This window comes from Cyprinodon variegatus, unplaced genomic scaffold (assembly GCF_000732505.1).
Source record: "Cyprinodon variegatus isolate N-32 unplaced genomic scaffold, C_variegatus-1.0 Scaffold369, whole genome shotgun sequence".
Lineage (NCBI taxonomy): Eukaryota > Metazoa > Chordata > Actinopteri > Cyprinodontiformes > Cyprinodontidae > Cyprinodon > Cyprinodon variegatus.
This window is the reverse complement of record NW_015150822.1, coordinates 701,271-766,113: the sequence shown is the minus strand read 5'-3', so window position 1 is coordinate 766,113 and position 64,843 is coordinate 701,271. Positions and strand designations below refer to the sequence as shown.

The 64,843-nt window shown below is 37.9% G+C and overlaps 5 protein-coding genes across 7 annotated transcripts; 4 read left to right on the top strand and 1 right to left on the bottom strand.

The window, feature by feature from the left end:
- Window positions 1-7,979: 7,979 nt before the first annotated feature.
- On the bottom strand, window positions 7,980-15,726 carry kif1bp (KIF1 binding protein). Its single transcript, XM_015386444.1, has 13 exons — window positions 15,271-15,726; window positions 15,061-15,159; window positions 13,033-13,112; window positions 12,651-12,709; window positions 12,379-12,503; window positions 12,097-12,190; window positions 11,746-11,858; window positions 11,469-11,618; window positions 10,124-10,198; window positions 9,290-9,452; window positions 9,023-9,197; window positions 8,764-8,949; window positions 7,980-8,684 (listed from the first exon to the last, which is right to left on the bottom strand). The coding sequence occupies exons 1-13, from the start codon at window positions 15,724-15,726 to the stop codon at window positions 8,546-8,548; spliced, it is 1,914 nt and encodes a 637-aa protein (XP_015241930.1). The 3' UTR covers window positions 7,980-8,545.
- A 3,313-nt stretch (window positions 15,727-19,039) lies between these two features.
- Window positions 19,040-27,774, top strand: vps26a (VPS26 retromer complex component A). The gene is made up of 9 exons (XM_015386487.1): window positions 19,040-19,133; window positions 20,071-20,220; window positions 20,835-20,910; window positions 22,955-23,111; window positions 23,714-23,878; window positions 23,965-24,071; window positions 24,300-24,401; window positions 24,741-24,850; window positions 25,535-27,774. Exons 1-9 carry the CDS (start codon window positions 19,131-19,133, stop codon window positions 25,649-25,651), a joined length of 987 nt encoding a protein of 328 aa, XP_015241973.1. The 5' UTR covers window positions 19,040-19,130; the 3' UTR covers window positions 25,652-27,774.
- Window positions 27,775-28,681: 907 nt separating this feature from the next.
- supv3l1 (Suv3 like RNA helicase) lies at window positions 28,682-40,008 on the top strand. Its single transcript, XM_015386443.1, has 16 exons — window positions 28,682-29,107; window positions 29,244-29,321; window positions 30,813-30,920; window positions 30,992-31,106; window positions 31,343-31,511; window positions 32,669-32,780; window positions 34,874-34,951; window positions 35,048-35,139; window positions 35,217-35,397; window positions 36,016-36,109; window positions 36,350-36,469; window positions 36,552-36,651; window positions 36,740-36,820; window positions 37,858-38,034; window positions 38,574-38,722; window positions 38,821-40,008. The coding sequence occupies exons 1-16, from the start codon at window positions 28,834-28,836 to the stop codon at window positions 39,230-39,232; spliced, it is 2,340 nt and encodes a 779-aa protein (XP_015241929.1). The 5' UTR covers window positions 28,682-28,833; the 3' UTR covers window positions 39,233-40,008.
- Window positions 40,009-40,461: 453 nt separating this feature from the next.
- LOC107092140 (putative hexokinase HKDC1) lies at window positions 40,462-56,340 on the top strand. Of its 3 annotated transcripts, none has more exons than XM_015386457.1 (21): window positions 40,462-40,524; window positions 43,308-43,470; window positions 43,576-43,733; window positions 43,847-43,969; window positions 44,090-44,185; window positions 44,630-44,729; window positions 46,226-46,409; window positions 46,515-46,670; window positions 46,755-46,988; window positions 47,917-48,058; window positions 48,165-48,318; window positions 48,450-48,589; window positions 48,750-48,869; window positions 48,972-49,067; window positions 50,944-51,043; window positions 51,286-51,331; window positions 51,481-51,618; window positions 51,697-51,852; window positions 51,953-52,040; window positions 55,711-55,856; window positions 55,957-56,340. In XM_015386457.1, exons 1-21 carry the CDS (start codon window positions 40,462-40,464, stop codon window positions 56,090-56,092), a joined length of 2,739 nt encoding a protein of 912 aa, XP_015241943.1. In that variant the 3' UTR covers window positions 56,093-56,340. The 3 variants fall into 3 exon arrangements, with proteins under 3 accessions (XP_015241943.1, XP_015241942.1, XP_015241940.1); XM_015386456.1 differs by having other exon boundaries at window positions 51,286-51,335; window positions 51,485-51,618; XM_015386454.1 differs by having other exon boundaries at window positions 51,286-51,383; window positions 51,455-51,618.
- A 2,948-nt stretch (window positions 56,341-59,288) lies between these two features.
- LOC107092163 (hexokinase-2-like) lies at window positions 59,289-59,919 on the top strand. Its single transcript, XM_015386481.1, has 2 exons — window positions 59,289-59,424; window positions 59,525-59,919. Exons 1-2 carry the CDS (start codon window positions 59,327-59,329, stop codon window positions 59,658-59,660), a joined length of 234 nt encoding a protein of 77 aa, XP_015241967.1. The 5' UTR covers window positions 59,289-59,326; the 3' UTR covers window positions 59,661-59,919.
- The last annotated feature ends 4,924 nt before the right edge of the window (window positions 59,920-64,843 follow it).

Below are 64,843 nucleotides of genomic sequence, written 5' to 3'. Positions count from 1 at the left end.
GCCACTGATTTTTAAATTTTATTTCAGTATAATATGGGGAAAAAAGTCAGAATTCTGACCTTTTTCTCAGAATTCTGACTTTTTTTTCTCAGAAGTCTGACTTTAATCTCCCAATTCTGACTTGTTTCTCACAATTCTAACTTTTTTTTAAAATCAGAATTCAGGCTTTAATCTAGATTCTCACAGAATTCTGACAGCAAACAAACATGTTAGAATCAAGCCATAGCCATGTCTGTTTTAGAGACTAAACTAGCTCTCTTGTTTTAATCACCTTCTGCTTTTCCATTAATGACATAGCATCACAGGGGGCTCCTCGGGCAGTAAAAAGTTGCCTAATTCCATCATTTTCCACCAATGTGTAACTGGTCCTCTAAAACAACTCCCATATTTGTCAGTGAAGCTGAGTGCTCCCACATCTCTTCCTTCATGGTTCCCATCTCCATTACTGTAAGATCCACAATTCTGAAGTTAAAGTCAGAATTCTGAGATCAGAGTCAAAATTCATATTAAACTGAAATAATATTTAAAAATCAGTTAACTTTTTGTTTTATTCCAGTGGCCCTATTCCTCTTCCCTTTAATTGTCCTTCGGTAACAGGGTTGTAAAATCTTTTCATGTTTACCTTTTAACAGAAAGATGGAAGAAAACATTAAAACATTTTACACCCAGTGTCCGATTTGTATTATAAGCTTTAAAGAAATGCTCATTTTCATTCCTTATCAGTTCAAATAATTTCATAAAAACTGATTTCAAAATGCCAGGATAGAGAAAAATTATTTTTATTTTTAGCTTCTTGTATTTCAGAGTTTCACATCCAATAAGATCTCTAGATGATAATGTAATGTTGCTAAAAGCTTCTGATTGGTTTGTTCATAACAATGGAGCTAACTGGAGTCAGATTTTTTCCATAAGGCAACATCTTGAGCAAACCTGTTTTGCGTGAAACCATGAGCCAAGGTGAGAAAAATGAGCCAAGGTAGATAGAAAACTGAACCTTCACAAATCTATCCACTATCCAGATGTCTGAAGTTTCCACAAATGCGTAAAAATACCATTGGAATGTCCAACAGAATATCTGCTTTAGAAAACTAGTTTTTTGAAACAGGGATGAACAGATTTTGGTTTAAAGTTCATGCTCTAAAACAGCATCAAATTGAAGCTGATTAGCTTGGTAAAATAAGACTTTTAGGAGAAATAATCTTTTTTTTTTTTTTCAGTTTGCACATGCAGTAAGGGGCAAAGAGCACCCCTTAGATCTGGAGACAAACCCTTTGGTTTGATTAAGCTTATTTGAAAGTGTATAAATAAGGTTTCTCCATCATGCAGAGGCATTCTGCTGCAGGAGGGACTGGTGCACTTTACAACATGGGCTACATGGTATCATTAAAAAAGGACATCATGTTCTGGAATTCCTCTTAACACAGATAGGAAGTTGAAGCTGAAAATTGGACTTTTAATTTAAAATTAAATTAAACTGAATTTAAAAATCAACCCACAGTGCCCAACCAAATTATTAAGAGTTACCTAGTCGCCTTTACTTAGTCCCATTAAAAAATAGGGAAGAAATTACATGTATAAGCAAGGTAAACACGACTCAAGTACCTGATTGAAGGTAGCCTATAGGATAACATTTCAGCAAACAACCGTTAGAAGCTTATGGAAGAGTATGTGTTAGCTTGAAATGCAACCTCTAATTTTGATTATGTAAAGTAGTTTTATGACATTTATTCTGATCTTAAGCTAATCAAATAATCTAGTAACCCTAACCGATACAAAGCAGGAAATATTTGTTGTGACTTAATATCATCCAGTGTGAAAAGACATATTTGATATCTAAATATTTTTTACAGTAAATGCAAATATCTGTATCCTTTATTAAAAGAGGGCACATCGCGACTGATTGGCCTGTGTATGGTTTCCAGTGTGTGTGCAGAATGTAGCTTTGATGTGGCCTGCATGTTTCCCATATCTGACTCTAATGGGTCTCCACATGTGCAGCAGATGTTAGCAGAGGTCAAACTAAATCTTTCTCTGATACTTCTTTCTTTGTCCGATTGATTAATTGATTGATTGACTTTATTGATCTCACAGTGGAGAAATTGACTTCTTACATCAGCTTAAATAGCCAAAGGAGAAAAATGTGCCAAAGGAAGAAAAAGGTGCATGGGATATATACAGCATATATAGTATGACAGCTTTTTTTTTTGTGGTAATTTATTATTAAAATTGTAAACAGTAGAGTATTTATGTGACCACATATATTTTTATAATGACATTGAACAGGTAGTACACAGCTATATAGTAAGACTCATCTAACAGTCATCAAAATGTAGTGAGTTAAAAAACCTTTTGAAGCCACATTCAGATGGAATAAGTGAACAAACCACTTAAATGAGATTGAGGAACGCCTATATAACATCAGTTCCTTTTTATTTGATGATAAAAGCTGTTAGAACGATTGTTCTGCAATAAAATAAACAATTAAGCAGCAACCTTAACGCAGCAACTATCAAATAATTAATATTGTAAAAGAGGCTAATAACAGTGAAACTAATTAAATTTAACTCCTCCAGACTTTTCATGTGGCTCTTAGCTGTTCTTTTGATTCATTATCTCATGGGCCAATGAGAATCAATTTCTTGAAATATTTCTGATCCAAAAAAAATAAAATAAACACCTCACTTTGCTTTGGTGTTGCTTTTGTCCCTGCATCATGATTTTCCCCTGTAAAATTTCCTATCCTTTTTCTGTGAGATAAAGGTAGAGATAGAAAGACTGCTTTCAGCTAACACATTACTATGATGCTGAAGGAAGTGGTAACATCAGCTGCTATCATTTTCATCCAGGAAATGACACACTAGCCTGACCAGCGTAACCTCTTTGCACGAACACATAAACTGCTTAGCAGAAAGACGTAAACATACTTTAGATGGTACATTCATGAGGTACAGCTGGGATGGATCTCTTTTTTTTTCAAATTATTTAACACATTATCTAGTTAAAACTCTGATTTCATATTACTTTGTTTAATGTTATTGCTAAACAATAGTTTCTACTACTATACTTCATCTGAGTAGCAGTCAGCATCAAACACTATCTAGAAACTCAATCTTCTCACAGTGTGGTTTTCGTTCCCATCCTTACCACATTATGAACGTAGGATCAAGTCAATTGTTGGAGTAGCCAGAGTTAAAAGCACAGCAGAAAGGGCTATTTTCAATCACCCAGATGAAACAACGCTGTATTCACACATTAACATACAGTTTAACACAAACGAGAATTCTTTTTTAAGTACATTTAGCAGTGATAATTAAATTATAATGTTTTATAAGCCTTTACTCATCATTACAGAGAAAGTTTGGTTTCATTTTCTTGGCTACTGCTCCAGTTCATTTTAATTCAGCTGCTAGACAGATGGATTCAGATTTAGCTCTGGAATACTTTAGTATACGGAGGGGGGATGATTATGTGCACTCGGCTCAAGTCCTAAACCTGCAAGAAAAAGCACAGCCCTGAATCACTAAGCTCAGTTTGTGCAGTATGTCAGTTTGGTCATTTAGATGAAGAACAAAATTCAAGAAGTTTTGCCTTTATCATTTTCAATAGGCTCTATGCACAGCTCCACTACTTCCTGAATTTAATGCAGCTCCTTTGTTTCCTGTCTTTCATGATTGGATGCACTGATTAATCCAGGTGTGTATGACCTAATAACTGGCCAGACACACCTGGATTAATCAGTTCGTCCAGTAATGAAAGACAGGAAACAAAGGAGCTGCCTTAAATTCAGGAAGTAGTGGAGCTGTGCATAGAGCCCATTCTTTTTATAAAACCCACACTTGTTGAGAAAGGCGTTTTAATGCTAAATGGGCGGGAGTAAGGCTGTAAGTGTTGATATGTGGTTTTTCACTGTGAATTGTGTGGTTTAGCAATGGGTTTAACTTGCTTTGTAGTTCTCTTAAATGCATTACCTTTGAGAATATGAGATTTTAATGCAAACTGATGGAACTAACATTGGACGGGCAAAAAATAAATTGTCATGGGACGGGCAACCAAAATTGCTCCATCTGCTGTCACTGCTGCTGATGTCTTTCCCTTCTGGCTTGGTGTTGAAACCCAACTACAGGACTAGCAAGCTGTCCAGTTCCTGTTTTAGAGCAGGTCACACCTGCTGATGATGATCTGTAAAACTGCTGGATTTAATTAGCTGGCCCAGGCTGTTTCATATTATATATGCACAGAAAATATATCTATTTTAGCCATGGTCTGGGTGAATACTTGATTCTGATTTCCTGTTAAATAGACTGATTGTTCTAAATCATTGCACCAGATCCCTCTGAAATGATGACTTTGGAGCTGCAGGTTTAGTGGCCAGCACCTTTATAACAGGTTAGGAAACAGGTTAGAACCAATCAGATAAATATGGATGTGACTAGAAAATGTCTTTGAAAAAAATTTTGTTTTCCAGTTGCCAGTTAGTGAAATCTTAAAGATATGTCAGGCATAATAAAGCAATATTGCCTCACTTGCCCACTTCCCACGCTGTGATCGGTCAAGGCTGCTTTAATCCCTAGGGCAGGGTTTAACCAATTAAGAATCGGTGGGGTCCAAAAAAAGAAAATAATAAACCAGTAAAGGTCCGGAAACATTTGAAATTATAATCTGTTACTTTAAACAGAATTTAACACTGAAATAAATTGATGTGTTTATGAATCCATGTTATACATCGAATTTTTAAATAAAAAATATCTTAAAAAATAGAAAATCTTTCCATTTTAAAATCGAAATTGTTTTTTATGGGGAGAGAACAACAATCATTCAGTTTGGTATATAGACAGTTTCCTGATTCACATATTTTATAAAACATCTGAACTGAACTGGCTTTTTTTGGGGGCCTAATGAGAGAAGTGGGATTTAGGCTGACCTGCAAAGCTTTTAAAACGGGTTTAATTGGCGATCAAGTCATTCTCAAGCACATATCAAGGTGCTCATTCGTGAGCCTGGATCAATATTTATTTTTGATTATATTCACGGCGGAGAATCCTGCTTCACAGCAGCTGGTTGAGCCAAACATAGTGAAAATGTGCAGGGTCATCTTTGATCAAATCATTTCACTTTTCTTTCACCAGTTAACCGCAGTTCTTCCAGCAGTCCACACTTTCTCTGCTTTCTTTTTCTCATCGTCTTCTCCTTCTTTCCCATCGGCCGCCTTGTCAAAGGTTTGCCTGCTGTGTCTAAAAGTGGCTTGCAGCACAGACCCAGACTGACAGCAGCTCATTGGCTAATTTGTATCACATACAGCCAGATCCCAGACTATCCATAGTGCTGTACCATATTAACAGGAGAAGCGGCGCAGGTGAAATTAGACACTGTTGTCGGACAACATGCAGTAATTTATAAATGTTTTAAATCAGGTTGGGTCCGGATTAGTCCGCTGGTGGGTCTGGATCCAGACCACGGTCCTTTAGCCATCGGAAGGATTCTGGGGTTACATACCATGCAATGTTTTTCTTCCCTTGACAGTTCCTTCAGTTCCCTCTGTTCAGACTTCCATTGTCTGAGACATTCAATGAAATCCGTGGTGGACCTTGGGTGTCCTCCTGGTGGGGTGATGGGGGATAATTGTGCGTGAGGCAACTCAGCTGATACCCTTCAATGTGGAGGAGCAGTGGCTCTACTCTGATGCCCTCCCAAATGGCTGTGCTCCTTGCCCTGTCCATAAAGCAGTGCAGATGAAACTAATTTCAGCACCTAGTATGTACGGTGTAGAGCTGTTCCTGTTTTATACACCTGGATGAAAACCACACTTCTCCTGTGGTAGGCTGCATGTGTCATCCCCTGTAGCACAGCCTACAGAACCAGAGCACATTTTTCTTAAGAAGGGGGACCACCACCCCTCTGTGCGAATCCAAGGTCACTGTCAATGACCAACAATTTCTATGCCCAGCCTTCCTAGGAATTGGGGAAAAGCTCCCCTGGCCGAGGGGAATAAACACCTTGTATAAGTTCAAAATTCTGAGCCTATAGAAGCTGGAAAACATATATGAACAAATTTTTAATAATTCTTAATAACTATAGCTAAAAAAGCTATCTAAGTCTACATTTTTATGTTTATTCATTTAAAGTTTTGATAGTCTAAAAAAAATGTATAACAAAAAATCCCCACAAAATTTGTATCATAATAACTGCTGCAACGAACCTTTACTCTTGTGAGTGATTAGGTATTCCCTTTCATATGATGGTGTTCAGAAGCCTTACTTCTGACCTCTGAAACTCAAACAATCTACCGGAGTAACATCACTCCAAATTGTTAGATGCCTTCACAGTTGCTACCATAAAAAACTGACTTAACTTTAGAAATTTACCATCTGGTGTAGAAGTGGCTCAGGTTTTAAAAATGCAACCCATACACAGAGGACCAAGTCCTTCATACATCGGCCACAGGTTTGAGTACAAGCCTGTTGACCTATGCACCATGTCTCACCCCCATTCCCTGTTAGCATACCAGGGCAAAAATGTAAAAAAAAAAAAAAAATGTAAATATCGGTCTGTTCACTATACAATCACTAGCCTACTGTGGTGTAGCAGCCACATAGTGTCCACCACAACTAGCCTGCACAGAGGAAGTAGCTTAGGTTTAGCCTGAATGACCTCATAATTTGCTGGAAATTGCTCAGGATGTCAGCCCACGCATCCGACCTCTTTCGCAAGCACTCCACTTTAGCATGGAACAGAAACTCACAATTAGGTAACGGTGCCTCACATTTGATGGCGATGCACTTTAGCTGCACATTTTAGTACACAGCACACTTTGCAAAGCAGGTTCAGATTGTTTAGGTTTGAAGAAAACGAAAACAGAGGTGACATTTAACACTGCCTTTGCAGCACCTACAAGAAATGTTTACATGACAACGTGAACAAGAATTTATACCTGTATTATCTCTGTTTAAGATGAAACACATTTTTTTTTTAAATGATGGTTTTAGCCCTTCAAGGATTCTTATTCAGGTAAAAATAACCCCCAAATCTATTTGCACAGACAGTTATAAAAACTTTGTATTCAAAAAATCACTCATGCTCAACTTTAAGCATTCATTTACATCTTAAGTTATTAATTTTCATCTTAGCTATATTAATATTTTGTGTATTATTGCCATACATTTTTTATGGCAATACCAATGGTCACAAAATAAGAGAGGTTACAGAAAAATGGCAAAGGCCTTGAACATCTCTAGTGTTGTTAAGTTTAAAGAACAAAGGCTATGCTAATTCCAGTACTGAGTGGCACTTAGTCAAAATAACCTTCAGCAAAACCTGGTCACAGCAGCCACCAGGTTTTGCACACGCTGCAGGACTGTATGCCTGAACTTCTCAGCATACACCACTACTGACCACAATAGGCACAAGATGTCAGCTCTTATTGGCTCCCAACCATATAGCTAAATATAAGAGTATGTTCTGTGAAGACTAAAAACAGCAATTTTTCTGCAGATAAGTAGGCTGAGGAGACGGAATGAAGCATAAAGTTAAAATGGTGCTGAGCCATGGTGGTGGCTCAGTGATAATCTAGCGCTGCTTTGCTTCCTCCTGCACAGGAAGCCTGAAACATGTGGTGGGTAAGATGGATTTTATCCAGTCTTGGGAGGAAATGTTTGGTTGTAAGGAAAGTGGAAGTTTGGGTATAAGTGAAACTTCAAACAAGACAGTCTACAAACAATTGTTTCGAAAGACATAGGAGCAGCTGGTGTCTGGCCGTCAGTCTGTTACTTAAGAGTTTGTCATAAAACTTTTTTTTTGTAAGAAACCACGACTACTAAGCCATTTAGATTTATTTTTGTATTGCAAACAGCAGAAACTTTGTATGTTTGGCCAATACATGTTTTAATTGCAGTTGAATATTTTTTGTCATGGTTTGTAGTATTTCAGTATATGTTAGTCATTAATTTTTATTTGTTGAATTGCTGTGGAAAAGTTGAAATCAAATTTTACGTCAAAGGTAGGAAGAGCAAAATCAGACAAATAAGTCATTTCAAACTAAATGAAGAGAAAAAAACTGGAATTTTTTTGAGAAGAGGAGGCAACTAAATATGAGGTTTAGTGAGTTAATGTTCCAGTAATTACTAATGCTAGAAGGGAAAAATTTAATCTGACGAAGCAAACAGGTCATCATGAAACATCCTGTTAGGTTCAGAGGGTGGAACACAAATCCATGCTCTGGAAAATATACCAACTTTTTATTTTCCTTGCTACCTAAAATTTGTTTCACTTAACTGCAATATGCTACATATTATCTGAGCTGGAATGAGAGATGAAATTACCACTTTATTGCACAATATTCAGGGCACATTGCAGCAGTTATTGGCTGTGATGCATTCAAACGCAGCATGCTTAACACAGAGAAGTCAACAAACACTTAAGTACATTAACAAAAAACTATCAGAATTTACATTTAAGCTTCTCTGGTGCCAAAGTAACGAGATACGATGTAGTTAACATGATCAGTTTAGCAGTATATCAGCCAGTAGAGAGGGAATTTTCAACTTGGTCCTTAGTTGTTTGCTGCCATCCTTGATTTAAGGCGGTTAATTTTTAGAGGAAGAAGGCCGACCATCTCTCTGCTGAGTTCCAGCTCCGTCTCCACGGAAACCGCCGCTTCAGGGTGAGTCTCGCAATACTCCACCACATACCTGTGTGTTTGGCATCATTAAAAACTTAGAACCGACAAGGCATACCAATGACTGCATATCAACATGTCTGTGATCATACTTGTAGTTTTCTAAAGCTCTGTTGAGATTTTCCATCTGAACTGGGGGTGAGGAGCTGATCAGTTTGCTGTGAAGTCGAGCGACTCTGAATCGGGCCACCAGAGCTGGTCTGAGCACCTCCTCCTCCAGGTGCTCAGGAGGCTTTCCTTCTGGTGAGCACAGCGAATCTATGAACATCTGGAAATACCTGGAGAGGAGAGGATTTTAAATGATTCAGGAATTGTTAAAGGCACAGAGAGGCTGTCTAAATGGAGACTCACTTGGCAGAGGCAGAGCAGAGATGGTTGAATTTCTTAATGGTATGGCTATCTAGAGAATGGTTGTCTGCTTGTCTGTTGGCCAGAGTCAGCTTCAAGTCCATCATGTCATTATAAGTCTCCCCTAACTCAAACATCAGCTGCCTGCGGATCAGCAGGTAGTATCGAGAGTTCAAGTCTAGAAACAAACAGACCAGTAGAACATTGATCCGGTTACAATTTAGAAAGCAAATTCCTGCAAAGTCAGAACATTGAGTCAGAAATCGGCACCATTGCAGATTGGCTCCAACATGTCAACTCTTCGTTTGTGCATTTTGCAGCGGCGTTCCAGATCTTCCTCAAAGAAAGCCAGGGCCCGAAACAGAGAGCTGTGGTCCTGCAGAATCTCTATGTGGTCCGTCACATATCCATCCATCTGAAAGAACTCCTTAGCCTTGGAACCAAAGGTAGGATGGACACATGAAATCTGTTAGACGCACAATTTTACATGATCTAACATCAGCTTACATGCACAGCTTCAGGGAGGTAACTTTCATGAGACCAAAACGGTTTTTAAGGTTGACCAAAATGCTGAAGTGAAACTAAATGTCGCCATGACTATAATCATAAACCAAGTAGCATTTAGTGCATAACCTGGATGCATGACTGTCTGAGGAAAGAAAGAAATTATGCAACTCTGTAAGACTTTAAGATGTATTTACAAAAGTCCCTCACTGATTTCTATCTCTTCTGGCCTCTGATAATTATTCCTCAGGCCAAGCTGCACAGACTAATGATCAGCAATCATCACAGCCATATAAGATATATCATGAACTGATGTAATTGATGGAATATTATCTTTCAAATATGATACATTTAAACTCTATGTGCTAACTTTGCATCAGCTCAGTTAAAGCTGATTCCTTGGATGTCAAAACTTATAGAACACAGTGGGAACATTGAAATAATGGATAGGAACGAAAGCCAAGTGAATCCTAACACCTTTATATATATTGGTTAGATGATAAACAAAGATGTTATAAATCTATAAATCTATCTGACCCTTGATAACTAGAGCGCAGCCGATGCCAGTCTGTCCAATAAACTGCTGTTTGTGGATCATACCTGCGTTACATAGTTCTGTCCCACCAGGAACACAGCTCTGGCCTCTGCAAAGTCCAGAGGGAACAAACACATCACCTGTAAACAAAGACATGATTACATTAATTTATGTCTTAATTTTTTCCCCTAACAGAATATGTTCATGTTATCGTTGAAGAAGCCTGTAGTAATGGGCCGGTATGAAGATCTGACACCAAAAGCAAAAATATCAGTACTTCTCTGAATTATATGCAACAGTCTTTAGATCACAGTTCTCCTGCAGAAAGGTCTCGCTTGCAGAGTCTCACTCCTCTTTAGATGTGCATTCATACTCAGATGTTCAGCACCTTGTTATTAGTGGTTGCATGAACAACCGTACACAAAGTGTGTGTCTACAGCTATGGAGGGGTTCTGTACTTTTGCTTTCCAGTAGCTCCAAAACGTTCTGGCCGACAACGTGTGACCATCAAGGTCACCAAGCTGTCTGCCTCTGTAGAACCGTGGAATTTCTTTCATGTGTTCATAAAAAAAACATATACATGTTACACATTATTGTTTTTTTTAGGACATTTTAATGTCAAACATTTGCAAACTTTCACTTTCAATTAGGGGTGAATGATTTTGTCAAACATCTAAATTGCGATTAATTTCAACCGATATTGCAACTGTAAATTTATTTCAAATCTCCTTTGTACTAATCACAATGATGTAGATGTTTCACTACAAAGTTTCAGCTTTTTCATTACCTTGAAAGCTTGCTTGTCCAGAGTGCATTGTTAAAGGATTTTATTGTAACCTTAGTTTGGAAAAATGCTTATTTCTACAAGCTTGCATAGATCTGCATGCTAGCTGGAAGTTTATCTTAAATTTTTCTGGCAGCAAACCCACTTTAAACATATTACCACAACTTGAGGGGTTGCAGTAAGGGAAAAAAAAAATGTTATTAAATGTAACACTGCCAAAACTGAGCGCCTCTGCAATTTGGAATTTTTATCAATTTTGATTATCTTGCAAATGCAATTAATTCCTCAAACCTACTTCCTATCACACATTTTGAAAGATCTCTGATATCGACCTCTAAATATTTGTGCAAACTTTTAATAAAAATAGATTGTGAATTTGTCCCGTTTCATAAACTGTTTTATTATCTGTATTTTTAACTCTTTGCTAAGTCTGAATGTGATTTACCTGGGCTATAATGAGCATATATTGATTGTGAAAAGAAACGTTAACATTTAACGACTGTTGCTCTAAGAAGCTCACATCCCTAACATGAACACCCAGCTGAAAATGACCTTTGGTACACAATCTGCAGATAAGAAAAAAAAAAAAAAAAAAAAGAGATCGGAGGCATCAGATAGATACAAACCTTTTCCTCTGTGCTTGCGATGGAATCAAATGTATCCTCTGATCCAAACAACAGAGCACTCTTCCTGCCCTTTTCTTCCTCCTCCTCCTCCTGCCTTCTTGCCTGTTTCAACTCATCCTGACGATCAGTATCCAGCTCACCGATATTATCCTGATGTACAATCAAAAGACTTTCTTTTATAACTCAACGCATGTTTAAAGTTCTAAGAAGCACATAAAGAAACTTTAACTGAACCAAAAGGCAATCCTATAAGACGGTTCACATGCTTGTGCAGTACCTCCAGCAGCTTCTTGGAGTCCTGCAGGAGATTGAGGCAGTATTTAATCCAACATCTGGCGATCTCTGCTCGTTTCTGCCGAAGCTGCTCCCTGCGCTCGCTCTCTGTCTCACCTGGGACGGACAGAAAGATGTCCCAAACGCAGATGAGAGGAAGGATAAACAGGCTTACATAAGATAAACAAAAGATTTTAGTGTAAGTAAGTCTGGCTTGAGCAGTCTTCGGTTCGTTTTACACATATAATCCTCGCAATAATCAAGGAACATGTTACTACGATACAAAAACAGTTATTATGCTGCATGGTGAGGCTTTTACTGCCCATTAGTGAAGCATTTTTTAGCAGATATTTACTTTCTTGTGCAGCAGCTTCAGAGGGAACCTCTCCAGCCAAACCGGATATAACAGTAGCTGCTGCAAGGCAGTGCCTGCCTTCCATGTATCTGCCCTGAAAAACAAAAAAAGCACATATTTAACAAAAAAAAAAATATACACAAAAATCCCCTAAACAGATCAACTTTTAACATAAATCTTAATCTATTTACATGCGGATACGAGTAAAATCAACAACAAAAAAAGAAAAAAAAAACGGATTAATGCTTATTATATTTCAGATTAAAGTCATACAAGCCCCACCTTTGTAATATAATACTGAGACAGTGTGGCAGCATTCAGGGCCCACTCCATTGGACTGTACTGGTTCAACTGGAGCTGTCTCTGCAGGGTGCTGTGACAGTAGGTGGCAGCGCGCTCGTTTTCACCTGACAAGTCAAATGATTTGTCATAAATACCATTAAACAAGAAATTTAAAAAAAATCATCTTTATCTTTAAATCAACTATTTTATTTGGTTTCAGTTTTCAGTTTTTAAACCAACATATTTCAGTAGCACTGATAACGGAAACATACCCAGGTTCTTATAAACTTGAGCAAGGTAGTACATGGTATGGGTGTACGCCAACTCAAACCTGGTAACATACAGAGTGAAGTGACACCATATTAACACGAGACACACTAGCAGAGAAATCAACATCACAAACAAGTCATAGAGAAGGTTAAAGTAAAAATATGTTATAAAATAATATATCAAACAGTAAACAGCTCAGAGGAAAGGAAAGGTTTACATCTAAGCATTATTATCTGTTCAAATGGCCCAGTCAAAGCCAAGAGCTAAAGGAATAAGAGAATCTGCAGAGAGACTTGGAGCTTGGATGCGTTCAATAAGAGAGCTTCAACTATTTTCCAAAGATGATTTGTTTTGAAATTTGTAACGGACTATAAGAGAAACTACCTCTTCGTTCTTTCCTGGTGTGTCAGAAGGTTCTCTTCTGTGCTGAAATACTCTGTCATGTCAGTCGGAGGCCTCCCATCCTGAGGAAAATAAGGAAAACACAACAATCACAAGCGTTCAGGAGGGTTTGAATTTAAACCAAAAACCAAAACCGCTTGGAAGTGGGTAATGTCTATCGTCTGATGATTTTTCTGAAATTTTAGCAGAAACAGAGTCTGAAGCTCCTGAACTTAACAGAAGAGGGAGACAGAGGAGCCTGTGCAGAGGGGAGTGAAAGGTAGACTAAACATATGCATGGGTTTGTTTCTATTCACTTAATGCATCTCAGTGCACAAAAGGCAGTTAGCTTAGCATCCCACAGACGGAAATAACTGATGATTGTATATCTGAGACAATCTTGTACACTGAGAGGTGGCTGAAAGTAGATAGGCGCCAGAACCTCAGGGTTAAGCCAAAGTTAAGCATGAATTCAGCATGAATTCTGTATGTATCATCGTTAATATTAGTATATTGATGTGCATAATTAACCGCAGTTTTTTGTTGTCAAGAAATGATGAATACATGAAAATATAGTAAGTAATATATGAAAAATTTAAATGAATTTTCCACCTGAGAGTATTACTGCTGCCACCATCTGTATTAGAGGGGGGGGGGGATGGTAAGGGTGGCCAATGATTGGCTAAGGGTGGGCATCAATGGCGTAACTAGCGGTAAGCAGAGCCTGCAGTTGCTTAGGGGCCCCCGACCTCTTAGAGGCCCCGTCACTGAGACCTGGTAGGCCCCCTATGCAATTGTAGACTAGGACATCTCTTTGCAAATGCAATCGTGCAAAAAATTCATCTTAAACCCACCTGATACTAAATCAACTGAGCGGACCTTATTAATACCCCAACACAAGGTGACCCGTTTACACACGACAAAGCAGACAGTGGTACTTTTAATTACTATGTTAATAACTGGATAGTTCATTAGGCGGTTGGTGAAAAAACAAAAACAAAAAAAAACACTCCCATAATATGTGTCAAACTGAAATCAAGATCTTAAAAAAAAAAAGTCTCTTTTTACAATACGACTTGGAAGTATGGCTAATCCAGAGTGTTGATTAAAAACATAACCGTTATGTACAATGTGTTAGCGACGATGGATACCAAAAAGAAGTACTTATTAGTACTTATAGTACTTATTCCAGAAAAGAAAAAGCAAAGAAGAGCTGCTGGAAGAACGGAAAAAACTTCCCAAAATATACACATTCTTTCAAACAACTAAAGAGGCAGAGGTGGACGTTGCTGCTACAGTGAGTGAAGATTGTGACCAGGAGATGAATGTAGAGGGCGTGGGTGAGGAGGGGGGCTGTGAAACTCAAGGTAGCCCGATAAGACTCATTTTACAGCAGAATATACTAAAGTATACCCATGTCTAGTGAAGGTGAAGAATGATGAAATGATGAAGTGTGTTATCGGTTGTCTACGGCAGCAGCGGCGGTGGCGGGGGAGGAAGCGGGCAGGGGGGCGGATGGGGTGTTGTACTTCATATGGGGCCCACCCAGATAATGTTGGTTACAGGCCTATTGTTGTGTCGTTACGCCATTGATGGCCGTGGCCACCCCTGGCCCCCCATCTAGCTCCTCCTCTGCTTAGAAATGGACCTCAACTTAAGAGGAAGAAAATTGCACCTTTTTTCAACTTAAACAAACAGAGAGTGGATCTGTTTAGATTCATTTAGCTATACAACAATATTTTCCTTGTCTTCTACATTGATTCTACCCTGTAACTGGTAATTAACACTACCTACTACCCCATAATAATAATAGCTTGGTTGAATAAAATCTTTGATTTTGTAAACACAGAGACACAAATGTACTTTTTTACTTAAAAGGATCCAACTGATTGAGCCAATGTATATTTCCAAATCAGTGCTATTTAATCTCTAATAGGATGAGGATTATAAACATCCCCAGTGCTTATCAAGACCTGCAGATTACTCAGATCAAATGGACAATTTCCCACTCTGAGAGGGAATCAGCATCACCTCCTTCATGTAGTGTTGGTAGATGGACTCTGCTGTCTCCAGGAAACCCTGAGCTGTCTCTGTCTCATCACGGCCAGCCCAAAGGACACCCAGCTGGTTCTGAAAGCACAAAGAAACACATGATCAGCATCAGCTGATGAGCTCCACACAGGGGGGGTGTAAAGATTAGAGCTTATGGAGAAACATTTATGAGGGAGTAACCAGTTTTACCCTGACATGGATGAACAGAGAGACGTTCTCTGATGACACCCTGCATTTCTCCAGCATTTTCATGCAGTTCATAAGATGCTCCTGTCCGGCTGACAGCTCCTCCGTGTCCACGTGGTTAACCCCCAGGTAGTACTCCACAGCCCCGAGCTTAGCCGCCCGCATCCCCGCAGGAGAGTCTCCGCTGAGGCCCCGGCTGAACCCATCCTCCCTCTGACCGTCCAGTGGCTGAGCAGGGGGCGGCTGCTCGCAGTTGTCTCCGCCGGCCTCCTCCTCTCCGTCCCCGGCCTCGAAGCTCTTCAGGGAGCAGTAGATTTCTCTTAGAAGCTCCCTGGCTTTGTATTTGGACCGGAACGGGTCGTTTTCTGGGTCTTTTCTGGACTCTGTTTCGGTCAGATGTTGGGCGTTGGTGAATTTGTCGCAGATAGATCTCCACTCGATGCTGTTGATGGAAGCCATGTTTGTTTTCTTCTTTTCAGAAAAAAAAAAACGGCTACAGACAGGCGCTTGTTGGCATTTTACTGCCATCTGCTGGAATATTTAAGTCATTGCTCCTCATCTGTTCCTGTTTGGCTGTGACACCATCCTGGGGAGAAATATCAGCACTCAAACCATCCATTCGTGGTCCTTCCTATATTCTGATTTTTGGGATGTAGTGAAAACTATCTGCCAAACCAACTGCATAGTTTCAACATCCTATCACCAAGCATTAGATAACCCCAGCACATTTTTTATAAGATAAAAAATAAAATCAATAGTCCTTAGTAGTCAGATTTTGTAAGTTGTTTCCCACTGACCACCATGTTGATTCTACCTACGTATTACCATGGTGGTTATGGGCAGAGGGACACCAGATTCAGAAAGCAGAAGAAAGACACCCTAGTAGCTTTTTAATCAACTGATAACTTTGCAAGCTTAATTGTTGCAGTGCTTGTGATTCCACAAACATTTGCTATTTATGTTTCATTAAAAAAATCTAATAGACTTACACTTAGAATCAACTATTTATCCTTTGGGATTACTCCTTCAGGGAGATACTGCTTCCAGTAGCTTATATAGTGTACAAAGAGTTAAAGCAAGATACCCTAAAAGATAAAAATACAACAGAAAATATAAAGAGAGTTTATATAATACAAAATAGCATAAAAAAGAAAAAGGTTATGTCCAAAAATATGTTTCCCTTAGATATATATAAAAAAAATATCTGCACAGTAGAGAGCTAAGGTAAGACTACATAGTAGTTGCAATGGCGTAAATATCGGTACGCAGAGAAAGCAATTGCTTAGGGGCCCACAACCCATTAGGGGCCCCATCACCGACACCTGGTGAGTCACTTATGCAATTGTAGACTAGGACGTCTCTTTGTAGATGTAATGGTGCAAAAAATTCCTCTTAAACCCACCTGATGCTGATATTATTGAAAACACTGGACCATATTTATACCAAACACATTGGATAAGCATCCCCCTAAAATTAGTTTTTGGACCTTGTGACGTCTGTAACATGTGGTGGTGCGCTGTCACCAGTGGTTCCATTTAAGACCCGCAGTCACTAGTTTTTCGTGTGTAATGTGTGATCATAGACTACTGAGAATTTCATAATTGTTTCTTCTTGGCCAATTTATGGAACTGTCTCCGTATCCTGAACCTTTATCACATGTTGGCTGGGAACAACTGTCTCGGACACACGGACCATCAACACCAGATCCCCCCAGGGCTGTGTCCTTTCCCCCTGGCTTTTCTCCCTGTACACCAACTGCTGCACCTCTAGCCATCAGTCCGTGAAACTGATCAAGTTTGCGGACGACACCACCCTCATCGGGCTCATCTCGAACGGTGATGAGTCTGCCTACAGGAGGGAGGTGGACCGGCTGGTGTCCTGGTGCAGCAGCAACAACCTGGATCTGAACACCCAAAAGACAGTGGAGATGATCGTGGACTTTAGAAAGGTCACAGCCCCACCGTCCCCCCTTGCCCTCACAGACAGCCCTACCCCCATCTCCAACGTGGAGTCCTTCCGCTTCCTGGGCACCACCATCACCCAGGACCTCAAGTGGGAGCCGACCATCAGCTCCCTCGTCAAGAAGGCCCAGCAGAGGATGTTCTTTCTGCGGCAGCTGAGGAAACTTAAGCTGCCAACCCGGATGTTGGTGCAGTTTTACACCTCCATCATTGAGTCCATCCTCACCTCCTCCATCACCGTGTGGTACACTGGTGCCACCGCCAGGGACAGATACCAACTGCAGCGCATTGTGCGCTCTGCTGAGAAGGTGATCGGCTGTAAGCTGCCATCACTCCAGGACCTGTATGTCTCCAGGACCAGGAGGTGTGCAGGTCGCATCACAGCCGACCCTTCTCACCCTGGACACAGACTGATTGAACTTCTCCCCTCAGGGAGGAGGCTACGGTCCATACGGACCAGAACCTCCCGCCATAAAAACAGCTTCTTCCCCTCTGCCATAAGACTCATGAACACTATATGTCAGACTCCATAACTTGCCCATGCCATTCACACTGCTGTATTGCACACTGCTCTATTTGCACTACCTTGTACATTTTACTTTTTATATTTATCCATATTTTTATCTTAAGTGTATATATTAGTATATTTTTTGCATGCCTTATACCCTAGTGTTTTTAGAGATTTTTATAATTTTATTTACTATTTCATATATGTTTCATGTTGCACGACTGTACCACAAAAAATTCCTAGTTGTGAACCTCTTCACTAACAATGGCAATAAACTCGATTCTGATTCTGATTCTGATTCATATGGGGCCCGGCCAAATAATGTTGCTTACGGGCCTATTGTGGTGTCATTACGCCATTTAGTAGTTGACTTGGGTTATTGCACTTGTACTGCAGAAATGTACCGACCTTATAAATAAGTTGAAATATTACAGACTACTTGTACTTGACTTGGATTATTGCACTTGTACTGCAGAGATGTACTGACCTTATAAAATTAGTAAAATATTACACAGACTACACAGTAGTTAGCATGTGTTATTGCACAGTGAGAGAGTGGAATATTGCATGAGTGTCAATAGGTAATGTTTTGCATAGGATGTCCAGGGGGGGGTGGGGGGTGTGATGACCCTTGGCAGCACAAGGGTCATCACACCCCCCCCCCTCCTCCTATTTTATATTATCATATATATTATTACATATCATATTTTACTCTTATAAAAAGCTATCGCTTTAGCTCAGAAAAAGATACAATTTTTATACATTTATATGTTTTGATTTATGTCATGGACTGCTCAGTGGTGTAGCAGGCTGGATTGCTGCCTTGCAGCAAGAAGGTTCTGAGTTTGACTCCTGGCCTGGGGTCTTTCTGCATGGAGTTTGCATGTTCTCCCTGAGCATTCATGGGCTCTCTCTGGGTACTCCGGCTTCCTTCTACAGTCCAAAAACCTGTTAAGACCGTAAGGTTAATTGGCTTCTCTATATTCTCCTTAGGTGTGAGTGAATGGTTGTTTGTCCCGTGTGTCTCTGTGTTGCCCTGTGATGGACTGGAAACCTGTTCAGGGTGGCCTTAGACAGCTGGAGATAGGCACCAGCACCTTGCAACCCCAGCTGGAATAATGAGTGACAGAAAATAGATGGTTTTATGTCGTAAATTTAGTGTTTTATTAATTTTTTATATCTAGGTGAATGCAATACACTTCTGTAGTTCAAAACACACCTTTGTTTTATTTTACTTTAAATTATTTTCTTCTTTTTTTTATTTTATTTTATTTTCTCGGACTCCGCCCACAATCAGTCTACTTTGGTCACGTGACGGGAAACCTGCTACTACGCTCCTTGCAGCCCGTCAGGCCAAACAGAGGGAGGCTAGCTGTTAGCTTCAACTGGCAAAGATGGTGAGTCTAAAACCAAAGCTTCAGTCTTTGGAAAACACGGCAGGGACTGCTTTTTAAATTCAAACTAACGCCAATAAATCTAGCGCACAAGAGGCTTTGCAGTGAATGTGACATGAGAAATGTAACTTTGACAGAGAGAAGCTTTTTCGGGTTTTTGGCTAATTAGCATCGGAATTAAGTCATTTTCCACGCATGTTTAAAGCTGTCTAACAAATACTCAGCTTTTAAAGCTGTACTGTCAACCAAATTTTAAAGCAGCAGCTTTATTAATGTGCCTATAATCGGTGTGTTGGTGCAGTAACTTAGTTTGAGCAAATGTTGCTCTGATTAGCACTCTGGAATGTGAAGTTGAAATGTCACATGCACCCTAACTGCATTAGTCCTTTACGTTTCCTACAAGAAATCAATCATCTTTGTCCTCCTTAACGATCATGAACACATTTTCTGTGTTGTTGTTTTTTTCTAGCTGCTGCAGTAGAAAGTGTTTCTTTTTTGATTCCTCCTGTGTAGCTGACTGAGATTGTATTTCTCCTGACATCCTAATGCCTGAGCTTATGCTTCCAGATGTTTAGCTTCTGCATGCCTTAGCAAGTGTTAATGCAGCTGCTGATCTTAGGGGTTGTTGTGGCAATATCGGAGGCTGTCATTGTCTTTAAGTCTGGCTTTACAGTTTTAGGAGTTTGAGAGAGACATAAGAGAGAAATGCAAGAGACAGTGGGAATTATTCCCACTTCTCATGGTGTTAAAGTATGTAGACAAACCATTTGGATTGCAAAGATGCTTCCCCAACAAATGGTGGAAAGAAGCATTTAGCAGTCCATATTTGTAATTAAAATATTACATGTGTTTATTTTAATATATCTGCTGCATATGCCTTATAATTATTGTGGTCGTCGAATTGTGTGATAAACATTTACTGTGTTTTATCTGATTCAAGAGTTTTCTGAGAGGATTGTTTGGGCCTGTATGTGAGATAGACGTGGTGCTGAATGATGCAGAAAACAGAAAAACTGCAGAGCTGAAGACAGAAGATGGAAAAGTGGAGAAACACTATCTGTTCTATGATGGAGAGTCGGTAGCTGGAAAGGTAAACATACGTATCCTTCTTTATGAAAAACCCATTTAATGAACCCATGTATGTATTAATGTTTTTTTAGGAATTATAAACATGAAATGGTCATTAAAATAATTTCTGGTTACCATCTGGAGCTTCCGAATCCTGAAAGATATGCCTGAAAGTGACTCCTGATGAAACTAAAATAATTTCCTAACATTTTAAAATGTTTTATTAGTGTCAGACAATAAGGTTTTCCTGCACTCCATTATGAGTGAAAAATGGAGATGTACTTCAAATAGTTTGTTGTGATTTGTTTAATTTCCCCATGTAGGTAGAGATTGAAGCACGGTCAGATACACAGCAAGTTAATCTGGAAAGTGACAAAATGATAAAAGGGGATTATGAACTGTAATGACAGAGCCAAATATGTTCAGCTAAAAAGAGATGGAAATAGCATGGATACACAGCAAATGTCAGAGCTGTTTTAGGGTTTTAAAATATGTATATATAGGTTAAAAAAAATACTAGGCCATTTTAAAATATGACATTAATTGCTGCCACTTTTAATTGTTAAAAAAAAATGTATATATATATATATATATATATACATAAGATTAATTGATTCTTACAATTTTTTTCTACAGGTGAATCTAAATGTGAAGCAGGGAGGGAAACGGTTGGAGCATCAAGGCATCCGCATCGAGTTTGTTGGACAGATAGGTGAGCCTATTGGGGCAGAACATATAACTCACATTGTGTTGTTGATTTACTGTGTTCTGGTTCAGCTGTAATGTTTATAGAGACTTACAACTCGCATATCTTGAATTCTTTTCTCTAAAAATGCCTAACGCCCGTCCTTATTGAAATCCATGCCTCTTTTGGAGCCCTTTGGGGGACATATTAGGTTCTGGGCTCTTTGTAGAGAACACATGACCTAGTTTGTACCTCTACATTGAGATTTCCTAAAAGTAGACCTGCTAAAAAGCTATGGCCTCAGATACACAGGCAAAAATAAAATAGTGTTTTTTTTTCTTTTTTTTTCCTGCAGAATTTTTATTCTGAAAATGTAGGCTGGGCAAGCCATAGTTGGCAGGACATAAATAACACAGTTATACAGTAATAGTTGCTCAGGACCATTTACATGTCAACTAAAAAAATCAGGATGTTTCACCAGTTTATATCTGACTATATCCATGCATTTTTGTGGAGGGACTGTTTGCAGACTTCCATGGTTTTGTCGGCTGCAAAATGGTTTCAGGTGTGTAGATGTATCTTTTTATAGGTTGAATCTGATCGGGTGGGAAGTTTGTGGAAATCTTTACACATTCTTCATGCTCAATGGGTTTCAACTCTGTTTTACTTTCTTCTCGGGCTGCAGGATTAATCGTTGAAACCGTTTAATCACATTTTCTGTTTAGGAAGATTTCATTTTTGGAGAATAAAAAAATATATATACTTTTTTCCTCTAAAAATCCACTCATTGGGCTTGCATAGCTCAGAGACGTCAGTTGATCACCTTTTATTCTTCGATAAAGTGTTCTTATTATGTATAAAACTATCTTGCTGTGTCATACAACTAACTGCAGACCTTAAGTAAGTCACATTTTTGTTTGTTTTGAAACATGATTATTTGTTACCTATTAAACTAAAGTCACCTTCCAGAAAGAATGAAGCAACAGTTACCCTTTGTCATTTTTATTATGAAACTTAGGTGGAAAAAAAATTCATCAGATTTGGTAAGAAAAAAATTGGAGATTAGATTTTTAAGCTGTATCATCCAGCCCTAAATTCTTCCTACTTTGCCATAAATAAGCATCAAAAGCTTCCCTGCGCTTTGAAAACAAATGATTACATGAAAAAAATTGTCAGGTTTTTTTTTTCTTCCCTTAAGATTGAAAGTTACACTGCAGTTTTTGTGCCTTTGAGAATCTAACAAATGGTTTAGACCGATGTTTTTCTAACTGGCTTATGTTCTCTGCATGGATATAAGCTGAAAGAGACCAAACACGGCTGGATTTGTTTCTGTTGCGACCATAAGATGTAAAACTGAACTTATGTTCAGTTTTATGTTGTTGTTTTTTTCATCATCTCCAAAAAAAAAAAAAAAAGGCTGGAGGTGAATTCTGTTTGTTGTTTTTCAAAATGATTTACAGGGTTAAAAAGACAGGATGGCAAACTTTCTGTCTATATGCAGTGATCCATGGCAGTGTTCTGTTAAGCAGGAAAAATACAATATATGTGTGCAGCCAGTACACAGCGCCTGTTTTAACTGACCACATTCCTTTCTCTGTAGGTTTATTCACATGACAACGCATTGACCAAAGTTTGATTAAACATGTGGTTGTCGTGTGCAGGAATCTTGCCCCCAACCAGAGGAATAATTGTAATTGCTTGGACTGAAAGAGCCTGGAAAATAACACATAGTCTCTCTATTGTATCATAGTTCTATTCTGGACTTTTTTTCCAGCTTTTATTTTCAACATTTCCTAAAAGAAGGAGGGAGGGGCTGGTCATAAGTGCTTCTTGTCATTTTGACTGGAAATACTCTTTTTATTGTCAGTTTTACCTTTGATCAATTATTTTTATCGGACAAGGGAATAGAATCCAAATTTGATCTATTTCTGTTTGTTCCACAGAAGTTCAGCTGATGAGTTAGCAGGGGATGTTAAGAACAGTAAAGTCAAAGCAGAAGCCAACTACATTCAAGATAAAAAAAAAAACAGTGATGCTAATTTCTTAAATGTTATGTTGTCATTTATTTTAGAGCTGTTCTCTGATAAGAGCAATACCCATGAGTTTGTGGACTTGGTGAAAGAGCTGGCTTTGCCTGGAGAACTAACCCAGAACCGAAGCTACGACTTTGAGTTCATGCAGGTGGAAAAGCCCTATGAGTCGTACACCGGAGCAAACGTCAGACTCAGGTACAACAGTAACAGCTGGACTCAATCTGGTTGGTTTGTTGCTTCTGTGCGCCTGTTATATTCCAGAAATACAAACATCTGGCCTGCTGGTCGCAGAGTTTATCTCTAAACATTATCTGCTGCAAGCTTATCTTGCTGTGCTGCTCTAACAGGGGGTGGGGAAGTCAGTAAATACTGACTGGGTTTGTTCTGCTGAAAGTAAAGAAATGTGATGAATATAATAATTTGGGCTTAGTCACAGTGTTTAGGAAAAAGTTTTTGTTATGGGAAGCAGATTTTTGATAAAGCATTGATACAAATGCAAATAACAGAACTTTATTGTCTTCATCATTGAGGGTAACAGTGGTTATGGTGAGTAACAAGTTCTGCTTGTAGGCATAAACCAAACAGTGTGAAGAATGTTTCATATTTTCTTATGTTTCATTTCTTTTAGTAGTATTATTTGAAATACAACTAAGTATTAAGATATAATTTTAACCTTATATCAGCAATCTGTTATTATAAAGTCCCAATATTCAATTAAGCTAAGATTTAGAGCAATCTGCTGTTAGCACTTAACAGAAAAACAGTTTGCCTTTAACAATAACTTGTTTTTCTCACAGGTATTTCCTCCGGGTGACAATTGTTCGCCCTTTGTCTGATTTAGTGAAAGAATATGAGTTAATTGTTCACCAGCTGGCCACTTATCCAGACGTAAACAACTCCATTAAGATGGAGGTCGGCATTGAGGATTGTCTGCACATCGAGTTTGAATACAATAAATCCAAGTAAGATCTGGATTGGTTACACTCTATGATGAAATTTGTTTTGGTTTTCAATCAGTTTGAGGAGGTTTTTTTGTTGTCACTGCCAGATATCACCTGAAGGACGTGATAGTCGGGAAGATTTATTTCCTCCTGGTCAGGATCAAGATCCAGCACATGGAGCTGCAGCTCATCAAGAAGGAGGTCACAGGCATCGGTATGAGTCCAAAGCATCTGCATGTAAACAATGAAATGGACTATTTGAGCTGATGTAACGAGTGCATTTCTCCACTGTCAGATTAATAAAGTCAATCAATCACAAGAATTAACTTTATCAAGACCCCCTGTTTGTCGTCTTTAATTTGCTGTTGTTTTTTTTATGTAAAATAAGAGTCTTTAGAGGTTTATTGACCTTAGTTAATTAACTTGTTTTTGCCTCTTTTAGGTCCCAGCACTACCACAGAGACAGAAACGGTTGCAAAGTATGAGATCATGGACGGTGCTCCAGTTAAAGGAGAATCAATTCCAATCAGACTTTTCCTGGCAGGTAAGTCCTTCAATCTTCCTAACTGATGTAGTGATCTATCTTAACTGCAATGGTGCAACCTAAAATCCCATTTTTGGAATGTTTGCCACGAAGGGCTTCAATGTTATACTTGCATGCATGCTGGCTGTAGCTCTCTCTTCCCATCTGTGCACACCCACTGTAAGCATATTACCAACACCTAAAAAGCTGGAGTGAAAAAGTCGGTGTCTTATATTAAATATAATGCCACCAAAGCTGAGAGCGTCAACAATTTGAAAGTTGCATTATGTTAAATTGAGATTATATTGCAAATGCAATTAATTGCTCAGCCTTTGTAATGCTGCCTCTGCTTTGCTAAAGGATATGATCTGACACCCACCATGAGGGATGTTAATAAGAAGTTCTCCGTTCGCTACTTTCTAAATCTGGTGCTGGTGGATGAGGAGGACAGGAGATACTTTAAACAGCAGGTAATTCACATACATCATCAGAACTCTTCAGGGATTATTTACTGTTGTTCATTAGTTTTCAAGAACTGTCACCATTGTTTTATTATTCAATCTATTTAACTAATATCTAAACTATATAATCTATTTGTACTGGCAGTACATTTTAGGATGCAGTATTGTATCCAGATACGATAGGAGCTTTCTGTTTTAGAGAATGGGTTTCAAAAGGCCCTTTTTCGATCAGATAAATTTCTTTTTTTCCATTTTGCTACTCAAAACCAAATGAAAAGATGATTTCAATTTCTTTAAGGTGCTTTAAAGGGTGATGATATATGTCCTTTTAAAAAAATTTCAGTTTTAAGACCTGCTGAATTGTCTCATTTCTATGGTGAGACATATTTCTGGTGAAGGAAACTTTAGAGCTTTTAATCTCAGAAATCATTACCAGTGCATCTAATTTAATTGACTTTAACTATTAAAGCGTTTAAGTTGTGATCTGTTATTTCCTAATAAGAGTGGCAGCAAGGTTTTGCCAGATCCCCGCTACAGCATAACCCCGACTCCTCTGTTGAATTTGTTTTAATATCCTTCAGAAAAGTTTTCTTTGGACTTTCCAGTTGTACTTCTCTGCTTCGTTCACTTTGATAATCACTTTAAACCCTGTTTATTGTACAACTTGTGCTGCCATCTACTTTTTGTGTTTAGGAAATTGTTTTGTGGAGAAAAGCTCCAGAGAAGCTGAGAAAAAGAAACTTCCACCAGCGCTACGAGTCGCCCGAGCCCAGAAGCCAGCCGGTCTCTGCAGAGCAGCCGGAGATGTGAGGGTCACACCCAGAAGATCTGAAGGCAAACACATCACAGCTTCTTTCTGCAAAACAGCCAGAGGTTTGAGGGCTGAAGCTGCTCTCTCCATGGACTGACAGATGTCTGTAAAACACAAATACACAGAAGTTATCTTTAGACATCCCCTGCACACCTGCTCACCATTTCACAGCTTTCAATGGGAGCTGCCACTACTCTCACCCAGAACTGAAACACAGATCCATACGACTGCAACAACACGTCTGCTTAAACCTGAATGTCAAAGCTAAAATGAAAATCAGCCTAAAAAAACAATGAGATGCCCAATTTAGTTGTAGCTCCTCCAGACAAGCACACATGCATAAAGCCATACGGTCCCAGTCTGCTGGCCATGCAAAGTGTTCAGGAAGAAAACGGAAGAGCAGCACTTCTCCCCTCTGAATTGAGAGTTTCTCTTTTCAAATCATCTCTCATCCTGGACTTTATCTCTCACACTTTACATAAAACCAACAAACCACTACTTAGAGCTGCATGAACTACTCCTAAAACGAAAGGCTTCAAAGACCAGAAGAGACGACGCTATGGGGGCAACACCTATGTCCTGCATTTATGTACACTACGTGACTGAGCTGGAGCGTCAAGGATTTCAGCGCTGTTTTATAACTGTAAACGACTTTGCAGCAGTTTAAAGACCTATCAGCAGCATTCTGCTTTAATTGGGGAATCGAGTGCAATAAGTGTTCACAACAATATAAAAACCCACAATATAGTTCTGACTGAGGAAAATCCAGTTCCACCTCTGGTTGCTGTACACAACCGAATAAATTCCCCCAAAGTACTTGATTTAATGATTTATCTTAAGGTGATTTATTTAGGTTAAATCTGCAGGTTAGTTTTTTTTCTTTTACATAACAGAGAAACATTTCTTTCTGCTTAGATGGATGGATTACATGTCATTAAAATTATCTGTAATGTCAACAGAATCTATATTCATGGTTATGACATGTTTGTTAACGTCTGGGCGCCACTTTGTGTTAGATCCTTGTCAGTGCTGTCTATGTCTGAAATACTGTATGTATGCAAAATCGTATTGTAAAAATGAGAAGCATTTTCAGGGTTTCGCTGCTGAAATTCAAATTAATTTAATTAGAGTGAACCATTAGAGAATCCTAATGTGAATTTGTCTATTGCATTTAATTTGTTTTCTGCCAGCTGACCAGTCTCTGTGTGAAACGGTTTCCTTTCATTTCAGCAGCTCAAAGATAGAAGGTTGCAGCTGTGCAGCTGATTTTAGACTCAAATTTTCCAGTGTTGCTGTACAGCTGCCAGTCCGAACCTTCAGCCTGTATATTTACTGATCATGTTAGTCTTCAGGGGTTAAAGCTTTTTGAGCCCACTGGTTCGATATATTCAGAATAATAATGTAACTAACGGTTTTTGACTTCTGTTGTTAAAACAGGAAGGGATGTACTTTTCACATAACTGTAAATGCAACTATGTTCCACTGTGATGCTCAGACCTGAGGTTTAGGTCTTGCTTTAATGACACTGTTACCAGTCCCATGTGATTTATTTTTTTCTGCCTCTAGCTCTGATCTGAGGACAGCTTGCACTTTGCTCTACAGTGCTGTACTTAGTGTTGAAGGTGAATATTTCCTGAAAGTTATCATCACTCAAGGAGCAACTTGACCTCAGTTTTTCTGAGTTTTTTTCTTTTCACTACACACTTTAATTCAGCTTTATATTTTTATTTATTTTGCCTCTTTCACGTTTGGACAGTGGCTGCATTTTGCTGTTACATTTTTATTTTTTCTTATAGTGTATGAACAGACAGATCAACAGTTCAGGTTTCCTCTGTCCTTTTATTCTGGTTTTGATCCTGTAATTTGCATCTATAATGTTTAGAAGGGGTGTAATTTATTGAAAAACAAATCTTTTATTTTGCTTAATCTTTTGGATTAAATGTTTTTTTTTTTTCTTCAATGGTTAGAAGTTGTGAAAAAAGCTTCAAAGCCTATATCCTCTGTCTCTTTGTTTTCTGCATGTTTGTCCACTCATGCCATCGTGTGACTGTGTGTATGAGATAATGTGTGTATATTCCATACACCAAACCCCGAATATATAGCCTAAATTAATCACAAATAAAGCAGATTTATATTAAATTTAGTTTGAAATTTTTTATTTTGTCTGTTTTTAGAGCTTAAAGACTATTTTTAAAGGATCTTACAGCATTATTTATTAAATTTAAAGTAAGCTTTTTTTCCCCCCCTTAGAGTATGGTAATGTAGAAAACCTACTCTAGATTTTTTTTTTATACTTTTTATATTTCAAATTAAACTAAAGTACCTTTTATCGATTATCCAGACTTTTTAAGATTTTTTTTCCTTATAGCCTTAAAAAAGTGTAACTTGTAAAAAAAAAAAAAATATCTAGCAAACACCACATTTAATTTGTAAATAATTACAAAAAATATTAAATTTTTATTATATTAATACTTTATTACTGAAAGTATTTGCTCCTGGACAAGAAATTTGGCCCGTTTAAACTGAATTATTATCCAGGAATTATTTAAATACATTTTATATATTTAATAAATGGTCATATTTTTTTTATATTGATCTTAAAATATCGTTGGGTATGGCAATCATCAAGATAGTGTCAAAACAGTCTATTTAAAATGTTTTTTATGTAATAAAAATAATTAGGCTTTAAAATAATTGGTTAAAATCGACAATGAACCATTTAAAAGATTACGTAAAACTTCGGTTAAGATTGTTTTGTTTTTTATCAAAGCTATCCAGCCTGCTTCTTAGTTTAATAAACGATCTTTGAGTTCGAGCTCAGATGTTTCCTTAAATATGCCTTACATATATATTTCCTATCTACTACGCAACCATGTTAGTCTTGAATAAAATATAATTACTGAATACACAACAGTAAATATAAAATAACCTTATAAATTATTTCCCTCAAAATATAAAATAACAATGTTTTTTTTTTTTTTTACATTTTTGTTCAGGCATATTTGTAGACAGGGCGGTCCTATCCCACGTTTGTGAAACCAGAAATGTGTAGAATGTCCTTTGCTAGAGTTTGTGGCGTGTGAGCCAACTTTTTAGATAATTTGAACATTATGGAGCGGTAACAGCAGCTTAGAAGTAGCGTACAGCACCCACCGGTTGTCGGTTACATATCCCGCCCGCAATGATGTCAGCTAACCGGACCTTACACTTCTTTTCTTGGCTTCAACGCCACTTTAACACCCGGACTGCTCACATCACCACAGGCGGCTGCAGAGTGGTTTCTGGCTCTAGGTTGGTGCTCCAGCACCCTCATCCTGCTTTTTCGGTTTGCTGTAGATATGTCTCTTCTAACAGCAAGGGGCCGGACACCTCGCTGTTTGTTCCAGTCTCCCTGAAGACCGACATCCCGGCTGATGGGGCTGTGGGAGCAGAGCTGACGCAGCCTCTGGACAAAAGTAAAAAGAGTTTATACTAGTTTTGTGCATTTATTAAGGTCAGATCCTGATAGAGACTCGATGGAGTTAGCCTAGTAAGGTCACGCTTATTTATATAGATTAACCGAATTGACTTATGTCTTCTTTTTCTATTTAGATGAGCTGCTCAAAGTCTTGAACAAGTTTTACAAAAGAAAAGAGATGCAGAAGTTGGCCGCAGACCAGGGTCTGGATGGTGAGAATATAAACCCTAACTTACGGAATGTTTAAATAATTTTTTAAGCCTTGCACAAGCCTTCAAAGCTGGTATAACTCTTTAACTGGACCTGTTTCATTACTTTTCCCTCTTGAGTTTCTGGTCATAATGATGTTTGTTTACTGATGTTCTTCAATACCACCTGACCCCTCCATTGATATTTAAATGCACCCAGATGGACTCTATGAATTAGTTGATTTTAAATTTGAACAAAGGGGGTTCCCTGTTTAATGGGCCAATGCAGTAGTTGACTAACTGTGCACTATATTTGATTGATCTTTAACTTAAATTAAATTAAATTCAGTTTAATTCTATAGCGCCAATTCACAACACGTCATTTCAAGGCACTTTGCAGTTCACCAGATCATACAGTCAAAGTTTTCTATCTAAGGAAAACCAGTTAATTGCATCGACTCATTAACTCAGATGCAATCCCTCACACTAACCATGCTTGTAGCAACAGTGGAGAGGAAAAAACTCCCTTTTAACAGGAAGAAACCTCCAGCAGAACCAGGCTCAGTGTGAGCGGCCGTCTGCCGTGGCCGACTGGGGTTCAAGGAGACAGAAGCAGAGACACAAAAAGCAGCGGCCCGTCCAGGAAACACACGGCCAGGCAGTTGAGCTCTGAGCAAGCTCCCGTGTTAGAGGATGAAGAGAGCACATCCAGCCAGTCACAGTCAGAGAAACAGGACTACACTGGAAAAACAGGCCGATTTCCAACATCTAAATGAAAAGAGATCTGTGTTTGTGATGAGGCAAAACCAGTTGTTCCTTTTTGACCTGAGAGAAATGAAGTATTTAAATAGAACTGTGCAATATAGAATAGAATAGAAAATCCCTTTATTGTCCCACAATGGGGAAATTCTGGTGTTTAAAGCAGCAAAAACATATAAAAAAATAAGGAATGGTCACACAAATGTGGACCTTAGAAAAATGTATAAGAATAACACAATAGTGAAGATTTAAAAAATAGACAATAAAAAACTGTACTGTAAAGTGCTTTAACAATATACAAACTGTGCACCTTGAGAATAAATAACCAATATCCAGCTATGGACATTTTTACAGTAATGGATATTTGAAAAATAGCAGCAACATCAGAGATGTGCAAAATGACAACAGCATGTTATTTAACTAACTAAGATAGAAATTGTGCAAAATCAGCATGAATGTAACACATTGTTGAGGTTGTTGGAAACAGTGATGGTTATAAAGTCTTACAGCAGCTAAGGGGAAGGATCTGAGATAACTCTCCCTGGTGCATTTATGGTGCAGCAGTCTGTCACTGAAGGAGCTCTAAAGTTCTGCAACAGCTTCATGCATGCATATATGAAAGTATTCTATTTTATATTCTATATATTTTTTGTTGGGGAATTATTTCTTCTCATTTATTTCACGCCAAATGACTGTTGTGATCTCTGCAGATATTTCTGTGATTGTGTTTTTTTGTTTTTTTTTGTGGACAAACAGCTCGTCTCTTCCACCAAGCCTTCATCAGTTTTAGGAAATATGTTCTGGAAATGACGTCTCTCCCTGCTGACTTGCACATCATTCTCAATGACATCTGCTGCAATGCAGGTACACCACCACGTTAGTTTATTCAGTTAAAGAAAGTTTCCATTTATTGCATTGTCTATTTTTCTTTTCAGGTCATATTGATGACATCTACCCATATTTCATGCGTCATGCCAAACAAATATTTCCCATGCTGGACTGCATGGATGACCTAAGAAAGATCTCTGACCTCAGAGTCCCTGCAAACTGGTAAACCTTTCATTCAAGACTCATCAGATGGCAGTTAGATGTGCCGATGGTTCTCCAGAACATGTGAAGGAGTGATGGCCTGTTTGGTAGAGCAGAGCTCTTGCATTCTAAAGAAGGCTGCAAATATCCAACAGCCTGGCAATCCAGCTCACTATGCAAGAACCTCAACCATAGATTGCTCCTTCCCATTAAAACTGAACTAATAAATTGAGCTAAATGTTGTGTGTCTGTATCAGGTACCCTGAGGCCCGAGCCATCCAGAGGAAGGTGGTCTTTCACGCTGGACCCACCAACAGTGGGAAGACTTACCATGCCATCCAGCGCTACCTGGCTGCTAAGTCTGGGGTCTACTGTGGTCCTCTGAAACTTCTCGCTCACGAGATCTTTGAGAAGAGCAACAGTGCTGTGAGTTTCTGTTTTTATTTTTCACATCTTCCATCTGGTTTTTGTGCATTTGTCAGAAAGGCTCTGGGCCATGAATGAAGTAAAAATAAAAAGCAGGAAAATGTTAATAAGGTTTAATAACAGGCCTTTTAAGCCTTGGGTTGATATCACATTTACTGTCCTCCTGAAAACCTTTAGATCTGAACAGAAATATTTGCAGGTATTTATACTGTGATCAATATGATCCAGCAATGCTATTTTGGGTTCCAGCACACGAGCAAAATCTCTTGGCTTAAATTTTAAATGGAGAAAACTAACATTCTCTTGAAAGTGTGTTTTTGAAGCAGAAGCCGGAAGACAAAAAGTTCACAAATGCTTTCGATTTGTGACCCCAAAAAATAGATTAATCGATTATAGAAATAATCGACAACTAATTTAGTAATCGATTAATCCTTAACTGGAGTATAGAGGCTAAAACATGCCTTTAGCTGACAGAGTGACCCACCTAGAGCAGTAATTATTAAAATTTGTAAATAAATATAAAAGCATTTTGCATTTAGGATAAAAAACATTTTTATCTGTCAATATGCTCTATCCACAACTCCTCAAGACGAAACATTTTAGTTTCACCTGGTTTGATTTGGTAAAACTCTTCTTTGAGGAATCTTTTTTTATCCGATTATGAATGTATTAGTCAAAAAAATAATTGACGGATTAATCGATTAGAAAAATAACTTAAGTTGCAGCAGTAACTAGAATTAACTCACAACCAAAACTGTTTGTCTAGATTTGAATATTTCTAAAGCATCTTTATTTCTCTGGTATATAAGCAATTAAAAGCATGTGTGATTTTTGTCTATTTTTTAGTCAAATTTTTCTATCTTTAGACCAATAAAGGTGCTTTAATGTGGTCATTTTTAGCCCTCCGTACTTGTTGATCCATGACCCCGACTTCAGGAACAGTTAAATCTATGCCACTGACTGAAGTTATTTTAACATCTGGAGGTGCAAGAAGGTTGAAGCAAAACCTCTCAGCCGCTCAGATCACACACTGAAATTTAAATTCTTGCACTGAAAGCTAGTTTGTAGCTCTAAACCGTGTGGTCTGTTTTCATATTCTCATGAAGACATTGAATGTCTCTGTTGTGAAATCCATCTTTATTCTTTTATATTGGCAGGGTGTACCATGTGACCTGGTGACCGGAGAGGAGAGGACCTTTGTAGAACCAGAGGGTCGAGCAGCCGGCCATGTGGCATGCACTATTGAGATGTGCAGCGTCAACACCCCCTGTAAGAAGGTGTTAGAACACATTTACTGAAAACTGTAATAAGGATTGTGTTCACTTTTAGCGGCTGCATCTTCCAAGGACCCAGTATACCTGGACCAGGTCCTGTAAATAAGGAGCCCAGAAGAGTTTTGGCTGTGCATTCAAACAGGTCCATCCTTCTCCTTCTTCCACCGCCTGGGCACTCTGTTGCCTAGCAACCATGGCAGTTGACACACAAAGTAGGAAAAGAATAGATGCCGAAATTCTCACTACTGTTTTGGTTGCTAATAACATTTTCAAGGAGTTCCAAAAAAGTTTAAAAAATCAATCCACTGGACTTAGTTTTCAAGTTTGAAGACGTTTCGCTTCCCATCCCATCCAGGAAGCTTTTTCAATCCAAATTGTCTGGATTAGCGTTCAGTTCGAGGCTTTATACAGTAGCTCAACAAAACCTTGTTTTTTGTTTAGAAAACGTGCAAATTTAAACAGATGAAAACGCCCACCCCTTAGGAATGGGGCTCGTTCTTATCTTTTGGCCTGCAATACCTGATACCTGTCTATGTCTCTGAAAGGGGGTTGTTAAAGGGACTTGTTAGCCTGGCTGAATAGGCAAGGTCTTCTTGTCACCTGTAAAGGGGTCAGGGTTGCGATGATAGCAGGAAGGGATCAACTTGCTGCATTGTAGGTTTTTTACAGCTGAAATCTGAGTCCACCACCTCTGTTTAACCAACCTTAAGCAGCTGGCTTGCTTTTACCCTTAGACTTAGACAAAATTTATTGTCATTTTGTAAACACAGAGTGTATAGAAAACGAAATTTCGTTTTGTACTGCTCTCGGGACATTTCCATTTCTTAAATTGCAAATAAATCATGTGATATCCAAGGCTGCACAGGATATACCGGACCTGTCTTTCAAAACAGACAAAGAAGGATGCATTTGTCGGCCTGCATAACGAGGAGTCTTCCAATCAGAACAGGCCTCGGTGCCGCGCCATGAAATAATTCACGAATCTGGCCTTCTGAGGACGCAGCCACTGAATTTGAACGTTTTTATGGTGGTTGGGTGATAGAAATGGTTGTTTCTAGGATTTGTAGATTTTTAACAAGTTAAAAATGATGAAAGTACAATGAAAGCACTTTAAACAATATATTTTTCTTTGTTAAATCATAAATATTAATTTTGTTATTTTCTTTCTCTCCTTTTACTGATTTTTTTTCTATAAACTGTGTTTCTAAATATTTAATAAGTTTTGAAATTAGTTAGTTTAGTTTTATACCATCAAGATTTCTTGTACGTCCCTAATGTGTGATTGTATCCTTTTTTATGATTTTACCAAATCAACACCTCTGTAAGGTCAGACATGATCAATGGGATTATTGGTGAAATTCATTGGATGAAAGTATAAATCTGGCTTTCTTTCTCTGTGTATTTGAGTTTTTTTCTTGGTGTCATTCTGGTTTTATTTCCCAGGAAGTGTTGTTAAACCTTTATGAAAAAATTTGTTAAAGTTTCAGTAATGAAATGAACCTATTCTTTGATTTATCCAGAATCTGGTGGTATATATTTAAGTTGATAGTCAGTTTTCAGTGAATGACTGAGAAGAATAGCTTCTTAAACTCAGATTATCTTGCTGATATGAAAAGGCTGCAGTGATATTTCTGTCAGGGTACTGATCCAGTATAAATAAGGACATATCAAATGTAAAGTTATCAAGTTTGTTTTTTATTCAATGAAAGCTGTACAATTTATGATAGGGAACACAATATACAATCTTTTATCTTTCCATAACGTGATACATCCGAAATATATTTAGACATTTTTTGTTTGTTTTTTTCTGATATTTAGTTTTACTTACTTTGTAAATCAGAATCCTTTTAGGAATGATTATTACTCTACCTTGATGATCTAATTTTCTCTTCTTCTAAGCCAATTAACTGCTTCCACTGTATCCCCATGGATTGAATAATCTCCCCTAATTTCTCACCTTATCTCTGTCAGATTATAGCATGTTTTTTTCCGTGTTGGAACCATGTGTCATAATTTTAACCTGCTAATTATGATTAGTTTTGTTGTCTGTTTACCACATAGTGCTTTTTCCTCTCAATGTTTCTGTAGATGAGGTGGCTGTGATCGATGAAATTCAGATGATCAGAGATCCTTCCAGAGGCTGGGCCTGGACCAGAGCTCTACTGGGTTTGTAACATTCAAACTGAAGCAAGGATTTCCCTCACATACTCGGACTGTTTGATTTATCTCTGGTCTGCGGCTCCTTCCTCTGTGTCTGCGTAGGGCTGTGTGCTGAGGAGATCCATGTGTGCGGAGAAGCCGCAGCTGTGGACTTCATCAGGGAGCTGATGTACACCACCGGAGAGGAGGTGGAGGTGAGACTGACAGCTTGGGGTTGGAAGTCAGGCTTCGTCAGCTTTTTTTTTTTACCACCTGCCTCCTCTCTCCGCAGGTCCACACCTACCAACGCTTAACCCCGTTCTCCATCCTGGATCAGGCTGTGGAGTCTTTGGACAACCTGAGACCAGGAGATTGTATCGTGTGCTTTAGTAAAAACGACATCTACTCTTTAAGCAGACAGATTGAGGCTAGAGGACAAGAATGTGCTGTGATTTATGGCAGTTTACCTCCAGGTGAGTGAGTGAGAGTGGGTTAAATATAAAACAGATTTAGAGCAACCTGAGTTTCTTTAAAGCTTGGAAGAAGTTTGCGTCTAAAGGTACAGAAATAAATGTATAAATTACTTCTTTCTTTTCCAAATGCTTTGGTGGAGTTCTGCTTAATTGTATTCTCTCATTTTGCATGTAGAAAACAAAAATATATATATTTATTTATTTATAGGCCTGAAGAACTAACTGGAAACTGTGATTTAAAGACTTACTCTGAAGGGCAAAAGGAACATAACATTTCCATACATTGCATTACTCTTAGTCTTTTAGCTTATATGTGAGCTCTTGACATTTTAATGAACAAAGAAATAAAGAATTTCTTTGTTTATAATATTTTCTCAGGTTTTATTAAGATAGTTATTCATGCAATCTTAATCATTTGAATATTCTAGAGGTTAATGTGATAAAGTGATTAGATTGAACAGATTAAAGTTTCTGCTTAAATGTGTTAGATTTTCACAGAAATTGAAATGGCATGTTTACTTCTTTTTGTTTATATATAATAATTATAATTAATAATAATAGTTATAAATATGATGAATAATAATTAAATGAAACATGTAAACATTACCTTTTCTGCAGGCACCAAACTGTCGCAGGCCAAGAAGTTCAATGATCCCAGTGATCCGTGTAAGATCCTGGTCGCTACAGATGCCATCGGCATGGGTCTCAACCTGTAAGTAGCATAGAGGTAATTTTAACCCATTAAGTTATTTATTTTTCCACAAACAATTTTATGTAACTAAAATCACAGTCCTACACATTCTCAGAGCACATGGCACCTCCTTCATACATTAATTTGCTTTGGAATTATCCACAAACGAAAGCACACGTTTAGTCCAGACCAACAAGTGCAGTCAGAATCAATAAAACCCAAATTCCTCACGTTTTTCTGTCCCTCCCTCCATGTTTTTAGGAGTATAAAACGCATCATCTTTAACTCTCTGGTAAAGCCCAATATCAATGTGAAAGGAGAGAAACAGATGGAGACCATCAGCACCTCGCAGGCCCTGCAGATTGCAGGTCGTGCAGGAAGGTCAGTTCTATGTCTGAAGGAGTGGGGGGTGTACGGTCCTCTCCATCATAAGGTTTTTCAAATCCCCCTTTTTCTGTTGCAGATTTTCCTCCAAATTTAAGGAGGGAGAGGTCACCACCATGCACAGAGACGACCTGCCTGTCCTGAAGGAAATCCTCAGCCATTCTGTTGATCCTATAGAGGTGTTTAATTTTCCAGTCATTGGTACATAAAGCCCCATAATTCATGCATGGAGAAACTGACCATCTAACATCTTTTTTTTTTTCCCAGACTGCAGGCCTCCATCCAACCGCAGAACAGATAGAAATGTTTGCTTATCACCTCCCTGATGCTACACTCTCCAACCTTGTAGTAAGTAAAGCAATGTGCTCAAATATGCTCGTTAGATAAAAAATCTGAACCATGTATAGATGAGTGGTTGAATAAATTAGCGTTTAAATTCTGGGATTCTCTGAAACGGCTGCAGTTCTACATAGTCTAATACTGATATCATTTAGATTAGCTTTCCTTTAAATGCATCAAACTAAAAACTAATTTTCATAAATGTTTTGCACATAAACCCTTTGCAGCTTTATAAAATCTGATGGGGGGTTTGAGGACACATGGTTTGATGGTAAAAAACAAAATCCTATTTCATTCTGAACTAGAAAAGGAGATCCCTCATGAGGAACCTGCAGAAACCTTGTTTGTCTTGCAGTCAGTAAACCTGATCAGTGCATAAATGTTGAAAGCCAGTGGAGATCTACTGGAAGGATATACCAGATAATTTAGGGACTCTCACTGGAGGTCATTAGAGAAATGGGACTTTTTTCACACTAAATTAAAAAAGAGCTCCTCTATCTTTTTTAGGCCGTCTGATTTGGTGCTACAATAATGCATTTAAAAAAACTAGAGGTGGATCAAAAGCAACATACTGTATAAATGCTCTGCTGTTTGCTTAATTTGGACTAAATACCAAGAAATATAGCCCCTTTTTTAAATGTTGCTAACAAAAATAAATTTATTTTTAAGGTCTTGAGTTGCATAGACTACTGTTCAAAACAAAACATGTTTTCTAAGTCATGTGATGCAGTAAATAAACTTTTATATTCCTTTATGAGCCTCTTTCCCCTTAAATGTGAAGTAATTTTTACATTTTTTTTGTAAAATAATTTTTTCAAGTCATCTTGTAAAATGATTCAGAAAGGTTACCTTTACTTATGTTTTTCTTTCATTTTTTTCTTTTGTTTTAATGCCAGAAACAAATTAATCGGCTTAAGGAAATTAATATAGCTTGTGATGATTACAAAGAAAAACCTCCCCATTGTGGTATCTTTGATTAAATGCTACTGAATCTAAAGTTATTTTTGGTATGTGAATTTCTATATCTCTTCTTTTTCTTATTTCAGGACATATTTGTTAGCCTCTCCCAGGTGGACGGTATGTACTTTGTGTGCAACATTGATGACTTCAAGTTTCTGGCTGACATGATTCAACATATTCCACTAAACCTGAGGTCACGCTACGTCTTTTGTACGGCTCCAATTAACAAAAAGCAGCCTTTTGTCTGCACGTCCTTCCTGAAGGTGAGAGTAAAAGCTGCTCAGGGGAGGGAAGTTATGAGCTTTTTTTGTTCAAGATGCATTACAGTGAATGACTGCATCTTACAATTGATGGATTCTACAGGTTTTATGGAGTTTTATGTGGGTTTTCTTTGTTTTTAAACCAAAATGAGAGGAGCTTTATAAACTTAAAATAATTGTTTGAAGTTCTTAAAGGATTGTGTGGTGGGCATTTTTGATACTTTAATTCAATGTCAAAATGATTTTCAATGTCGACTAAAATTGAGAAACATATGGTGAAATAGGTTTTGGTCATATTAGCATTAGTGAAAGATCAGCCTATACTAATCACAATGTTTGTATAGCAGTGCTGTAATAAGTTTAGACTCATATCCTCCCTACAAAGTTTTGGAGCATCCTTTGAAGTTTGGATTCCTCTTCTATAATTCAGGGTTACTGATGTGGTTTGAAACAGCATTGTAGAAACTGTTATCATGCATCTTTGACAATCTTCACTCTCCTGCACAGCTTTTTGTTTCTAATTCATCTGCTGCCGTTTTTAGTTTGCTCGTCAGTTCAGTCGGGACGAGCCCCTGACCTTTGACTGGGTCTGCCGTCACATCAGCTGGCCTCTGGCTGCACCCAAAAACATCAAAGACCTGGTTCATCTAGAAGCTGTGCATGATGTTCTGGATCTATACCTCTGGTTAAGGTAATCTGCTTCTGTGATGAATTTATGGACCTGGATTTTGTCTGAATACCGACCGTTCAAATCGTTTTTCATTGTCTTCGCTCTCTTTGCCCCTATAGCTACCGTTTCATGGATATGTTTCCAGACACTGCTCTGATCCGAGGGATCCAGCGGGAACTCGACGACATCATCCAGCAGGGCGTCCGAAACATCACCCGCCTGATCCGAGCCACTGACCCAAACATTACCGACCCGCTGCAGCCAAAACGCAACACTTCTGAGCAAACTGAAGCTGGAACTGCCAGCGGGATGCTCCCGAACAGAAGCAGAGGTCAGAGAAGCTCTGTGGAGATGATGGAGAAATCTCTAGCTAGCCGACTCGTGAGAGATGGACTGTTGACTCCTGACCTGCTGAAGCAGCTGCAGAGGGAGTGGTCCAAGAGCCAAAGGCAGGAAGGTGGCAGCCAGAGTGCCCTCAGCACAGAGATCAATAAGAACAGTGCCAAAGGAAAAAGGAAAAAGAAGAAATAAATAAATACTCAGAACTGGTGCAAGTCACAAATCCTTAAAATGTTGCAGAATTCAGGAATACATCTCTGCTGGTGGCTCATTTAAAGAGGACAAGGCTTCTACACATCCTGGGAAAATGCGGGAATGTATTTCAGAATTTTCCATGAAGAATTCTGTTCCTTCCTTCCCAAGAATCTCATATATCAAAACTGACAAGAATGACCAAGAAAGATTTGGAAAACTTTCTCTTGAATTCATACATTAAAAACACAGGAATCCTGAACTTTTTTCTTTTCCTGCAGAGCTGAGTACAGGTAGACACAACAGAAGTGTTTAATTCAGGACATTTGGCTGGGAACGAGAGTCAGGCAACTTAATGGGCTGTTGAATATTTTCACACTTATTTTGCTCAACTTCAACTGCTAATGGTGAAACTGGAATAGAAAATGCTTCTGTGCAGGATTCCCTCAACTTCTTAGTTAGTTTTGCAAACTAAATAAAACGCATAGAAAAGGCCCATTAGCTACCCACAAACCTCTCTGTTTTAACTGTGGGTCTAGTTGGAAAGCAAAAGTGAAGATTGGAAAATTGTGGCATAATAGCTGTTCTATAGCAGAAAACATTTCAATTACATTTAATATGTAGGTTTTTTTTTCTTCATCACTACAGAAAAGTTTGATATGTTATAGTGATGCAATGAGGAGTCTCTGGTTCTTGTTTGTGATCCACACACAAGGAAGGTGAAACTCTGTATTTATCATGTCTGTATATAAGCAGATATTTGGCAATAAAATATTTTGAGCTTTTTGGATTTTCTCATTGGTTTTAAGGTTTCTCAACATGAACAAATATCAAAGTCAAATATCACTCTATGGTATTTTTCTTTTATTCTGACTCCCAAATTTTAAAAGACTGAATTACAGCAGAGAAAAATAAGATCATTAAAAATAATTGAATCATCCATTAAATGTCTAAAATGGCATGTAATGGTAGCAAAGAATCCATAGTCCATAAAGGAAGGCGGTGGCGGGCCACGTGTGATGGTGAGTGCACAGGTAGCCATGATGAAGAGGTGGTTGGCTTGTTAATCATTGAGTTGGTGCAGAGGTTGATCGCCGCTCAGAGGATGTGCAGCAACAACGTTTATTGGACAGTTTTTTAACTTATTTCAGTCTGGTGTTTTCATTCTTAGCGCACTGATAGCTGCACACTTGAGACAAAAATCCATTTTGTGTTCTGCCTATTTAAAGATGTTAGCTGTTCATCTAGTTTCATTTTTCTTCTCCAAACTTCAGGAGGATCCTACTAAGAAGGTAAGAGTTATTTGAATTATTACAAAGAGGTAAATCTTAATCATAGGCGTTGCTTAAGCTGTTGAAATCAATTTATTCCAGGTCTATCAAGTCTTCCTTTCCTTGTAGTTCACACCTTAAGAGGAGATTCTCTTATTTTGACTTTGAGAATAAATCCCAAACATGTATCCCATAAATAATTCTTGAAATTCAAATATATATTTCCTTACATTTTCATTAAATCTAGGTTAAATGCATACCAGCAAACTGAAATTAAACGTAACAGTAATAATCAGTTATTGTGGTCCTTAGCAATCATTAACACATTTCTCTCAAAGCTGCTGTACACCTCTGTCCCACAGGGACAAAGTTCTGACACTCCCTGTAATGATGCATACATTGAAAGTCAAGCAGCGATAGGACATTAGAAAATACTGGATACTAAGATACTCAGTGAAAATAAAAATCCTGATATTTAGATGTTAAGAGCCTATGTCTACATTTTGCTCTGAATTGTATCTTATTTTGCCATTTTTTTTATTTACTTAGCAATAATAATAAAGCTCTAGGTTTACTTTAATTCATTCTTTGATTATTTCTTGTTAATGACTATTAAATGAGCCACTGCAGCAACCGGTGGCTCAATATTTTCTCTTTTTATTGTAATAAAACATCCTGACTATTTTTACAACCACATATTATTTGATTAACCGTTTCTTCTCTGATTAAGATTAGATTAAAACATTAAAATACTAATTACATTAGCAAGAGAATATGCATTATATTCACACCATTAAATCTAAAGGGAGCAAAAAGAAATTGGATGGTTATGGCTTTTAAACTTAAGATCACAAGTTCTTGAAACTAAAAGTCAGACTATGTCATAGTTTGAGAATAATAAGTCTATAAATACATATCTGCAGTGATCTAAATATCAAAATAGGGTATTAATACCGCTTCAACATTTTGTCACTTAGGAACCAAAATATATAATGTGTTTTATCATTTTTATGTGATAGAGCAACATGGATGTCTACTTTATGGTTTATTTTAATAATGGATAAAAAAATCTGGTTTTACTGCATATATAAAATGAATAAAACATTGTGTAGCTCCCTTATGCATGCAGAGGTTACACTGTAGGTCGATTTGTTGTCATTCAGGCTGCAAGTACATTTCTCCCATTCTCTGCAGAATAGTTCTAGCTCTGTCAGCTTGCATGGAGGGTTATTTTAAACATCTCTTTTCAAGCCATAGATTCTAGATTTAGGTCTAAACTTTGACTGGGCCAATCTAACACATGATATGCTAGATTTCAGTCAGTGCTAACCATACCTGAGCTTGAATTATTTTCATTTTTTTTAAACCTGACCTTAATACTGCATTAAACTTTAAGTTGTAGTTGGCCAGGTGTCATTTTCTTGTCCTCAGCTTGTCCATAATTCTGAAGCTCATCTCATGACTGTAATTTTACACATTTCACTGGTTTAATCCTGTCTTATCTTAAAGTTATCTTGCTGACCTATAAAATGCCACAGGACCTTGCACCTTTATACCTCTATGACCTAGTTCAGCATTGCCTTTCTTCTCAGGCACTTTGATCATCTGATTAGCTGCTTGGTTGTCCTAAAATCTAGTCTAACAGTTAGAGGAGATCAGACTTTTTCAGTCTCAGCTGAGTCCTGGAAAATTCTCTCTTTCAATATTGGAAAGGCTTCTTCACTTTCATTTTTTAGGTATCTATTAAAAACAAATAATTTTCCAACTTGTTTTATGTTTAGTTCTCTTATGATGTCTTTAGATCACATGTAACACATTAAATGAAACTGCAGTCTTTACCTTTTGTTGTATAAAACTTTAGTAACAATCTGTTGTTTTAAATGTGATTTATAAATTTGATTTGAACAATGAACTGAACAGGAATCAACATGGATTCTCTGTATTGGAAGGATCAGAGCAGACTGAGGAGACAAATCTGGACTGCAGGGGTGGTGCAGTTTGCTTAAGTTATCAGAAGAAGTGGTTTGATAAGCTCAACATGAAGGCAGTGTCCCGGATAAAAGTCTATTCCACTGACAGATGTCATTTTCCTGAATGAGAAAGAGAAATGCTCCAAAGCTCCACCCCTTTATGTCCGGTATCATTGAAAAGTCATAAATATGTTCTGCAGATAGCAAAATAAGATATTCAGGTTTATTAATGTCCTCTACAGAGGACAAATATGAATTACTGATAGTCAGGAGGTTAAATAATGTTACACGACAGTTGCATTTATACTGATATCAAATCACAAACAGGAGGATTTTTTTTTAATACTAAATGTCGTTTTTTACTCATTAGTATTAGAGTAAATGAGGCTGAATCGCATTTACAACGCATTTATTTTCCAATTTTAATTTAAAAAAGAAAATGGCATTTAAGATTTGTGGTTGTAATATGACAAAATGTGAATATATTCAAGAGTTAGAAATATTTTGAAGCTATAGATCCCCTTGTATAGTTAAGATGCAGGTTTAATGTGGTCTGTTGTAATGTATTTAATGATGCAATTAATATTGAATATGTAAGATATTGGACATAAATCTGATAAATGTCTGTTAAGAGAGGCTTAATATAATACTTATGCCATGAAGGTCGAAAATATGCTTTAAATGAACAAAAAAAAATTTTTTCGTTTTTATTTTAATTGTAATTTGCTGTTTTTCCACTTTTTTTTTCCAGTCTTATTGAAAAAAAAAAGAATCAGTTCAGCATAGTTTCTTTTTACTTAGCTGATTTTCTCCCCTCTGCTTTTACCTTCAAAGGTGGACAGGTTCCTGCATGCGATGCGTCTCCATGACGATCGGTTAAGTGACATCTCAAAACGTTTTCTGGCTGAAATGAAGAAAGGCCTTTCAGCAGAAAGTACTGCAGCTGCAGCAGTGAAAATGCTACCGACACAAGTTCGCTCCACTCCTGATGGATCAGGTTGTACATCTTAGTTTAATTTACATGTATAAACCACTGAACTGTGGGGGAAAAACCAAAACAAAAAACAGCAGCAGGTGATGGACATGTTTTGTTTCTCTGCAGAGAAAGGAGAGTTTCTGGCTCTAGATCTTGGAGGCTCCAACTTTAAGGTTCTTAGAGTTAAAGTCAGAGAGGATGTAGGAATAAAAAAGGGAGGAGTAGAGATGGAGGAGAAGACTTATCCAATACCAAATGAGCTGCAGGCCGGGAAAGCTGCTGAGGTAAAAACAAAAAACAAAAAACCCCACAGATTTGGTTGCAAACAGAGCAGAAGGTGAGGCCTTTTTTCTTTATATTCCAATTCTATCTTCTTTGTTTTATTTTTCATTTGTAGTTATTCGACCATGTCTCAGAATCTCTGAAGGATTTTCTGCATGAAAAGAATATCAGTCCATCAAATAAACATCTGTTAGCCTTTACCTTCTCCTTCCCCTGTGAGCACCCTAGTTTGGATCAGGTAGGACATCCTTCATCCCAACATTTGATTTTTTTTGTCCAGCTGTGTAATTTACTCCTCTAGTTTTCATCCTCATTTATTTCTTTTTTCCCCTTCTAACTTATTCTATTTGCTCTGCAGGGATTATCCGTCAGCTGGGGAAAGAATTACAGAGTTCGGGGCCTTCAGGGGAAAGATGTGGTCCAGGCGCTTAAAGAGGCTATTGGCAGAACTGGGGTATGACACAAATGTCCTCCACCAGCTGTTGGGCTTGATGCTGAATGTCCAAAAAGGCCCTCAGAGACAATATCTAGCAATATTTACTTTATCTTTTAGTAGGTTTCTTTAATATAGTCATATCCCCTATCATAATGAACTACAACAGAATCAAAGAGCAGATCTATTTCAATTATTTTTTCCAAATCTGAAACGGAACTAGATTACTTTTACATAAAGAGATATTTTATAAACCTACTTCAATGATGTGGCATACAGCAGATGAAAACTCAAAATGTATCCAAACAACAAAATATCAAGCAGAAGTTTTATGCCACAACTTGACCACTTGAGTAAAATAAATTCCCATGAAATTAACCACGTAGCCTATTCTTTGCATGCTTAACCATTATAGGCATATGCAGACCTTTTCCATGAGGTATCTTTACCTCCTAAACCCTGCAGGATATGGACGTAGAGGTCCTGGCGATGGTCAATGACACCGTGGCGACCATGATGACCTGTGGATTTGATGACCAGTGTTGTGAAGTAGGACTCATCATTGGTGAGAATATTTTCATTGGTCCCCTTCTGATCAAACGGCGCCTTTTAACTGTGTTCAAATATAATCCACTTATTCGCTGCACTTTTCTATTGTTTTATTACAAGTCATGCAATACTTTTTTGTCTAAATTTAGGCTGATCAAATATGATCAAGTAAGCTGTTATCACCAAACACACCAACCTTAAATCTGAGGGAAGATAAAGGTTATATTTTTCACTGGTTTGATATAATTTTTTTATTTTATTGCTAGTTTTTTGTTATAGATCCTGGCTGTTTTGTTTTCCTGTTTTGTTTGTTCTATTAGAGTATGTCTATTTTGTGGAGAGTTGATGCAGCAAATTGACTTCCTCCTGCTTCACAGCACAGCCTTAAATAATATGCTTTAATACAGATGTGAAAATATTGCTTCAGCTATAAGACAAATTTAATAAAACAACTCCCTCTAGTGGTTTTTTGTGGCTATCCTTGTACATTTTCTGTTTGTAATTCAAAGGACAAAGTGCAGTGCTTTTTTAAATGTTGTTGGCAAAATAGATATCTGTAAGGCAAGTTTATTTATAGCACAATTCAGTACTGAGGGCTTTACATGAATGGAACAGGAAAGCAGAATAAAAGGGGGTGGAAATAAAAACATGATAAAAGCAGGTAATAAAGTAAATAAAACATGAACTAATAAAATTTAACAGTTAACAGTTTAACCTCAAAAGTCAAATATAGCTCTAAACAAACGGGTTTTTAACTTTGACTTTTAAAGTCTTGTGGAAGTCTGTTCCAGATAGGTGGAGCATACAGTAGGAACTAAACCTGCTTGGATAGAGGGATAAAGGGAAGTTTATACTTTATATAATATCTATATAATATACTTTATATTATACTTTGATATATCATAACATAACATTTTCCAAATTGGGAGAAAATAGACTTAGATTAAAATAGACGGCTTTGGCTGTTTTATGTTGCAAAAATAACTGGGGAGTGGTGACCTAGTGATTAGGGCATAGGGCTTTGAATCCAGAGGATGTGAGTTTGAAACCCACTCCCACAGACTGCCACCCTGGTTCCCTGAGCAAGGTCCTTAACCACTGATTGCTCCCCAGGTGCTGCACAGTGGCAGCCCTCTGCTCCCCAAAGGAGACGGGTTGAATGCAGAGAGTTGATTTCTCCATTGTGAGATCAATAAAGTTCAATTTATTTTTATTTTAACTCAATCTGTGTTTGCTTTGGGATAAGCACCTCTGTTGTATGGGTTTATATTTAGAGTCTTTGCCCAGTGTTAAGTCTTTTGGGACCTCTGACAAGTTTTCCTCTGTGATTTCAATGTGTTGAGCTCCATCCATCTTCCCATCTACTCTCATCAGGTTCTTTGTCGCTGCTATAGAAGTGCATCCTCAGAGCAAGAAGCCTCATAGAGCAGCTGCACTTATAGTGAGATTAAAGGAGTACAAAGCCATCCAAGGCTCAGGATGTAGATCTAATGTGTGTGTTTGTGTGCGTAGGAACTGGTACCAATGTCTGCTACATGGAAGAGCTGCGTCACATCGACCTGGTGGAAGGAGACGAGGGCCGGATGTGTGTGAACACTGAGTGGGGGGGGTTTGGAGATGATGGGGCTTTGGATGATTTCATTACAGAGTTTGACAGAGATGTTGATGCAGCCTCCCTCAACCCTGGACAACAAACGTCAGTGAAACCGTTTTGTTTTTGTCTCTGATGCTTCATAGAATGTTTAACACCTTTTGACCCTTTTGACCTCTGTTCTAAAATGCTATTTCTAATGTTTTATAGATTTGAGAAGATGGTCAGTGGGATGTATTTGGGAGAGCTGGTGAGGCTGGTTGTTTTAAAGATGGCTAAACTGGGACTGCTGTTTGATGGGCGTGTGTCCGACGCCCTGAGGACCAAAGGGAATATAACCACTGCAGATGTAGCAGCGATGGAGGAGTACGCAGACATCATGTCTCCTCTTCAGAGCATCTGACAACTTTAAGAACTCCAATCTTTTATGTATCTTTTTTTTTTCTTTAGGAACAGAAATGGTCTGAAAAACACCAAGGACATTTTGACTCGCCTTCATTTAAGTCCTTCATCTGACGACTGCATCGCTGTTCAGCACGTCAGCACCATCGTCTCCTTCAGGTCCTCCAATCTGGTGGCTGCCGGGCTGGCAGCCATCTTAACTCGGATCAGGCAGAACCGGAATTTGAGAGGGGTGAAAATCACAGTAGGCGTTGATGGTACTCTATACAAAACGCACCCACAGTAAGTCTTCGCAGAGACCTCATTATCAACATTTATGGAGTAGATCAGTTTATAACTGCAAATAAATTGGCAATGAAAACTAAATATTAAAAAACAACAACAAAAAAAAACAATATTTTTTAGAGTATAATGATTAAACTTTGAAAAAATAAGCGTTTGTTTATCCAAAAGAGAAACAAGAGTCAAATCAAATCTACAGACAATTAATGAGGATTGCTTATATTTATTCATTGTGCCTCACATATTTACTGTTACATGCATTTTGTTTCCATTTTATAATTACTTTTAATAATAAATTCCAAAACCTATCATTTTTACATTTAACATTTAAGATTTAAAATGATTTAGACTGCTGCCTCCGCGACCCTACCCCGATAAAGGGGAAGTGGATGGATGGATGGATGGATGGATGGATGGATGGATGGATGGATGGATGGATGGATGGATGGATGGATGGATGGATGGATGGAAATCATTGTTGAGTCCTTTATCATGACCCTTTAATTGTTTTTGTTTTGTTTTTTTTTAATATAATTTTGATTTGCAGGAGATTGAGTCTTGCAAAAGCATTTGTACATCTTTAGCATTTTATTATTTTACTCCATCTGTTGCATTTAATTTGAATTTTATGCAGAATTCTCCTCCAACTTTTAATTTTTTTATATATATATTTATATATAAAAACAAACGTGCTAAATATCTTTTGTTAAGGAGCTATCTGGGCCACTATTTGGTAGAAGCAGCTTTTCCTGCAGAAATTTTGTTGTATGTCTCTTTGATCTTAGCACCTCATGAGCTGGTCTGTCAAATTCATCCTAAACTTACAAGCTGTGAACAACTTTCAGATTTTGCAGTGTTAAATCATCAGTCATATTTTTTCCACCTCAGAATTGCTGCTTTTCTTACAAAAACCTCTATACTTTTTCAGGTATCCTAAACGCCTTCATAAAGTTGTGCGGCGGCTGCTTCCCGATTGTCAGGTCAGGTTTGCTCTCTCAGAGAGTGGTAGCAGCAAAGGTGCCGCCCTGGTGGCAGCAGTAGCTCAGCGTCTGACATCACAGAGAAGAAGGGTGAGAATGTCCTCTAAAAGCATGAACATTTGTCTTTACAGGTGAACTAAAAATGCTCCTCCTTTGTATTGTTGAGATATGACAAGCTTTAACTCTATTACCAAAGGTGGATGAGGCGCTGTCTCTCTTCAGACTAAACCAGCAGCAGCTGCAGCTGGTAAAATCTAGGATGAGAGAAGGGCTGGAGGCTGGGCTCAGGGGTAAAGGCTGCACAGTAAAAATGCTTCCCTCCTTTGTATACCACACACCAGATGGCACAGGTATGAAAGCAAACTTTACCTCACCTGTTTTAAAGTTGTTGTTCCCTCCATCATCTTCCCCTCAGCTGAAACCTGACTCCACTTCTGCTGTAAAATAGTCGGTTCATAATGAAATACATTTTGTGCTTCAGAAAATGGAAATTACCTTGCTTTGGATCTCGGAGGGACAAACTTCAGAGCTATGCTTGTGAGATTCAAAAGACATAAATCCCAACTTTACCATAAGATTTATACCATTCCGCTGGAGATAATGCAAGGAACTGGAGAAGAGGTGAGACAGCCTTCATACCATTATATTCAAATACTTCAAACAAAATCATAAGACAGAAGAATCAGCTATAAATATCAGTTTGTCCAAATAAGTTACAGCAGAGAAAAATATCTGTCTACGTTCAGTGATATCTGAAATGTCTTTCTCTGGTTGGCTTCAGTTGTTTGACCACTTGGCTCAGTGTGTCTGTGACTTCCTGGACTACATGGGGCTGAAGAAGGCATGTCTGCCTGCTGGCTTCACCTTCTCTTTCCCTTGTGAGCAGTCTGGTATTAATAAAGTAGGTTTTTAGCCTTTTCTAAAATAAAAGAATCCAGGATTATTTTGCCTATTCAAATTTGCCTGAATCAAATGCTTGCATTGATTATTTTTTTTTATTTAGGGCACCCTGGTAAGCTGGACTAAGGGCTTCAAGGCCACAGACTGCGTAGGACAGGATGTTGTTTTCATGCTCAGAGATGCCATCAAGAGACGAAACGTGAGTCTAGATGCTAAAACCTCTAGGAAAAAATTTAAGGTTTAACACAAAAGGGGAAAGCATAGATTTTCCATCTTTTTTATATTCAATAATAGAATGAAGCCCTTTGAAATGTCCTGTGGTGTTTGTGTGTATACCCATTTATATAATTCCTGTGTGCATATATCAGTGTGTATACATCCTGTCAAAAAATATGTGTGGAACTTTTTCATATGTTTTCAGATTTTTTGTTACTAACAATAACTTTGATCAACTGAATTTTGCTACATTTAATGATTTCTTTCTCAGGATATAGATCTACCTGCACATAGAGAGCAACATGTGTCTTCCCGTTGTTATTTCCAGAAACCTCAAACTGGTTTGACAGATATTGTCTTAAAACCATAATTTTCAAACGCTTAGTTATTTTTATTTTTATATTTTTTTTTACAGTGTCCTGTCTGGCAATGTGGCAATAAGAATAATTGTCTTGACGCCAAAAAGAGCCCAACAGATTTTACTTTCACAAGTGGAGCAGTATGGCAATTGCCATATAGCTCCACTTGTTTCATGCATATAAATTTGCTTTATTATAATTACGCAGGGAGTTTTACAGTTTATATGGACAATATAAATAGAGCAGAAAAACAGAAGAAGAAAAGGAAAAAAGAAAAAAAAGAGAAAATATGAAAGAAAGAAGAGATAGAAAGGAGATAATGACAAAACATTTTCAGTCTGCTTCATCACCTGTAACGAGATGAAAAAAGAACAGCACAACGGAAAAACATGGTACAAGACATACAATAAAGCAACACCTTTAAACTATTGCTAAAGTAATATTATTAAGTCTGACATGTACTCTGTGTTACCTGAAGATATGAATGTGGGGTTTCTGTATGGAAGTGAATCTCTGAGTACCAAATGAATATTATAACTAAGCAAACGCTTAGTTATAATATTCATTTGGATTTTGTGTTGGACCTGAATTGGGTTATGGTTTGATCAAAATCACTCATTGCAGCTCTGACTGCATCTCTGGGGTTGGTTTTGTCTTAGTGGGAGGTGACGCTCTGCACTTCTCTGAAGACTTTCACATCCTTTAACAGATTTATCCCCTGATTCTAATGTAGTAACTCCACCAATTACCCCATCAAGCCTGCTTTTGTTGTAGGAAAAAGCATCACCACAGCATGATACAGCCATCTCTATGTTTCATATTGAGGATGAAAATTGTTTTCCCCCACAAATAGACATGTTCTGTTTGGACAAAAACAGCCTGTCTTTTTGGGAGGATCTATTTTCAAATGACGGGCAGTTTTCTAAAGAATTTTCTTTTTACTTTTGAGCCCCTACTTAATTTTATTTAAAATTTAGATGATAGAGATGTAGAGATATCTACATAAAAGCTGTATTTATGCTGAGGTTACATAACACATAAGGGGTCTTTTGGTTGTTCTGGATTTTCTTCAGGGGCATTGAATAAAAGGGGACCAAATATAAATTCAAACTACTCTCTTCTTTTCTTTGTTGGTGAAAATATTTGAAAACCTTTATTACAATTACTTCTACTTTATGTCCATCTATCATGACATCAGAATAAAATAGTTATCCACTGCTGCATATCTTTCTCCCTCTTTCTAAACCTTATTTTTATTTTAGACCTTTTAAAATCATAAAAATGCCAATGCCAAAATGAAAAAAAAAAAAGTTTTAGAAATGTGACAGTATTTTAACCCTTTAATGTCTTTGTCCAACCCCAGCCTGCATTTTCCTGTGAAAATGATGTCCTGTTTAGTTGACCAGGGTGTTAAAGGGCTAAAATATACTTTCAAGGGCATGAATATGTTTGCAAAGCAAACCTAATTCAGTTTATGATGATTCCTGTTTGTGTCTCCAGGAGTTTGACCTGGACATTGTTGCATTAGTAAATGACACGGTTGGGACTATGATGAGCTGCGCCTATGAGGATCCTCAGTGTGAAATTGGAATGATTGCAGGTATGTCACACTATCTTGGAGGTGGATAGCAGCTCTGGAGTCTCTACAGAGAGCATTTTTATCAGTCTTTGAGACTGTGATCATGAAAGCATGAAGGTTTATAGACAGGCATGAGTGGGAAATCTTAGCTCTGAATTCAACCTAGACAATTTAAGAGGCAGTATCCAAAAGAAATATTATAACGTGTTTCTATTGAGAAGAAGTAAACTTTGGTTCAAGTCGATGATGCTCTATGGTTTCAGGAACAGGATCAAACCTCTGCTACATGGAGGAAGTGAAGAACATTGAAAAGCTGAAACAGGGCCATGGCACCGCAAAGAAAGACAAAGAGCAGGAAGAGGTAAAGAAGCAGATTTAAGTAAATGTCAGAGCTAAAGTGATCATATTGGTGCTTTTGCTTCCACTCTGCAGAACCATGCGATGAAGCCAGAGAAGTCAAATGTGGAGGCTGACGAATCCAAAATGTGCATAAACACAGAGTGGGGCGGTCTGGGTGACGACCACTCTCTGGATGACATCATCAATCCTTATGACGCAGAGGTGGATATACACTCAGTAAACCAGGGAAAGCAAAGGTGATCAAATATCCCCCAGTCTTTACTGTACTCCTTTAAGCAACAGAAACAAGTCATTTCCCTTTGCTTCATGTTTAGGTTTGAAAAGATGACCGGTGGGATGTACCTGGGTGAAATCGTCAGACAGGTTTTACTGGATCTCACCAGACGAGGACTACTGTTCAAAGGACATGTCACCGAACCATTAAAAACCCCTGGGATATTTGAAACAAAATATCTTTCACAAATAGAGAGGTAGAAAAATCTGTTTACGAATATTCCAGATACATTCCCTTTTTCCTAGCTTCACTTGTGTTAAATTAAACATTTGCTGCTCTGTGTTTCCTTTGCCAAGTGATCGCTTGGCTCTGCTGCAGGTCAGATCTATACTGCAGCGACTGGGGCTGCGTGGCACAAGTGGCGACAGCATTATTGTCAAAGAGGTAGGAAGCTAAAATGCAACGAGTCAAAGCCATGTTTAATGGCTGTAGAAGGTCACAGACCTTTATTCAGTGACATTTGTCATTGACTTTTTTTGTATTTATAAAAGACTAAAAGTATCTTTAGAGACTCTGACATTCCCATTAGTAGTTTGTCATAATGCTGAGAAAACACACTTTGACCGTTGGTAAATAGAATGTCTTCCTATTGTTGTTTCGTTGTTTGGTTAAATTGGAATTTAAATGTGGTGCAAAACGATTGAAATTGACGACAATCAAATAGAGAAAACCCAAAGTTTAAATGTTGACCTTTTCCCTCTTAGCTCCAATAAAAGTTTAACAAGAAATAGATAGAATAGAATAGAATAGAATAGAATAGAATATCCCTTTACTGTCCCACAATAGGTAAATTGTGGATGAGTTTAGGCCTACAGTTGGGATGACCAGAAGGTGGCAGCAACAAACTAGTTTTATATTTTGTATTTATACTCTCAAGGTAATTGAAATTAAATATATAATGATGTAATGATGTAATAAACTGTTCATGATAACATTTCCTTGTTTTAGGGAACAATTCGTTGTTTTGTTTTTCTTTTCTCGTCGCTGAAACAGCTGTCTGATGGAAACTTTTCTTCCTGTTGTTTGAATGAAGCAACAAACTGATCCCCCCCTGATGGAAAGATATGCAGGCAGAGCTTTGTGGATTATTTTCAAGTCCCAGTGGGTTACATATAGGGTTTAGGACTTTTCCATTAAAGCCCCCACCAAGTGGAATCCTTTTGCTGTCCTCACACACTTCCTTAAAAATTTCCTCCTTCTTTTTTTATTTTATTTTGGCAAGTATTTCAACTCCCCTTAAAAAAACAGAGTTTGATAGATAGGCTTAGAGCAACATAGCCTAGCTTTGGTACTATTATATTGCATCCCCTGGAATACTTGGATTTTACTCGAGTTCTTTTGTTGTCTCTGTTCTTATCTTTCTATTTTATTTTATTTTATTGCTGTTTATTTAACTAAATATGACTCCATGGAATCTCTGGTATTTTTTTTGTTTTGTTTTGTTTTTTTTAAACCTGGGGTCATATTTGATTATTTCACTGGCGCCTTAAGACCAGATTAGGGTCTGGAATAGACTGACGGGATTTCTTATTTTACGACTCTTTATGCCTATGCATCCCTTTACTTCACACCACCCAGCTTTTCATAGTAGTGAAACTACAAAAAGGTCTTGGTGGAAAAAAATTGGCTCTAATGTTATTTTCTTTACCCCTGAAAAATTCCCCTTGAAGATGCTCACATGTATTGAAACGTTTCAAACTGAAATCAGAGAAGAACAAAAAGAAAAATTTAAAAAAGGAAAGATGGATGAAGCTCACTAAAGGGCAAAATCTAATTGTTTTTCATGCCTCATCTTTCAAAATAATTACGAATTCACTAACTATTAAGGACTAGGCTAATTTAACTTCATATGCATTTTATTATTTTTTTTCCAGGAAGGGGCATTTAAAATGCTATTATCTGATCTGATTAAAACTTAAGAAGGATCAATCTTTCCAGGTTTCCAGGGGCTTAAAGGAAATATTTTATTATTTGTTTATCATATTTCAAACTGGAAGGGAAATTTTTGGAAGTGTTTTCAAAGGTATTTCCACTATATCCTTGCAGAAATAATTTACTGGGTTCAAATTCCAGCCGAGGACGCTCTCTGCATCACATTTTACGTTTTCAAGATTGTGGTTTTACCTGGGCACTGCAGCTCTCTCCCTATAGCCCAAAACCTACTTGTTATGTCAGAGGGTCACTTTAAATGAACCCCAGGTCAGGTGTGTGTGTGTGTGTGTGTGTGTGTGTGTTTATCCTGTGGGTCTGTGTGTTGTACTGTGATAGACGGGTGGTCTGTCCTGAGCAATAGCCCCACCCTGGACAGCACACCCCAGGGTTTACATGAAGAAGCTTTTCAGNTCTTTAAAAGCATCTTGCAGTCTGAGCTCAGAATGGACTTGTTCAGGTGGTCAGACATAATATTCTTCACTGTGGGACCATTCTGCAGTGCCTTTTAATTGAGACCTTTTTAAATCCCTTACCAGGCTCTGATCCCACTCAGGTGTTAGTTCTCACTCAAACAGTGAGAAGAGCACCAAGGAAAAGCCTAAGGATTTAACAATGCAGACACCTTTTAAAATGCTGAGTAATGACGTCATGCAAGATGCATTTTCGTGATTTTAGCAGGAATAATTTATCTCTAGCAAAGCAAAGTTCTTTTATATAATTTAACCCCTCAAAGAAATGTAAAAAAAATAAGTATTTACACCAATATATTGTGTATTTTGTATTATTTGAATTACACTATATCTTTTAAATGACAATACATATCCTAATGTTAGAGTAACATTCAGACTTTCATTAAAGTTTCTAATTTTTACAAAACTGTTTCTGTTCTGATCTTAAAGGCATCAGAAAATCCTGCTATGAATAAATAAAACATTATGTCTCTGCCCATAAGAATTACCCAAATGCTGAGCATCATTTTCATACAAATTTTTTTCTGGTGATTTCGAACAAATACTCTTAAATCAACACAGTATTCTCCTCTGGACTCTGCCACAATCAATACAATCTATTTAAAGTAAAACAAACTATAACTATTTTTAAAGTTTTGGAATTTGTAAATGATCAAATTAAGATTACTTAGAAACAGTGGTGTCAAAAGTACACACATTTGTTACTTGAGTAGAAGTATAGATTCTGCAGTTTAAAAACACTCTGGTAAAAGTTGAAGTATCAACTTGATCTCTTTACTCAAGTCAAAGTGAAAAAGTATGAGCTCCAAAAACTACTTAAAGTATAAAAGTACAAAGAAACCCTTAAAAAACAGCTAGATGCCACTATATGAATTGAAAGCTAAATTTTTTGACTATTTCGAAAAATTCTTTGAGTTAGGGCCAAGGATGAGGGAGGTCTTATTGGTCTCCATCTCCCGATACGCTCTCGCCTGTGTCCGACCTTTCAGACATTTTGACATCTTTTTCTGAATCCAACATTGTAGCATGGCATAGACAATTCACGTTTGCAGTTTGAAGAACACCTGCTTGCTTCTGATGATTGCCTTTAACTAACCAATGAGTGTTTGCGTTATACGACTCATCCAATAGAAAGTACAGATAATTGTGTGAAAATGTAATGAGTAGCAGTCAGAAGTAGGAAGAAAAATAAGTAATGAAGTAAAGTAAAGATATCTAAAAAGTGTGCTTAAGTACAGTAACAAAGTATTTGTGCTTTGTTACTTGAAACCTCTTCTTATAAAAGTAAATCTTTACCAAGTGTTTAAAATCACTCTGATGAAACCTCAACAGCCATCAAGGTCATATCCTCTGCATGTCGATGCCCTCTGTGTGGTTAGGAATTTGCTTTGACTAGATGGGCCCCCTGAGGCCATCCTGTAGTGGCCTTTATTGTGGGTCGGAGTTCAAACCCAGTCGAATGCAGGCCTCTTTTCTAGTTTAAACCTACTAAAATAGCCCACAGAGGTTAAAAGTTTGAACTTTTCAAAGCTTTTCTAAATAATTGTGCAACCTTATCTTGATGTTAAGTAATGACTTCTGTGTAGCTATCGTATCATCTGGCACAGCTGGTCACTTTTGCAATAAGGATAAGGGTTCTCGTTGTTGTGCAGGTGTGTGGAGCGGTGTCACGCCGTGCAGCTCAGCTGTGTGGTGCAGGAATGGCAGCAGTGGTGGATAAGATCAGAGAAGACCGCAAACTGGAGCGTCTGAGCATCACTGTGGGGGTAGACGGTGCTCTGTACAAACTGCATCCACAGTGAGTTACTCTATCACTGCTGCTGCATGAGTCATGTTTAAAAAGAGTCTCCAAACTGCCTCCTCAATGCTTTCTTTTTTGTTTCTCCTGCTGCTTGTAGTTTCTCTCAGGTCGTGAAAGAAACAGTAAGAGTTATGGCTCCTCAGTGCGATGTGACGTTCCTGCCGTCAGAGGAAGGCAGTGGGAAAGGTGCTGCCCTCATTGCAGCTGTGGTCCAAAGTATAAACAACATATAAACACTTAGACAAATTAAGGCTATCATTTACTTTGAATCAACACAGAATATGGAAGACCTGCAAGTGGAAAATAACTTCCTATGATAAATCATTTTAAAAGATCTAGCTGTGTTAGAGTGTTTTTACATTTAACTGTAACTGTAACTTTGAGGATATTATGGGGCCTTATTTTCATAAAGCAGTTTCTATTCTGATGAGCTTGTCCAGGTCAAGGCTAGATTAATATTTGCTCTTTCTGGAACAATTGGAAGGTCATGTGTTGCTGTTCAGATTCTAACTGGTCTTGTTTCCTCCCCAAAAAGTTGATCTTTTTATGGTTTAAACAAGAGGTCTTTGCAATAAACACACGCAGAGCTTCCTAAATTTACATTTTTTTTTTTTAACCTTTTTTCCCCATTACAGCCACAATAAGCAAAATGTGACCAAAATGTGATCAGTGTATTAAAATCAAATAGAAAGACAATTACACATTGTTGTTTTTTTTATTTATTTTCATTTCACAAGGGAAAATTATTATTTTAGCCCATCTATAAGCCTGTTGTATGTCTCTACAGGCTTTGCAGAAAAACGGAATTATTGGAGAGTATGTAACATCTGTTTTCAAATTTACCAAATATGTTAGAATGGGTTTAGAGGTGGACTTTTTTTAGGCCCTTGTAATAATAATAATAATTTAACTTTATAGGAAAAATTTACTGCTGCATTTCACCCATCCCCTTGGGGAGCAGTGGGCTGCCATCGTGTGGCGCCCAGGGAGCAATCAGTGGTTAAGGGTCTTTGTTCAGAGATCTAGAGTGGCAGTCTGTGGGAGTGGGGCTTGAATTCAGAACCTCAGGATTCCAAGCTCTATGCCCTAAGCGCTAGACTGCCAATCCTCCAACCATGCTCTTTACTCTCCCATTTCAGGACTGGCTGGTGTGCTACGTTCAGGGTTGTTTTGCTTGAAGGTGAAACTGAGCTCCAGTCTGAAGTCTTTTGCAGCCTCTAGCACAGGGGTATTAAAATCCAGTCCTAGGGTGTCCTGCCTTTTGCACACATGTCTCTGCTTCATCACACTTTGATTAAATAATTAGATCCTTTGCATAACTCTAGAATTTGATTTCAACTGAGGAGGTAATAAAGCCATTTGATTTCAGGTGTGGGACCAGGGAGATATCGAAAAGCTCCAGGTTAGAGGTCCCCAAATACTAGAGTTTGACATTCAGATAATTCTTCACCTTGTAGCTCCATCCATTTTTTCATTTACTTTGCCCAGTTCCCCTGCCTCTGCTTAATAAATGCATCCCTACACTATGATCCCTTCACCACCATGTTTTACCAAATGGCTTAGGTCTTAAATGTGACTTTTAGGGTGCGTTTTTTTTACACTATAAAGGGATTTCCATGTAGTCCAAAAGGTTATATTTGGGGTTTCATTTAGCATAGTTGAGTTTATATATATATATATATATATATATATATATATATATCCCCTGATTTCTATGTTGCTTTTTTCAGTTTCTGATGTTTTCTAACATGCATCCGAAGCCTTCNAATATTCTTCACTGTGGGACCATTCTGCAGTGCCTTTTAATTGAGACCTTTTTAAATCCCTTACCAGGCTCTGATCCCACTCAGGTGTTAGTTCTCACTCAAACAGTGAGAAGAGCACCAAGGAAAAGCCTAAGGATTTAACAATGCAGACACCTTTTAAAATGCTGAGTAATGACGTCATGCAAGATGCATTTTCGTGATTTTAGCAGGAATAATTTATCTCTAGCAAAGCAAAGTTCTTTTATATAATTTAACCCCTCAAAGAAATGTAAAAAAAATAAGTATTTACACCAATATATTGTGTATTTTGTATTATTTGAATTACACTATATCTTTTAAATGACAATACATATCCTAATGTTAGAGTAACATTCAGACTTTCATTAAAGTTTCTAATTTTTACAAAACTGTTTCTGTTCTGATCTTAAAGGCATCAGAAAATCCTGCTATGAATAAATAAAACATTATGTCTCTGCCCATAAGAATTACCCAAATGCTGAGCATCATTTTCATACAAATTTTTTTCTGGTGATTTCGAACAAATACTCTTAAATCAACACAGTATTCTCCTCTGGACTCTGCCACAATCAATACAATCTATTTAAAGTAAAACAAACTATAACTATTTTTAAAGTTTTGGAATTTGTAAATGATCAAATTAAGATTACTTAGAAACAGTGGTGTCAAAAGTACACACATTTGTTACTTGAGTAGAAGTATAGATTCTGCAGTTTAAAAACACTCTGGTAAAAGTTGAAGTATCAACTTGATCTCTTTACTCAAGTCAAAGTGAAAAAGTATGAGCTCCAAAAACTACTTAAAGTATAAAAGTACAAAGAAACCCTTAAAAAACAGCTAGATGCCACTATATGAATTGAAAGCTAAATTTTTTGACTATTTCGAAAAATTCTTTGAGTTAGGGCCAAGGATGAGGGAGGTCTTATTGGTCTCCATCTCCCGATACGCTCTCGCCTGTGTCCGACCTTTCAGACATTTTGACATCTTTTTCTGAATCCAACATTGTAGCATGGCATAGACAATTCACGTTTGCAGTTTGAAGAACACCTGCTTGCTTCTGATGATTGCCTTTAACTAACCAATGAGTGTTTGCGTTATACGACTCATCCAATAGAAAGTACAGATAATTGTGTGAAAATGTAATGAGTAGCAGTCAGAAGTAGGAAGAAAAATAAGTAATGAAGTAAAGTAAAGATATCTAAAAAGTGTGCTTAAGTACAGTAACAAAGTATTTGTGCTTTGTTACTTGAAACCTCTTCTTATAAAAGTAAATCTTTACCAAGTGTTTAAAATCACTCTGATGAAACCTCAACAGCCATCAAGGTCATATCCTCTGCATGTCGATGCCCTCTGTGTGGTTAGGAATTTGCTTTGACTAGATGGGCCCCCTGAGGCCATCCTGTAGTGGCCTTTATTGTGGGTCGGAGTTCAAACCCAGTCGAATGCAGGCCTCTTTTCTAGTTTAAACCTACTAAAATAGCCCACAGAGGTTAAAAGTTTGAACTTTTCAAAGCTTTTCTAAATAATTGTGCAACCTTATCTTGATGTTAAGTAATGACTTCTGTGTAGCTATCGTATCATCTGGCACAGCTGGTCACTTTTGCAATAAGGATAAGGGTTCTCGTTGTTGTGCAGGTGTGTGGAGCGGTGTCACGCCGTGCAGCTCAGCTGTGTGGTGCAGGAATGGCAGCAGTGGTGGATAAGATCAGAGAAGACCGCAAACTGGAGCGTCTGAGCATCACTGTGGGGGTAGACGGTGCTCTGTACAAACTGCATCCACAGTGAGTTACTCTATCACTGCTGCTGCATGAGTCATGTATGAAAAGAATCTCCAAACTGCATCCTCAATGCTTTCTTTTTTGTTTCTCCTGCTGCTTGTAGTTTCTCTCAGGTCGTGAAAGAAACAGTAAGAGTTATGGCTCCTCAGTGCGATGTGACGTTCCTGCCGTCAGAGGAAGGCAGTGGGAAAGGTGCTGCCCTCATTGCAGCTGTGGTCCAAAGTATAAACAACATATAAACACTTAGACAAATTAAGGCTATCATTTACTTTGAATCAACACAGAATATGGAAGACCTGCAAGTGGAAAATAACTTCCTATGATAAATCATTTTAAAAGATCTAGCTGTGTTAGAGTGTTTTTACATTTAACTGTAACTGTAACTTTGAGGATATTATGGGGCCTTATTTTCATAAAGCAGTTTCTATTCTGATGAGCTTGTCCAGGTCAAGGCTAGATTAATATTTGCTCTTTCTGGAACAATTGGAAGGTCATGTGTTGCTGTTCAGATTCTAACTGGTCTTGTTTCCTCCCCAAAAAGTTGATCTTTTTATGGTTTAAACAAGAGGTCTTTGCAATAAACACACGCAGAGCTTCCTAAATTTACATATTTTTTTTTTTTTTTTTACCTTTTTTCCCCATTACAGCCACAATAAGCAAAATGTGACCAAAATGTGATCAGTGTATTAAAATCAAATAGAAAGACAATTACACATTGTTGTTTTTTTTATTTATTTTCATTTCACAAGGGAAAATTATTATTTTAGCCCATCTATAAGCCTGTTGTATGTCTCTACAGGCTTTGCAGAAAAACTGAATTATTGGAGAGTATGTAACATCTGTTTTCAAATTTACCAAATATGTTAGAATGGGTTTAGAGGTGGACTTTTTTTAGGCCCTTGTAATAATAATAATAATTTAACTTTATAGGAAAAATTTACTGCTGCATTTCACCCATCCCCTTGGGGAGCAGTGGGCTGCCATCGTGTGGCGCCCAGGGAGCAATCAGTGGTTAAGGGTCTTTGTTCAGAGATCTAGAGTGGCAGTCTGTGGGAGTGGGGCTTGAATTCAGAACCTCAGGATTCCAAGCTCTATGCCCTAAGCGCTAGACTGCCAATCCTCCAACCATGCTCTTTACTCTCCCATTTCAGGACTGGCTGGTGTGCTACGTTCAGGGTTGTTTTGCTTGAAGGTGAAACTGAGCTCCAGTCTGAAGTCTTTTGCAGCCTCTAGCACAGGGGTATTAAAATCCAGTCCTAGGGTGTCCTGCCTTTTGCACACATGTCTCTGCTTCATCACACTTTGATTAAATAATTAGATCCTTTGCATAACTCTAGAATTTGATTTCAACTGAGGAGGTAATAAAGCCATTTGATTTCAGGTGTGGGACCAGGGAGATATCGAAAAGCTCCAGGTTAGAGGTCCCCAAATACTAGAGTTTGACATTCAGATAATTCTTCACCTTGTAGCTCCATCCATTTTTTCATTTACTTTGCCCAGTTCCCCTGCCTCTGCTTAATAAATGCATCCCTACACTATGATCCCTTCACCACCATGTTTTACCAAATGGCTTAGGTCTTAAATGTGACTTTTAGGGTGCGTTTTTTTTACACTATAAAGGGATTTCCATGTAGTCCAAAAGGTTATATTTGGGGTTTCATTTAGCATAGTTGAGTTTATATATATATATATATATATATATATATATATATATCCCCTGATTTCTATGTTGCTTTTTTCAGTTTCTGATGTTTTCTAACATGCATCCGAAGCCTTCAGAGTGTAGCTGTATGCACACTGAGATCAATCTGACACAGCAGGACTACATTTAACCAGGTTACATATGATGGCAGTTTACCAAACTGCATTCTATTAAGGTTGTCAGATTAAAGAGGACTAAATGCAGAAGCAAACCCAACGTTTTAGTTAATTCATTTTTTTTAAACTGTGAACTGTGAATTATTTTTCTCCCACTACATTTATTTTGTTTTTTGGACAAAACCCACCAAGCGCTAAAAAAAACAATAACAAAAAAATAAAAATAAACAAACATTAAAAGTTTCAAAAAATTTAGAAAGGATCATGCATACCTTTGCAGGGTACTATTTATTTTCCTGTAGATGTAAACTTTTAACCTGAGAATAAACTTTTGTCTTTTACCCCTATTTTGCTCCTTTGTTCCTCAAAGCACAGCTCCCCACTCGGTTATCATTAGAATGCTGTGGGAAATGTGTCAAAGCCACAGCTGCACTGCCACATGCCTCTGTTAGCTGTGCACTGATTAGACTCTCTAGTCTTCCTGATATGAGGCTTTGAGTTGTGGCTTTTAGACAGGGTTGGTACATAAATAGATTCTCATGCTTTCTAAGGTTAGCGATCCCTGTAAGAACAAGCTGCAAACAGCTTCAATGACAGCCACTCTATGCCACTCAGTCAGTGTATTAACAAAGAAATGCTGCACTGGTGTAAAATCTGAATTCCAAGAGGGAGTTGTGATTCCCTATTTGTTAGTGTATGTATTTCCCTTTTTGTGATTTGATTTGTTTTTATGTGGAATCTGGATATTGAAAATGTGTTATATAGCTTTAGAAGCTAAAGATTTGGTTTCAAATTCAGTTTTATATATTATTGTCTGGAATAAATATTAAATTGCTATTATATTTAAACAGGTTGGGAATCTAAATAGCGTGCAGTGCCTTTGAAGAACCTTTTTTTTTCTCACTGTTTTAAAAGAGTTTGATATGTTTAAAACTGACAGATTATAGCAACTCATCCTACTCTTGAAGATAATGCCCGATTAAACCCGTGCAACTCATTGTCCATTGAAGTCCTGATGATGTGACTGTGCGTTTTTGAATGAGTGGGGGGGTTAGTCAGCAGAATGTCAGCAGTATTGATGAAGACCAGGAGGAGGGATGGAATCCTGCTGACCAAATTTCTCAACAATAAGAACAACAAACACTCTGTTCAGTCTTTCTTGGCTGATTCTCAGTCCCTGTGACTTCAGGCTGTTTGTCTTTGTTTCTAATACAGATTAATAATTAAAAATAAAAACTCACAGAACAATGAAAGTTCACATTTTTTTTAATTCTATCTAAAACTAAAGAAGATGGGCATTATATGTACTTGTGTTAACATGCTTTCTTATTTATTTGATAATACTGTAATCTGGCTACTAATCCAGACTGTTACCATAAGATTGAATTAAAATCTAGCCTACCAAATAACAGATAAGTGGGGGAAAATAATGAGAATAAAAAAAAAAAAAAAACACTGGTTAATCTGCTGGAGATTAAAACGTCAGTGTTACCAGATGAGGGCGACGTCCCACCTGGTAATCCCACACTGTCCTGACCTAGTATCTCTCTGCTGAATCACACTGGCAGTGACGCTGCAGTTATGCTGCACAGCATGCAACCACAGCAGGTACACTGAAACCAGAGCTGAAGCCCCTCTCCCCCTTCCCAGAGAAAAATAGCTTCTTGGACTGTCTCATAAATAATTCCCCTCCAGATTCCAGATTTATTTCTGTAGATAAGACCTCAGATCCTTCAGATTCCCTCAGATTGGGCATTCCTCTGGGAGCAAGGTGTCTGAGTCCCTTTGTGTATGTTTTTTTTTTTTTATTTTGTGTTCTGAGAAATGCATGCATGTGTCTTTGTCCCCTGTTCAAAGCAACAATAAGAGCTTTGATACACACTCACTGCTGGCCCCACATGCATACAACAAACAGAGTCTGCAGCAGATGGACGGAGCTGAGCTGCTGGTTCTCTGGGTCATAAGATGGATGGACAATTGTAACAAACTAAGCCCTTTAACTCTAGAGAGACCTCATTAAGAGTTGCATTAAATCCCTCTGTGAAGTGGACAGTGGAGGAGTGAGACGCCACAAGGGACCAAAACATCACTGTGATGACAGCTGAACAGTAACTCTGCCGAATCATGGAAAACATCTCAGGGAATTTATGGCAAAAGGTGAGTGAGTCAAAGATAAAAATAAAAAAACAAATACATTGAATTTTTAAAGCATAGCTGTGCCAAATGCGTTTAAGATCAGATTCTATAGTGTTCCAGGATTTTTGATCTTGCAGTATTTTTTCATGGCTTTCAAATAGCAGCTGAAAAAGTTTCTATTTATGCAGAAGTATTCAGCTGATGCTGAACAAGTGGAAAGATACTGTCACATTCCTTCATTTTCCAAAACAATGATTTGAATGTATTCTTTAATTCACAACAAAGATTTAACGAATCTGGCGACCTGTCCAGAGTGTACCCTGCCTCTTGCCCGTACACAGCTGGAGATAGGCACCAGCACCCCTCGCTACCCCAATTGGGACAAGCATGTCAGATAATAGATGGATGGATGGATTGATTTAACGGATACAGTCCCGACTCTTACTTGATCAGTTTCAGATCAGAAGAATTATTAAAGATGTAAGTTAACCTGAAGCTAGAAGCATTAGTTTAAATCTTGTACTTCTCTTTTTCTTTTTAGCAACTTTTCATTTTCTGCTCAGTCACAGCTTGTAGCACACAACCCTTTTGTTTTCATCTTTGTGGCTGAAATATATAAATATGATATAAATGAAGCATTATGAACAAAGGGGAGCTGAGGAATGCTGAGAATGTAACACAAAGTTCCTGAAGAGTGATAATCTAACATTTTGCATCAAAGCATGGTGTCCTTCAGAGGCAGCAAAGACTTCAACTCAAATCTAAAGCTGTAAAGTATCCAGATACTGTAGGAGGGTGAACACATGAGTAAAGTGGCTTGAGAGCAGCAGCTTAGAGGCTTTACATACTAGCATCCTATGGAGGATCCTGGTGAATCCAGTCTTATTTTTTCTCACAATAGTTTCCATAATTGCTTTTTGACAAAAAATGCAATGCCAAGCACTCTGCTTTTAGCTGTATTGAGGAAGAAATAATTCCTACTCTGTTTATTTACTGTCAATGTGACTCTGATATGGACAGGCATGAATCAGCACCTTCCTTCCAAGTACAGGAATGGCCTGCTTTATATTAGTGAACCATATGGTGATTTTGCATGTTACTATTCATTATCATCTCACTTTTATTCATGAGGGTTGAACCCTCCTACAGTAATCAAGCTTGAAAAGTTAAATTTCAGAGCAGTGCTCCCCATCATTAGTTAGAACTGAGGAAGCCTCTTGGATGAGAGGCGTCACGTCACTTGCCTAAAGTGAACATGACCTGGATGACTGGTTATCTTCACAGATATCCTACATTAATGTAGCTGTCAAATATTGTTCTCAGGTCATCGACTTATAGGCCTATCAGACTCCAAAAGTCTGTCTGCATTCAGCAAGCCCACAAAGGGTCGGATCATGAGATTGGTAGAAGCAGCGGCGTAGGAAGCGGGGGGGACGGGGGGGACATGTCCCCCCCAATATAAAAGCCA

Bases quoted from the DNA above. Each gene is read 5' to 3' on its own strand.
- kif1bp (XM_015386444.1), bottom strand. From the start codon at position 15,726: ATGGCTTCCATCAACAGCATCGAGTGGAGATCTATCTGCGACAAATTC. The intron at 11,859-12,096 runs GTAAATATCTGC...TGTCCGTCCCAG, and splicing joins TGAAGCTGCTGCACAAGAAA to GTGAGACAGAGAGCGAGCGC. The intron at 9,453-10,123 runs GTATGATCCACA...TTTGGTTCCAAG, and splicing joins GACAGAACTATGTAACGCAG to GCTAAGGAGTTCTTTCAGAT.
- vps26a (XM_015386487.1), top strand. The intron at 24,072-24,299 runs GTATGAGTCCAA...TGCCTCTTTTAG, and splicing joins GAAGGAGGTCACAGGCATCG to GTCCCAGCACTACCACAGAG. The intron at 24,851-25,534 runs GTAATTCACATA...TTTTGTGTTTAG, and splicing joins GGAGATACTTTAAACAGCAG to GAAATTGTTTTGTGGAGAAA.
- supv3l1 (XM_015386443.1), top strand. From the start codon at position 28,834: ATGATGTCAGCTAACCGGACCTTACACTTCTTTTCTTGGCTTCAACGC. The intron at 29,108-29,243 runs GTAAAAAGAGTT...TTTTCTATTTAG, and splicing joins GACGCAGCCTCTGGACAAAA to ATGAGCTGCTCAAAGTCTTG. The intron at 36,821-37,857 runs GTAAGTAAAGCA...TTCTTATTTCAG, and splicing joins CTACACTCTCCAACCTTGTA to GACATATTTGTTAGCCTCTC.
- LOC107092140 (XM_015386454.1), top strand. From the start codon at position 40,462: ATGTTAGCTGTTCATCTAGTTTCATTTTTCTTCTCCAAACTTCAGGAG. The intron at 48,870-48,971 runs GTAGGTTTTTAG...TTTTTTATTTAG, and splicing joins AGCAGTCTGGTATTAATAAA to GGCACCCTGGTAAGCTGGAC. The intron at 55,857-55,956 runs GTGAGTTACTCT...TGCTGCTTGTAG, and splicing joins CTGTACAAACTGCATCCACA to TTTCTCTCAGGTCGTGAAAG.
- LOC107092163 (XM_015386481.1), top strand. From the start codon at position 59,327: ATGGCAGCAGTGGTGGATAAGATCAGAGAAGACCGCAAACTGGAGCGT. The intron at 59,425-59,524 runs GTGAGTTACTCT...TGCTGCTTGTAG, and splicing joins CTGTACAAACTGCATCCACA to TTTCTCTCAGGTCGTGAAAG.